At 42.4% G+C, this 68676-nt stretch overlaps 1 protein-coding gene across 1 annotated transcript; it reads left to right on the top strand.

The window, feature by feature from the left end:
• The first annotated feature begins 21509 nt into the window (after positions 1-21509).
• LOC129859581 (anosmin-1-like) lies at positions 21510-46786 on the top strand. The gene is made up of 15 exons (XM_055929512.1): positions 21510-21884; positions 24017-24064; positions 29134-29193; positions 29513-29735; positions 30015-30199; positions 30367-30496; positions 31056-31267; positions 32000-32132; positions 36019-36150; positions 36826-36914; positions 37048-37219; positions 37452-37678; positions 38119-38263; positions 39174-40122; positions 46332-46786. The coding sequence occupies exons 1-14, from the start codon at positions 21687-21689 to the stop codon at positions 39224-39226; spliced, it is 2007 nt and encodes a 668-aa protein (XP_055785487.1). The 5' UTR covers positions 21510-21686; the 3' UTR covers positions 39227-40122; positions 46332-46786.
• Positions 46787-68676: the final 21890 nt, after the last annotated feature.

Here is a 68676-nt window from a genome sequence, read left to right as displayed (position 1 = left end):
CACCCAGCTTTTAACTTAAATCCAATGACATGGTGACATTTCTTGTTGATTTCATGTTGAATTCAGGTTAGTTGACAACTCAACCAAATGTAAATCAAAACTAGATGTTGAACTGACGTCTGTGCCCAGTGGGTATCATCATCATCATCATCTCCCCCCCCCCCTCTATCTTTCTCTCTCTATTTCTCCAGAGAACACCTTCCACAAGTCCTGCTTCAAGATGATGGAGTGCCTGAAGCTTGGTGTAACCAAGGGTCTGAGAGTCACCTGCTGCAACTGGGACAACTGCAACCTATAAGACCTATGACCCATACTCACCTTCTGTATCATTGGTAAGCATGTGGCTGGAGCCCAGTTCAAATGACAATGAAATACATTCAGTATTGCAAAATTATATATTTTTTATCTTTTGTTCCTGATTTCAACATGTGTCTAAATGTCATAAGAACTTGTTTACATATGATGTGAATGATTCATCATCCAACACCGCCTCTTACATAAACTATGCACACCAGTCAGTCGTTTTGTAGAGCTTTGATATCTCTAAACACCCTGTCCCAATGTGGAACACGACACTACAAACCTTTGTCTTGTGAAATCCGGGAATTTCCATTCCTTTACAGAGAGACATAGGGTACTACTTGTGCCAAACCTGAGTAAATACATTGCCCAATATCTCACACAAGTGACTCATAGATAGCAGCTTTATTAGCATACTCTGCTGTATAAAAGGAGAATGAGAGTAAAGGAATCTCAATACACCTAAAGGAAATACAATCAGGTGAGCAACTACTCTACTATCTACAGCTGCTAATAACGTTGTCTCGTGATATTGTGCTACTGGGGTTGTGAAGTGGTTGGTTTCAGAATGTTTCTGCACATTTCAAATAAATCAGACTTACATGGACCTACATGTAGCAATTGTTGAACATCGCATAATCCCACCGCATAGAGGGAGTCTTTGGTGATGCCTTTTTTCTATTGTTGGAACGACAGATCAACAGACTCCTGAAGAAAGACAAAGGAAAGATGAAAGCTATATGTTGTTCTCTCCTTCTCCTGCTGCTGGCATGTAGATTTGGTGAGTCTGCCAATCAAAGTCTTCATTTTATTTCATGTCTTTATTTGACAGGGACAATGCCAAATAAACAGATTCATCTGTACCAGATTAAAGCTTGCTTGCTTATTCTCATCTCCATTCTTTAATCTCCAGTCTCCCAGTTTACACAATGGATAGCCAGACTCCCTCCAATACAACAGAGATAATGTTATTATTCTGTTTTCTCCAGGAGAGGGCCTGAAATGCAACCGTTGTGTTGGCAAAGGCTGCAGAAACACAGTGGAGACCTGCCGTATTGACCATGACACATGCGGCAGGGTCTTTTTCAAGCCCCCACTCCGTACGTATCTATTATCCCCATTCACTAGGCAGTATTCCCTGAGTTTCATCTGTATATATCCCTTCACTAGGCACTTTACTATGTGTGTAACCAGAGGATCAGTAACCAATCGGTAAAACACAAAATACCCGATCCTTTTGATTGACATCTAAGGAAAACGGTTGCTTTATCCAATCAAGAAAATGTGCTGGTTTGTGTCTTCTATATCTGTGTTTTTACCCTGTCTCGCTTCTCTCCCTCCACAGCTATCTCATACTTCAAGAGATGCATGAAGATGTCAGAATGCATGTTGCTGGGAAGCAACAAGGACATTGATGCCTATTGTTGCACCACCAACCAATGCAACTGAGAGACACATCCTCTGTCCACCATAATGTATCCTATACAGTCCATTAACTGTACCAATCAATGCACATGATTGAAACTGTCAAGAAGTAACATAAATAAAGTTGAACTTTTTTCCAAACAGTTTGCATTTATTTATTTATGTTCGACATAATTAACATGTGATTAGCCAGGTGATGGCCTGGAACATGAGCACTGCAAGTTCAGTTTATACATAAGTCATATACAAGTCATATACAGAACTAGTTTATAGACTATATTATGTATTACAAGATACCTCCATTTAGTTGTTCTGTTGAGGGTTTGATATCTTAAATTATCCTTACACAGTCTGTCCCGATGTGGAATGTCCACATGTGGAAAAGAGCAGACCATGGATAACTATAGTTTCGCAAAAAGTGTTTTTCCGGGAAAATAATAAGATCCCAAAAATGACTACTTAAAACAATTTGAATACAGCTCTCAGAAATTGACCACTTTTTAAAACTATTTGAATAGATCTCAGAAAGTAACTACTTTTCTAAGCTATTTGAATACAGATCACAGGAAGTGACTACTTTTCTAAGCTATTTGAATACAGATCACAGGAAGTGTCTACTTCTCAAACTATTTGATTGGCTGCCATCAACTAATGGCAGGGCTGTATTTTGAACTTTTGTTCCTGATTTCAACATGGTGAAATTACATAACTTGTTTACATATATGAATGATTCGTCATCCAATACCACCTCTTACATAAACTGAGCACACCAGTCAGTAGTTTTGTTGATGTTTGATATTTCAAAAGGTTCTTTACAACCTGTCCCAATGCGGAACACAATTTCTGTTTTGTTGCATGCCCTGTTTCTGCAAACTTTTGTGTCTTGTGCAATCTCTTGGGAATTCCTGGAATTTTCATTGATTTAGAAACAAACATTAATATTGCTACAGATATAAAGTGTGTGCTGGGAGTCCGGAAGCAAGTTCAGGGAGTGAATGATTTAATAAATAAAAACATAATACAAAACACGAACGCACAGACATGAAACTGAAACAATGACCCCTCGAGAAGGAACCAAAGGGAGTGACATATATAGGGAAGGTAATCAGGAAAGTGATGGAGTTCAGGTGAGTCTAATGATACGCAGGTGCGCGTAACGATGGTGACAGGTGTGCACCATGGTGAGCAGCCTAGTGACCTAGAGGCCAGAGAGGGAGCATACGTGACAGTACCCCTCCCCGATGCGCGGCTCCAGCCGCAGGATGTTGACCAAAATGATGATCCCGGGAATCAGGAGCGGACCGGTCACCTCTGCTGAGGCGCAGGAAACCTGTCAGTCCGGCTGAGACGCAGGAGCATGGCGACCTAGAGTGCTGGAGAGAGAGCATACATGACGATACCCCCTCCCCGGCGCGTTCGGCTCCAGCCACAGGACGCCAACGAAAGGGATGATCCCAGGGATCAGGAGTGGACCGGTCACCCCCGCTGAGGCGTGGGAGTCCTTCGAGCCCGCTGAGGCCTCCCCGGTAGCTCCAGTTCTGACATCAGGACCCAACATCACCTCCAATATGAAAAAGAAACGCTCCCTGATGCTTCCCTTTGGTGAGGCGTCATTCTGTAACATGTGCGCTGGGAGTGGGGAAGCAAGTTCAGGGAGTGAATAATTTAATAAATAAATGAAAAGCATACAAAACATGAACAACACACAGACATGAAACAGAAACATTGACGCCTGGGGAAGGAACCAAAGGGAGTGACATATATAGGGCAGGTAATCAGGGAAGTGACGGAGTCCATGTGAGTCTAATGACGAGCAGGTGCGCGTAACGATGGTGACAGGTGTGCGCCATGATGAGCAGCCCGGTGACCTAGAGGCCAGAGAGGGAGCACACGTGACAGAATCATATTCCAAGTTTTATATTTCCATTTTACAACAAACGTCCTTTTCATCAGAAATCCCACACAGCTACGTTTAGACTACTAGGCTAAGGGAACTACTTGTGATAAACCTGAGTAAATATTGCCAATATCTCACACAAGTGACTCATAGATTAGCATATTATGCTGTATAAAAGGAGAAGCAGAGGAAAGTAAAGTATTACTACTGCAGACACTACCACTACTATAATGTATTTCAAAACCATACATACTTGGAAACAAGCTAGCAAACATACCACATTTTCTTCAGGATATGTACGTTTCAGTGATTACTGTTAGCCTAAAGAGTTTATTAGATAGAACTACAGCTAGCTATCAGTAGACCTGAATATAAACCTATTCTACATAGTTCTTCAACTACCACAAAAATACTTTTAAAGAGCATGTCACGTTCGTCGAAAGGAGCGGACCAAGGCGTAGCGTGCGTAGAGTTCCACATAGTGAAACTTCACAAAAACAACAAAGAATAAACGAACGTCCAGTACAGAGCGCACTTAGACACTAACTCAAAACAAAACAAAATCCCACAAACGCAGGTTGGAAAAGGACCACATTAATTATGATCCCGAATTAGAGGCAACGATAATCAGCTGCCTCCAATTGGGAACCATACTCACACCAACATAGAAATATAATACTAGAACACCCCCTAATCACACTCTGACCTACTGCACCATAGAGAACCCCAAGGGCTCTCTATGATCAGGGTGTGACAGAGCAGTCATCTCTAGATGCACCATCATATTTCTCCCTCCAAATAATAGCTTAAATCCTTCTAATCATTATATAATCATTCAACTAAAATCAAGCTTCATTCACACTGAACATCTACTCATCTGAAACCCACAGCATGAATGATTTAGAGTTGCTTTACTTTCCTAAGAGCGCTGTCCACATGATCCTGCTTTTTATTCCCATCGTCTGACATCTTCGCTTTGTCCTATGTCTTTCTTCTTCCAGTTTTTACACGCAACAACTGTAGTTTAGACATTTTTGTGATATAGCTGCCCTGCAATCCAACATAATATGGTTGATATAGTAGTCTATCAAAGTAATCAAACTAATAATTTGACTACAGTGCCTTCAGAAAATATTCATATCCCTTGACTTATCCCACATTCTGTTGTGTAACTGCCAAAATGTATTAAATATATATTGTATCTCACCCATCTACACACAATACCCCACAATGACAAAGTGAAAACATGTTTTTAAATTTTTTTGCAAATGTAATGAAAAACAGAAATATCTCATTTACATAAGTATTCAACCCAATACATAAGTATTCAAGTCAATACATGTTAGAGTCACGTGTGGCAGTGATTACAGCTGTGAGTCTCTCTGGGTAAGTCTCTAAGAGTTTTGCACACTTGGATTGTACAATATTTGCACATTATGCTTTTAGAAAATGTACAAGCTATGTCAGGTTGGTTGTTGATCATTGCTAGACAGCCATTTTCAAGTCTTGCCATAGATTTTGAAGCCAATTTCAGTTAAAAATGTAACTAGGCCACTCAGGAACATTCAATGTTGTCTTGGTAAGCAATTCCAGTGTATATTTGACCTTGTGTTTTAGTTTATTGTCCTGCTGAAAGGTGAATTTGTCTCCCAGGGTCTGTTGGAAAGCAGACTCAACCAGGTTTTCCTCTAGGATTTAGCCTGTGTGTCACGCTCCTGACCTGTTTTCCATTGTTTTTGTATGTGTTGAGTTGGTCAGGGCGTGAGTTGGGGTGGGCATTCTATGTTATGTGTTTCTATGTTGGGTTAAATGTGTTGCCTGATATGGTTCTCAATTAGAGGCAGGTGTTTGACGTTTCCTCTGATTGAGAACCATATTAAGGTAGGCTGTTCTCACTTTGTTTGTGGGTGAGTGTCTTCTGTGTTTGTGTTCGTCACCACATGGGACTGTTTCGTTTGTTTAGTCTGTTCCTGTTCGTGCGTTCTTTGTGTTATGTAAGTTCTCATGTTCAGGTCTGTTTAACGTTGTTTGTTGTTTTGTGGTTTGTTCAAGTTTATTTTCGTCTTCGTTATTATTATTAAAATCATCATGTCTACATACCTCGCTGCGTGTTGGTCCGATCCATGCTCCTCCTCGTCTGAGGAGGAGAACGACGTCGACAGCCGTTACAGAATCACCCACACACAAAGGACCAAGCAGCGTGAAAAGCAATAGCAGCGATTGCAGGATTTCTGGACATGGGAGGAAATACTGGACGGTAAAGGTCCATGGGCTAAACCTGGAGAATATCGCCGCCCTCGTGAAGACCTGGAGGCAGCTAAAGCCGAGAGGCGGCGGTATGAGGAGGCAGCACGGAAACAGGAGAAGGATCTGGGCTACACTACGTGGGAGGAGATCGACAGGTGGGCGATCGACCCAAGGAGAGTCCCGGAGCCCGCCTGAGATTCTCTGGCACAGTGTGAGGAGGGATACCGGCGAATAGAGGCAGCACGACGACGCGGTAGGAAGCCTGTTAGTCAAGCCCAAAACAAAAATTTCTTGGGTGGGGGCTAAAGGGTAGTGTGGCGAAGTCAGGTAGGAGACCTGCGCCAACTTCCCGATCTTACCATGGAGAGCGAGAGTACGGGCAGACACCGTGTTATGCGGTAGAGCGCACGGTGTCTCCTGTACGTGTGCTTAGCCCGGTGCAGGTTATTCCACCTCCCCGCACTGGCAGGGCTAGATTGAGTATTGAGCTGGATGTCATGAAGCCGGCCCAACGCATCTGGCCACCAGTGCGTCTCCTCGGGCCGGCATACATGGCACCAGCCTTACGCATGGTGTCCCCGGTTCGCCTACATAGCCCTGGTCGGGCTACGGGGAGCATACAACCAGGTAAGGTTGGGCAGGCTCAGTGCTCAAGGGAGCCAGTACGCCTGCATGGTCCGGTATATCCGGCGCCACCTCCCCGCCCCAGCCCAGTACCACCAGTGCTTACACCACGCACCAGGCTTCCTGTGCGTCTCCAGAGCCCTGTTCCTCCTCCACGCACTAGCCCTATGGTGCGTGTCTCCAGTCCATTACCACCAATACCGGCACCACGCACCAAGCCTCCTGTGCGTCTCCAGAGCCCTGTTCCTCCTCCACGCGCTAGCCCTATGGTGCGCGTCTCCAGCCCATTACCACCAGTGCCTACACCACGCACCAAGCCTCCTGTGCGCCTCCAGCGTCCTGTGTGTCCTGTTGCTGCTCCCCTTACTAGCCTGAAGGTGCGTGTTCTTAGCCCGGTACCTCCAGTTCCGGCACCACGCACTAGGCCTACAGTGCGTCTCAGCCGGCCAGAGTCTGCCGTCTGCCCAGCGGCGCCTGAACTGCCCGTCTGCCCAACGCCGTCTGAACTGGCCATCTGCCCAACGGCGCCTGAACTGCCCGTCTGCCCAACGCCGTCTGAACTGTCCGTCTGCCAAGCGCCGCATGAACTGCCCGTCTGTACTGACCCTTCAAAGCCGCCCGTCTGTCATGAGCCTTCAGAGCCGTCCGCCAGACAGGAGCCGCCGGAGCCGTCCGCCAGACAGGAGCCGCCGGAGCCGTCCGCCAGACAGGAGCCGCCGGAGCCGTCCGCCAGACAGGAGCCGCCGGAGCCGTCCGCCAGACAGGAGCCGCCGGAGCCGTCCGCCAGACAGGAGCAGCCGGAGCCGTCCGCCAGACAGGAGCAGCCGGAGCCTTCCGCCAGACAGGAGCAGCCGGAGCCTTCCGCCAGACAGGAGCAGCCGGAGCCTTCCGCCAGACAGGAGCAGCCGGAGCCTTCCGCCAGACAGGAGCAGCCGGAGCCTTCCGCCAGACAGGAGCAGCCGGAGCCTTCCGCCAGACAGGAGCAGCCTGAGCCTTCCGCCAGACAGGAGCAGCAGGAGCCTTCCGCCAGCCAGCCATGAGCAGCCGGAGCCTTCCACCAGCCAGCCATGAGCAGCAGGAGCTGCCAGCCAGCCATGAGCAGCAGGAGCCGCCAGCCAGCCATGAGCAGCAGGAGCCGCCAGCCAGCCATGAGCAGCAGGAGCCGCCAGCCAGCCATGAGCAGCAGGAGCCACCAGCCAGCCATGAGCAGCAGGAGCCGCCAGCCAGCCATGAGCAGCAGGAGCCGCCAACCAGCCATGAGCAGCAGGAGCCGCCAACCAGCCATGAGCAGCAGGAGCCGCTAGCCAGCCATGAGCAGCAGGATCCGCCAGAGCCAGCCATGAGCAGCAGGATCCGCCAGAGCCAGCCATGAGCAGCAGGATCCGCCAGAGCCAGCCAGCCAGGATCCGCCAGAGCCAGCCAGCCAGGATCCGCCAGCCAGCCAGGATCCGCCACTCAGTCCGGAGCTGCCCCTTAATCCAGTGGGGTTAATTTGGAGGGTGGCCATTGGGAGGAGGCTACGGAAGCGGGGATTGACTATGGTGGGGTGGGGACCACGTCCGGAGCCGGAGCCGCCACCGTGGACAGATGCCCACCCAGGCCCTCCCCTAGACTTTGGTTGTGCGCCCGGAGTTCGCACCTTGAGGGGGGGGGGGGGGGATTCTGTCACGTTCCTGACCTGTTTTCCATTATTTTTGTATGTGTTGAGTTGGTCAGGGCGTGAGTTGGGGTGGGCATTCTGTTATGTGTTTCTATGTTGGGTTAAATGTGTTGCCTGATATGGTTCTCAATTAGAGGCAGGTGTTTGACGTTTCCTCTGATTGAGAACCATATTAAGGTAGGCTGTTCTCACTGTTTGTTTGTGGGTGAGTGTCTTCCGTGTTTGTGTTCGTCACCACACGGGACTGTTTCGTTTGTTTAGTCTGTTCCTGTTCGTGCGTTCTTTGTGTTATGTAAGTTCTCATGTTCAGGTCTGCGCCACCCGGGAGGCCGGGTGGCGCAGTGGTCTAGGGCACTGCATCGCAGTGCTAGCTGCGCCACCAGAGTCTCTGGGTTCGCGCCCAGGCTGGGCTGGGTTCGCGCCCAGGCTCTGTCGCAGCCGGCCGCAACTGGGAGGTCCGTGGCGCGACGCACAAATGGCATAGCGTCATCCGGGTTAGGGAGGGTTTGGCCGGTAGGGATATCCTTGTCTCAAAAATGTGGCAAAGAAGTTAAGTTTATGTCCTGAATTCAAAGTGTTATGTTTGGGGCAAATCCAACACAACACATCACTGAATACCACTCATATTTTCAAGCATGGTGGTGGCTGCACCAGGTTATAGGTATGCTTGTCTTTGGCAAGGACTAGGGAGTTTTTAAGTGTAGAAATAAACGCAATAGAGCTAAGCACAGGCTAAATCCTAGAGGAAAATCTGGTTCAGTCTGCTTTCCAACAGACCATGGGGAGACAAATTCACCTTTCAGCAGGACAATAACCTAAAACACAAGGCCAAATATCCATTGGAGTTGCTTACCAAGACAACATTGAATGTTGCTGAGTGGCCTAGTTACCGTTTTAAAGCTCTTAGAGACTTACCCAGAAAGACTCACAGCTGTAATTGTTGCCAACAGGGATTCTAACTTGTATTGAATCAGGGCTGTGAATATTTATGTAAATTAGATATTTCTGTATTTCATTTTCAATAAATGTGCAAACATTTCTGAAAACATGTTTTCATTTTTTGATATGGGGAATTGTGTGTAGATGGGTAATAAATAAAAATAAAAAGATTTAAACCATTTTCAATTTAAGGGGTATGAATACTTTCTGAAAGCACTGTTCTTGTTGATTTCATGTTGAATTCAGGTTAGTTGACAACTCAACCAAATGTAAATCAAAACTCGATGTTGAACTGACGTCTGTGCCCAGTGGGTATCATCATCATCATCATCTCCCCCCCTTCTATCTTTCTCTCTCTATTTCTCCAGAGAACACCTTCCACAAGTCCTGCTTCAAGATGATGGAGTGCCTGAAGCTTGGTGTAATCAAGGGTCTGAGAGTCACCTGCTGCAACTGGGACAACTGCAACGTATAAGACCTATGACCCATACTCACCTTCTGTATCATTGGTAAGCATGTGGCTGGAGCCCAGTTCAAATGACAATGAAATACATTCAGTATTGCAAAATTATATATTTTTTATCTTTTGTTCCTGATTTCAACATGTGTCTAAATGTCATAAGAACTTGTTTACATATGATGTGAATGATTCATCATCCAACACCGCCTCTTACATAAACTATGCACACCAGTCAGTCGTTTTGTTGAGCTTTGATATCTCTAAACACCCTGTCCCAATGTGGAACACAACACTACAAACCTTTGTCTTGTGAAATCCGGGAATTTCCATTCCTTTACAGAGAGACATAGGGTACTACTTGTGCCAAACCTGAGTAAATACATTGCCCAATATCTCACACAAGTGACTCATAGATAGCAGCTTTATTAGCATACTCTGCTGTATAAAAGGAGAATGAGAGTAAAGGAATCTCAATACACCTAAAGGAAATACAATCAGGTGAGCAACTACTCTACTATCTACAGCTGCTAATAACGTTGTCTCGTGATATTGTGCTACTGGGGTTGTGAAGTGGTTGGTTTCAGAATGTTTCTGCACATTTCAAATAAATCAGACTTACATGGACCTACATGTAGCAATTGTTGAACATCGCATAATCCCACCGCATAGAGGGAGTCTTTGGTGATGCCTTTTTCTATTGTTGGAACGACAGATCAACAGACTCCTGAAGAAAGACAAAGGAAAGATGAAAGCTATATGTTGTTCTCTCCTTCTCCTGCTGCTGGCATGTAGATTTGGTGAGTCTGCCAATCAAAGTCTTCATTTTATTTCATGTCTTTATTTGACAGGGACAATGCCAAATAAACAGATTCATCTGTACCAGATTAAAGCTTGCTTGCTTATTCTCATCTCCATTCTTTAATCTCCAGTCTCCCAGTTTACACAATGGATAACCAGACTCCCTCCAATACAACAGAGATAATGTTGTTATTCTGTTTTCTCCAGGAGAGGGCCTGAAATGCAACCGTTGTGTTGGCAAAGGCTGCAGAAACACAGTGGAGACCTGCCGTATTGACCATGACACATGCGGCAGGGTCTTTTTCAAGCCCCCACTCCGTACGTATCTATTATCCCCATTCACTAGGCAGTATTCCCTGAGTTTCATCTGTATATATCCCTTCACTAGGCACTTTACTATGTGTGTAACCAGAGGATCAGTAACCAATCGGTAAAACACAAAATACCCGATCCTTTTGATTGACATCTAAGGAAAACGGTTGCTTTATCCAATCAAGAAAATGTGCTGGTTTGTGTCTTCTATATCTGTGTTTTTACCCTGTCTCGCTTCTCTCCCTCCACAGCTATCTCATACTTCAAGAGATGCATGAAGATGTCAGAATGCATGTTGCTGGGAAGCAACAAGGACATTGATGCCTATTGTTGCACCACCAACCAATGCAACTGAGAGACACATCCTCTGTCCACCATAATGTATCCTATACAGTCCATTAACTGTACCAATCAATGCACATGATTGAAACTGTCAAGAAGTAACATAAATAAAGTTGAACTTTTTTCCAAACAGTTTGCATTTATTTATTATTTATGTTCGACATAATTAACATGTGATTAGCCAGGTGATGGCCTGGAACATGAGCACTGCAAGTTCAGTTTATACACAAGTCATATACAGAACTAGTTTATACCCCATATTATGTATTACCCAATACCTCCATTTAGTTGTTCTGTTGAGGGTTTGATATCTTAAATTATCATTACACACTCTGTCCCGATGTGGAATGTCCACATGTGGAAAAGAGCAGACCATGGATAACTATAGTTTCGCAAAAGGTGTTTTTCCGGGAAAATAAACTATTTAAATATAGATCCCAAAAATGACTACTTAAAACAATTTGAACACAGCTCTTAGAAATTGACCACTTTTTAAAACTATTTGAATAGATCTCAGAAAGTGACTACTTTTCTAAGCTATTTGAATACAGATCACAGGAAGTGTCTACTTCTCAAACTATTTGATTGGCTGCCTTCAACTAATGGCAGGGCCATATTTTGAACTTTTGTTCCTGATTTCAAAATGTTGAAATTTCATAACTTGTTTACATATATGAATGATTCGTCATCCAATACCACCTCTTACATAAACTGAGCACACCAGTCAGTTGTTTTGTTGATGTTTGATATTTCAAAAGGTTCTTTACAACCTGTCCCAATGCGGAACACAATTTCTGTTTTGTTGCATGCCCTGTTTCTGCAAACTTTTGTGTCTTGTGCAATCTCTTGGGAAAACCTGGAATTTTCATTGATTTAGAAACAAACATTAATATTGCTACAGATATAAAGTGTGTGCTGGGAGTCCGGAAGCAAGTTCAGGGAGTGAATGATTTAATAAATAAAAACATAATACAAAACACGAACGCACAGACATGAAACTGAAACAATGACCCCTCGAGAAGGAACCAAAGGGAGTGACATATATAGGGAAGGTAATCAGGAAAGTGATGGAGTCCAGGTGAGTCTAATGATACGCAGGTGCGCGTAACGATGGTGACAGGTGTGCACCATGGTGAGCAGCCTAGTGACCTAGAGGCCAGAGAGGGAGCATACGTGACAGTACCCATCCCCGATGCGCGGCTCCAGCCGCAGGATGTTGACCAAAATGATGATCCCGGGAATCAGGAGCGGACCGGTCACCTCTGCTGAGGCGCAGGAAACCTGTCAGTCCGGCTGAGACGCAGGAGCATGGCGACCTAGAGTGCAGGAGAGAGCATACGTGACGATACCCCCTCCCCGGCGCGTTCGGCTCCAGCCGCAGGACGCCAATGAAAGGGACGATCCCAGGGATCAGGAGTGGACCGGTCACCCCCGCTGAGGCGTGGGGTCCTTCGAGCCCGCTGAGGCCTCCCCGGTAGCTCCAGTTCTGACATCAGGACCCAACATCACCTCCAACATGAAGAAAAAAAACGCTCCCTGATGCTTCCCTTTGGTGAGGCGTCATTCTGTAACATGTGCGCTGGGAGTGGGGAAGCAAGTTCAGGGAGTGAATCATTTAATAAATAAATGAAAACCATACAAAACATGAACAACGCACAGACATGAAAAAGAAACATTGACGCCTGGGGAAGGAACCAAAGGGAGTGACATATCTAGGGCAGGTAATCAGGGAAGTGACGGAGTCCATGTGAGTCTAATGACGAGCAGGTGCGCGTAACGATGGTGACAGGTGTGCGCCATGATGAGCAGCTCGGTGACCTAGAGGCCAGAGAGGGAGCACACGTGACAGAATCATATTCCAAGTTTTATATTTCCATTTTACAACAAACGTTATTTTCATCAGAAATCCCACACAGCTACGTTTAGACTATATATAGAGTAGGCTAAGGGAACTACTGTGATAAACCTGAGTAAATATTGCCAATATCTCACACAAGTGACTCATAGATTAGCATATTATGCTGTATAAAAGGAGAAGCAGAGGAAAGTAAAGTATTACTACTGCAGACACTACCACTACTATAATGTATTTCAAAACCATACATACTTGGAAACAAGCTAGCAAACATACCACATTTTCTTCAGGATATGTACGTTTCAGTGATTACTGTTAGCCTAAAGAGTTTATTAGATAGAACTACAGCTAGCTATCAGTAGACCTGAATATAAACCTATTCTACATAGTTCTTCAACTACCACAAAAATACTTTTAAAGAGCATGTCACGTTCGTCGAAAGGAGCGGACCAAGGCGTAGCGTGCGTAGAGTTCCACATAGTGAAACTTCACAGAAACAACAAAGAATAAACGAACGTCCAGTACAGAGCGCACTTAGACACTAACTCAAAACAAAACAAAATCCCACAAACGCAGGTTGGAAAAGGACCACATTAATTATGATCCCGAATTAGAGGCAACGATAATCAGCTGCCTCCAATTGGGAACCATACTCACACCAACATAGAAATATAATACTAGAACACCCCCTAATCACACTCTGACCTACTGCACCATAGAGAACCCCAAGGGCTCTCTATGATCAGGGTGTGACAGAGCAGTCATCTCTAGATGCACCGTCATATTTCTCCCTCCAAATAATAGCTTAAATCTTTCTAATCATTATATAATCATTCAACTAAAATCAAGCTTCATTCACACTGAACATCTACTCATCTGAAACCCACAGCATGAATGATTTAGAGTTGCTTTACTTTCCTAAGAGCGCTGTCCACATGATCCTGCTTTTTATTCCCATCTTCTGACATCTTCGCTTTGTCCTATGTCTTTCTTCTTCCAGTTTTTACACGCAACAACTGTAGTTTAGACATTCTTGTGATATAGCTGCCCTGCAATCCAACATAATATGGTTGATATAGTAGTCTATCAAAGTAATCAAACTAATAATTTGACTACAGTGCCTTCAGAAAGTATTCATATCCCTTGACTTATCCCACATTCTGTTGTGTAACTGCCAAAATGTATTAAATATATATTGTATCTCACCCATCTACACACAATACCCCACAATGACAAAGTGAAAACATGTTTTTAGAAATTTTAGCAAATTTAATGAAAATGAAATACAGAAATATCTCATTTACATAAGTATTCAACCCAATACATAAGTATTCAAGTCAACACATGTTAGAGTCATGTGTGGCAGTGATTACAGCTGTGATTCTCTCTGGGTAAGTCTCTAAGAGTTTTGCACACTTGGATTGTACACTATTTGCGCATTATGCTTTTAAAAAATGTACAAGCTATGTCAGGTTGGTTGTTGATCATTGCTAGACAGCCATTTTCAAGTCTTGCCATAGATTTGAAAGCCAATTTCAGTTAAAAATGTAACTAGGCCACTCAGGAACATTCAATGTTGTCTTGGTAAGCAATTCCAGTGTATATTTGACCTTGTGTTTTAGTTTATTGTCCTGCTGAAAGGCGAATTTGTCTCCCAGGGTCTGTTGGAAAGCAGACCCAACCAGGTTTTCCTCTAGGATTTAGCCTGTGCTTAGCTCTATTCCGTTTATTTTTACACTTAAAAACTCCCTAGTCCTTGCCAAAGACAAACATACCTATAACCTGGTGCAGCCACCAACATGCCCAAAAATATGAAGAGTGGTATTCAGTGATGTGTTGTGTTGGATTTGCCCCAAACATAACACTTTGTATTCAGGACATAAACATAACTTCTTTGCCACATTTTTTGCAAGTTTAATTTAGTGCCTTATTGCTAACAGGATGCATGATTTGGAATATGTTTTATTCTGTACAGGCTTCCTTCTTTTCACTATTGATTGTTGTGTTACATTCACTGGACTCCCACCAATTAAACTTCATATACAATTACCATTTCGTTTTATTTATTTATTTGACAGGGACCATGCCAAATAAACACATGGACCAGATTAAAGCTAGATGGCTTATTCTCATCTCCATTCTCTCATTTTACGCAATAAATAACAAGATTCATTACAATACAACAGAGATGATGCTGTTCTTCGGTTTTTCCAGGAGAGGGCCTGATATGCAACTGTTGTATTGGCAATGGCTGCAGAAACACAGTGGAGTCCTGCCGTATTGGCCATGACACCTGCGCCACGGTCATATTCAAGTACCCACTTCGTACGTACTGTATGTATATATCCCTTCACTAGGCACTTTACTATGTGTGTAACCAGAGGATCAGTAACCAATCGGTAAAACACTAAATACCCGATCCTTTTGATTGACATCTAAGGAAAACATTTGCTTTATCCAATCAAGAAAATGTGCTGGTTTTTGTCTTCTATATCTGGTGGTTTACCCTGTCTCGCTTCTCTCTCTCCACAGCTATCTCATACTTCAAGAGATGCATGAAGATCTCAGAATGCATGTTGCTGGAAAGCAACAAGGACATTGATGCCTATTGCTGCACCACCAACCAATGCAACTGAGAGACACATACTCTGTCTACCATACTGTATACTATACAGTCCATTTATTGGACTAAGCTGAATATCACTAATCAATGCACATGATTGAAACTGTCAAGAAGTTACAGAAATAAAGTTGTACGTGTGTGTGTCTTTGTTCCAAACAGTTCGCAAATAGTTACTTTGGAGGTGCCTACAACTATTTGAATACAGATCCCAAAAATGACTACTTTTTAAAACTATTTGTATTTTCAAATAAACTACAAAGTATAATGATTTTCGGCCCAGGTCTAGAACAGTCACTGTTATGCGGCACTGATCGCTGTAAACTTTCTTGTCTTGCGTAATCTCTTCTGAAAACCAGGAATTCCCAGTCTGATATTCAGATCCAGACAAGAGGACATCTAGGAAATGCTGTGCTATAAAAGGACAGCTCCACACACATCGAAAGGAAGCTTAACCGGGTCAGAGATTCTGTTTGAGTTGTAGCCTACCTGCAACTACTTCACTATTTATTGCTCATAACAACGCACTATAACAAAGCTTAGAAATCGCCACGAGAACAAACACAAACACTAAAATGCATCAAAAGTTGTAAGGTGTCACAAATATTTGTCTCAATTAAATTGTGCTACTTGGGTTTCACCATGTCTATCATTATACACAAGCATACATGTGAAGCAGCGGGAAAGGACCAACTGTATAGGTCTGTCACACTAAGAACTTGTTGATGACATATCGTTAAAATGACAGCTCAAAAGACACCTGAAGAGAAGGAAAGATGAAAGTGGTGTGTGTTTATCTCCTTCTCCTGCTGCTGTCTTTAAGCTATGATAAGTCTGCCCGAAATAGAGTCTTACTATGTTTTACTATGTTACTATGTTTTACTAAGTATGATAAACTGTCTCACTGAATACTTGCTTGGTTATTAACCAGACTGAACCATTGTGAAATCATTTTTTTCAGCATTGTTTAACATGGAGCGTTTAGTCAGGTTTAACCAAGCTACTAAACAAATGTTTTCACCATTGTTTAAAGTGGAGCGTTCAATCAGATTTAACCAAGCTACTAAACAATGTTTTCACCATTGTTTAAAGTGGAGTGTTCAATCAGGTTTAACCAAGCTACTAAACTATTGTTTTCACCATTGTATAACGTTAAGCGTTCAGTCATGTTTAACCAAACTACTAAACTACACCAGAGATAATGCTGGTCTACTGTATGTCCAGGAGAGGGCCTAAGGTGCCACAAATGTCTGATAGTGGAGACCACAGCCGAGACACAGTGGAGACCTGCCAAAGCGGGAAAAAAAAGGTCTGCTCGAGAATCACGTTCAAACACTCACTTCGTATTTAGCTCCCTCCTTCACTTGGCCACTTTACCTTGTTCTTCATCGGTGCGACCTACCAAGGCTAAATGATCAGTAAAACACACACATTTTGGAGTAGGAGTGCTGATCCTGGATCCGTTTAGCCTTTTAGATCATAATTTATAAGATTATATGGGACACGGAAGACCTATTCCTGGATCAGAACTCTGAGATGCTTTATAAATACAGGCCCGGGTAATGTCTCTTAGGTATCTGGTATTTTCAATCCTCTCTACACAGCTCCCTAAACATTTAAGAGATGCATGCAGATGTCAGAATGCCGGATGTTTGGAGACGAGAGTGAGAACATTCATGTCTTGTGCTGTCCCTCTGACCTACGCAACTGAGACAACCGTTGACTACCATAGTTGATTCTATAATTTGGTGTGATGTCTGGCACCGCAAGAGTACCACATACAAAATGAAAGTTGCTTCGTTCCCCAACAATTTGCATTTGCTTATTGATGTCAGGTTTAACTTGAATGCTTGATTCAGTTGGATAAAATAGATGGGCCTATACAGATATCATCTGACTCTTTAGCATGTGATTGGTCAGGTAAGTTGATGGCATAAAACATGAGCACTGAGCAGCACTATATGCCACCACCCAAGGCTTGAGCTGCTCTGCCGTTACTATAGTGACCAAGTGGGAAAGATCCAGGTGGCATTCCTAGAACACATCCCATGGCAGCCTGCCGTGTCACAATTCCCAGAACACTACACCATCTTTATCAGGAACTTCAGTGATAAAGTTGTATTTACGTAACAGTGAAAAGACGGTTTATATTAGGACAGGACTGTGTTTACACTAGAGTTTCACAGGCACCTGTGAAGCACAAGAACTCAGATGAGATTATTACATTCTGTAGGTGACATTTACATAACCATTCTAAAATACCTGGTAAAGAAAATATCTCGGACTATCTTGTGTTTGGTTATGCAGTGAAGATGAGTGTCACGCTCATCATTATGAATGGACCAAGGTGCAGCGTGGTAGGCGTACATTTTCCTTTATTAAATCAACACCGAACAACAACAACAACATACCAAACGAAACGTGAAGCTAATAATAGTGCTGACATGCAACTATCCATAGACAAGATCCCACAAAGCACAAAGGGGAAATGGCTGCCTAAATATGATCCCCAATCAGAGACAACGATAAACGGCTGCCTCTGATTGGGAACCATAACAGGCCAACATCGACATATAAACGCCTAGATGACCCACCCTAAATCACACCCTGACCTAACCAACAAAGAATAAAAGCTCTTTATGGTTAGGGCGCGACAATGAGAGTCTTGGCTATATCTTTCCTTCTTCTGATGAGTTCTACTTGTGGTATGTGAGTGAATAGAATGTTCCGGAAATAACTTCAAAAGAACACTGAAACTCTTCCACTCTGTGTTCATGATAATAACATGCTGTATAGTGTTTGTGAACTGTATTAACAACCTAATTGATTCAGTGAATATACAATATACTGACAAATAAGAACACAATATTCAAGTTTACAAAAAAAAAGATGTTAACTGAGTTTGTGGTACTGTATTGTCTAGATGAGAGAGAGGCCCTCCAGTGTTACCGGTGTCACCCAGACACTCCTAATGAAGATGTGTGTGGAGACGTCTCATTTATCACTTTGGAATGAATGATTTCAGATCAAATGTGAGAAAGTCACAAATCAAGATTCCACTCACTCTAATTCCTCCTCTTCCCCAATATCTCTATTGGGGAATATCATCTACAACATTACGATCAGTGAAATCTTGTTTTTATATTGTTTGTGTATGTTTGTTGATGTTGTGATTGCATCTGTTTTGTGTCCCATGGTGCACCTGTCTCTCCCTGTAAGGGTGTCATGTTTCCGAGGATTCATCAGCAGCAAATGGTGTGAACATCTCCAGGGCATCGAGGGAGGACTCCTCCACACCTACTGCTGCAAATATGACCTCTGTAACCACTAAAGAGAGAGCATTTAAAATGTCTTCTCTAGTCTTCCATTTGTTATATCACACGCAGCCTAAAAATAAAATGAATAAATACCTGCATGTTCACACAGTTCGCGGTTATAGTCTTAGGTTACAGATGTTTTTTAGGTTGCAGTTTCACACTTCAATATTACAACATAATTACAACATGATTTCAGGGCTGATTTGTCAACAGTGAAAAGAAACTGATACATAATTCATCCACTAGATGTCAACAGAGCTCCTACTTACAGCATAGTCCAATAGAAAGAGCTTATGGTTTAGCTGGGCACAGCATAAAGATCACTCCATAGTGACCGACATGCATTATTAACACGCTGAATTAAACTACATTTATCAGTTCCCTACAATACATTATGATCATGCATTTGAGATGAATAAAACCAAAATGTATTAATAATTCAAACTCTATACAGATAATGATTATTTGTCTGTGTCCCAAATGGCACCTTTTCCCTATATAGTGCATTCATTTTGACCAGGGCCCATAGGGCTCGTGCACTACTCTGACCAGGGCCCATAAGGTGAAACGTAGTGCACTATGTAGGGAATATGGTGCCATTTGGGACTCAGCCCTAGTGTCAAGAGACTCTGTGTAGTAGTGTATGGACTAAAACACCCATGCTGAGAGACAAGCGCCGTCTGTGTTAATAGTTATTGATTTATTTCATTACCTTCCAATAACCGATCGTTATACCTCCTAGGGAATTGTATGATCACACTCCAAATGTGATTGTTGTTTTCTAAATACTAGCACAGTCGAGGGAATATCTGTATTTGTAAATAAAGGTTGCCAGCGAAAATCCCCCCACTCACATACACACACACACACTGACACAGGCACGCACACACATGCATGCGTAAACACACACAATCACACACGCAATCACACACACACATAAAAACGTTGATGGCTGAAGTAGACAACTCGTATCACGTCCATTCCTTCCTTCCCACATAGACACAGGGCTTCCCTGACCCTGGTTTTATGACCCATATTGTAGGGGACACCCCATTGGCAGAGGCTTCCCCCAGTCAGGAAAGGAAACCACCAGGGTTGTGGAAAATACCATTCAGCAGCCTGCAGGAGACTACAGGACCCCACACCAACTAGCTACTTCTTCCACCACATAATTGCAAGGATCCCCTCTCTGCACACACACATGCATAACAATTTTTTTAAAGGAGCAGGGGGTATTCCTCCTCTTGAAAGTTGCAGTGTGGTTGGACCACCAGGTGAATAAAATGTACATGCGTAATTTATTGAGTAACTCTGGCATTGCCTGATATATAGCCTTAGAGTTTAAAGGGGTAATCTGTAGTTGAAACAATAACAAGGTAAAAAATACAGAGCTCTTGATGCAAGGACTGAAAAAATATAGTTTGAAGTTTATTTTGAGGCGATATAGTGTTTGTTTACATGTACAATGTTTGCACACATTGAAGTAAAACAAGCTTATATTTTTGGTTCTGAGGCATTTCTAAGTTATATTCTTCTTATTTTATGAGCCCAAAATGGATGTAGGATCTGTGGATTGCCCCTTTAAGATACGGTCACACACTGTCACTCAGCGTTGCATGACCAACGACTTGAGAGGGGCCCCATGCCATTGCTACTAAATACATGATTGCATTCAAACATGCAATTGCGGTCCAAATGACAGAAGACAGAGACTGAGTTACCAAACTCTTCCCCATTCACTCTCCGCAATCTCACTCTGTGTAAACTAAAGCTACTGTAAATGAACAGATTGAACCTGCCTCTGGTTCTGAACTGCAGCCAGTGACGGAAACGCTCCTCACCTGTAGACTAATTATGACACTGTAGTTAGTCGACAGCACAGCTGTTGTGATTCCACACAGCTCAGCACCACTCTATTAAACCTAACATAGAAGAGGTATGGGCCAGTCATTATCACCCCAGAAGGCTAATGCGCCAAGCAGAGACTATTTTTCAACGAGCATGAGCAAAAAATACCAACTACGGGAGGATTTCTTCAATATTTCCTACACGTCATATTCTCTCCGTTCCGTGGGCCAGAAAACGGTGCCAATACGTGGAGAGATACTTTGTGAGATATGGTAGTGGTTAGTTTTTATAGTTTTGCCCATAAAAATGTTGTTCTCTGCTACCGGTGAAAATGATGGGGATCCCTGGAAGCTGTGTAACTTCCCGCCCCCCAGATAGGTTTCCATGAGGCAACAAACTTGTTAGTTAGGTAAGTTTCGATGAATGAATGGATTAATTAATTAATTAATGAAAATGAAGGGATGAATCCCAAATAAGACACAGTGAATATGTAGAACATTTTTCACTACAGTCAAGGATAACTTTTAAAAGATTATGAAGTGATTGTTGCAGTTCTATGTTTTTTGGGGCTCCAGAAAATGCATTGGGCAAGACCATAAACAGGTGTAGTGAGTTACAGGTTAACAGGAGTGCTGAGGGGTGGATTCTGTCGATTTGGTTAATGTATAATTACCCTTTATCAAAATGCATTCTTCATTAGAAGCAGGACATTATGATTAAAGATAAAACTAGACCTAGATTTATAATGTGAGGTAAAGGAGCCCTTACATTTAGATTGTACTTTGAGGCTATTTGGCAATCATAATTTAAAATATGTCAGCAATTAAACAATTAGATGGCATAAGTCCAACCTCATCACACACATCATACCTGAGATCATTTGCCGTTTATGGGAGATGTCTTCCAATGGCAGGCTGAGCTCAGTTCCTGACTCCTCCCTTCGACATAGAAGTTTCATCAGTTTCCCAAGCTGCATCCACAAACTGTCATAAACCCGTCCCGTCGCTACGAGGGGAAACACGCAAGAGAAAAGTCCTCGACAATGTCATTATTCAAAAGTCGAGGTGTATTTGCCAGTCTTTGTTTGTGGAGTATCTTGTTCTTGAGTGTCAGTGCGAAGACGCGGAAGAAAGACGAGACCCAGTCGATGAACGACATCTACCGAGGGAGATGTGCGTCTAGGTGCCTCAGCTTGCACAGCACTCGCATAGCGACGCTCTCCAAACAATCTCAGGTGGAGGTAAGGCCAAAACAAGCCCGCGAGCATGCTGCTGTCGTCATGGAATAAAGTCAGTTGTATCAGAGGCAGGCAATCAGAGATGTTCTACTGCATTCTATAATATTACAATTACTTTTTATGCGTAAATGTTTTAATAAACAAGAATGTGCTTGAAATAGACCATCCCCCTAATGAGAACGTGTTTGTTTTTATTTGTATTTGTTTATTTAGTTGATTATTAACCGATAACTGAAGTTTTGTTTTTTGCCTCATAACTGCTTTAGATTTGGTAAGTTTGCAAGCAAACTAGACACAATATATAGAGACAATTCAGTACCAATGTTCTGACAGGAAACTGACTATACACTGTACTCCTCATTAAAAAGTTCTCTTTACCATGTCCCATTTTTAAATCTGCATTGAGAAGTGGAGCAACCTACTGGCTGATGGAGAGAGATAGAGGCTTGTTATCCTAATTATGTCCATACCAAGCCCTTCACTACCCCTCCAGTCCCAAGCCTACCACACTGTGACTGAGCCACCCATGTCACATGATCAAGTTCATGTCCTCCTCCTCCTTGGATAACATACAGTACATGGGGATAACTTTAGCCTTAGCAGTGAACATGCCCAGTTACTCACTATTCAGCCTCAGGATTTGGAAGGATGACCCTGTGAGAATACCCACTAGTATACTCCCACATAGTAGGCCTATATAGTTTACTGAATGAATTGATCCATATGGAATGGGGAAGTAGTGAGACACATGGCTATTAGCTATGGTTTATTATCATAGGACTGGAACTGCACTGACATCACATCATTAGCCACGCTGTCAAGCACTCGTGACCTCTCTAAGGGTCAGGGTATGGCCTTTTAACCTGTTTAATCACTACTTCCCACGGATCATGTAGCAGGGTCAATGTTAGATTGCAAGGGCAGTCCATCTATTCCCTCTGTGATGGAATTCCTGTCATAGATCAAAGATCAAATCTACCTATTGTAGGAGTGGATAGGATACTATGTCATGTCAGCCTATAAAATGGCTAATTCTTTTTGCCAGACTTGGGTATAGCTACAGTACGCTTCAGCTATACGTTTTCATCAATTCGACACATTGTAATGGACAGATGAACGTGACTAAAATGAAGCATATCGTTTGAAAGGTCTCTGTTGGAAGCAGCCATGGAAATACATCTTGGTACAGATCGTTGAATCTTGTAACTTTCCACATTGAAAAGTCCCTTTCTGAGATTTGATGGAGACTTTTTTTTATCATGACATAATCTACAGCGGGCGGTGACTTCAAATCATGTTAATGCCACCATCAATCAGGATTAGTAGTGCACTATATAAGGAATAGGGTGCCATTTGGGATGTAGCCTTACCCTTGATTTCCAGTCTTTCACATGTAATATTTCGGAAACAATTGTCTGACTTGTGAGACGAGTTCTGATTTGCGTCAGAGGTCTTATTGTGCTCCATTCATTGATTCAAAGTGACATAACAAAATGCCCCTATCTGTGCTGACTTTCATGTCTCTTGGGCTGCCATAGTAGCCTTCATAACATGGGTATGATGAATTGAAGGAGTCCCCAATGGTACCCTATTCCCTTCATAGTGCACTAATTTTGACCAGAGCCCATTAGGCCCTGTTCAAAAATAGTGCACTATAATGGAAATATGGTGCCATTTGGGATGCAAGTGTTCATTGACCTGATAATGATAGAGAAGTCAGATGACTATCTGTCTTTAGCCTTGCCTGCACTGGACACAGCAGCCTTTTTTTGCCCACAACCACCCCTTCCAGACCCTTGTGCCTGCACTGGACAGATGAAGGCCAGGGTGCCTGTGACTGGCCTGCTCGGTCTCCTCAGACATTAGCTCACTTAAGGTCACTTTCACTTTACGTCACTTTCTTTGCCACTTCAAAAGCCATGTTGCCAACATGAATCGGTAAACCAATCGTGTTTGTACACTTTCGACTTTTGTTACATGGTAGTTATGACAGTAGTTAAGACTTAACTTTTACAGTACTGACTGTCCTCTGCTCTCTTCTCTCCCTAGTAATTACACTACTGACTGCCCTCTACACTCTTCTCTCCCTAGTAATTACACTACTGACTGTCCTCTACTCTCTTCTCTCCCTACAGAACAACGGATCCCTGGGCTGGTGTCAAAATCATAAACAGTGTGCCAAGGTAACGTACAGATGTTAACATGTGCACCATACCTAACATGACAGAAATCACACAAAACTGAATGATCTATTTTCAGAGAGGAAAAACTCTCAGGGAAAGTCAGCAGCTGACAAAATAGCATGATACATCATTGTCATAGTGGTTCTTACACAGTACTCTATTTACCATGCATTACCATACATCACTGTGTCAGCCAATATACTGCGGCTAGCTATGTACTGTTCCTCTGTAGGTCACAGAGCCTACATAATATATGATTGCAACGTATAGCGACAGGTGCTTTAGATGGATGCTTGGCTATTAAGCTCTTAGTCTCCTCCACTTTGTATTTTCATCAAATACATTTCTGCATATCCCTCTCTGGAAGTCATAATTGTCTTTCGGTAATGAGGTCCACTCATTTTTGGTGATGAGGACAGTAACCTTCTCTAACAGCCCTTCGGTATACTACCCCCACAGTGTACAGAAGTGAAGCTGACATGTTGCTTTTGTGCTTATTCCACAGGCTTCAGTATACTGTAGCATACGAAAATATAATGGTTGCACAGTTGTCATATCTCATAATGAAAACAGCAGTCAAATACCATTATGAACAATATTATCTCATATGTTTTTGAAAAATTGTATGTTTCTTTCAATAACACGTTCACACTCGTAGCTATTTATTCTGAAGCCACATTCCTAATTAGTTTTGAATTGTCTTTGTGATTGTTTTGTTGCTTTGTTTACTACAGTATAATACTCTGGCTAGTTGTGTGTTTGTGTCACCATATGGGCGTAAAGCACAACAACGCGTCTCTCTCTGGGACAAACAGACAGACACACCCCAGGGTTGGCTCGCAGCAGAAACATAGTCAGCCAGGCACCGACCTCTCTTGGTGGGTCCATGAAAACATTTGGCCAACTGCTCAGCAGATTTCTCCAGAACTCCAGAGAGAGTCTTCACTCAAACTTTAAACCAGGTCAATCCCTGTAGCGTGATCGCATCCTCCACACAAGGTCCGTGTAATATAGCCTGGAACCGAAACCGATATGCTCTGTTTTTAATGGTGAAACTGAGCATATCAGATTGGATACCAGGCTACAGATAATAAAATGTCAGCGCTCTCCTTGTTTTCTTGAAGAGTGACAATGCTATTTTATTCTCGTTAAGAAAGTAATAATGATATTCTATTCTCGTTAAGAAAGAACACAGCCAATTAGAATCCTCTTCCTCGTAGAATGTTCATTACACGGCAGCTAATTGCCAAATTAGAGGCTCTGAAGTAGAGATGAAGAATCAATTTATTTTCACTAAGGAGATCTTAATGTCTCTGCGGTCTCACTTTAAAAGTAAACTTGCTTTGCTTTCAGTTCAGTTACGTGTCACCAATGGCTCTGTATATCACTAGAACTCAACATTAGATTTGATAGGCTACCCAAGGATTCCAGTCTGATTTAAGGTGTTCCTGAAATGCCACTGCCTACTATGTAATCTGTAGTTCCAGCTCAACCACAAAATTGGAAGTCAGACCCTCATGTTTTGCAGTATTTGATTACAGATGATTTGTTTCGCTGCATAAGCCATCGGATGTCTGCATTTGGTTATTGCTTGCAGCCGTGCTTACGGCTACACTGAAAGTCCACCCACAACTTATCGGAGACAACAACATTGCTGCCATTTTTTTTTTTAAAGCCCTCAATGATTGCATCCAGTAGAGCTATGATAATGTTTGGTCACAATAGTCCGATCATCCTGTACTTTGCCCATGCACACTCAGCATCTCGTTGTCTCCATGGACCTCCCTGGTAACGATGAGTGACTGTTAATCCGCCTGTCACTATCTCGTCGAGGCAGGCAGTCAATTAAGGCTACTATAGATGATTACCATAGTCTTGACACACTAGAGTCCGGTCACATCTTCATTTAAAGGCTTAGCAGGGGATGACAGGATCGCTTCAGTGCCTCATTTAGGAGAGCCGTGGACGGTCATAATTGCCATGCCATTACACCGGGCTGCCTGTCAGCCTCTCAGCTCTGCAGATATGAATGCTTAGTTGAAGTCATTATTTCTTTTTTATCCCCTCACGACAAGCCACGGCTCCTTCAGATTGGCGTTTAGGCAGCACTTGGGAGTCATTAGTGTACTAACTAACACTTACTGGTCTAGCAGTTGGGATGATGTGGCCCTAAGGACTAAAAATAAGGCTGAAATGGCACCCTATTCCATATAGAGTGCACTACTTTTGAATGCACACCACATGAATGCATCTTCCACCACAGACATGACCATATGAAATAATGAGCAGTGTTAGTACTACAGAGAGGTGGCACGGGCTTGTCCTCTTGAGAAAGACTCTGGAACCCCCTCAAAGCCTGTTCAATTTGTAGAAACAGGAAGGGGGAGACAAATGCAAGGTCTCTTTCCTCCGGGGAGGGTGTCATCTGGGCACTGTATCAAGCACTGTTGTGTGCTACAGTACAGCCAGGGCGCATCCCAAATGGCACCCTTTTCCCTATTTAGTGCATTTATTTTGACCAGGGCCCATATGGCGCTGGTCAAAAGGAGTGCACTATATATAGAACAGGGTACCATTTGGGAAGCAGGCTCAGTCTCCCCCAACCCAACAGAACAGCAGCGTTATGCACGGTCAGCAGAGAAGTCACTGAGGCCATTATTTACCGTCGTTCACAAAGGAAACGGTTCACTCTTGTCCTACTACATCCTGAAATGGCCATGTGCACTCTGCTGGTGCTTTTCCTGTTTTCCCTGGTTCCTTTGTAAAAACAGAGCAGGTTTTCCTGTGTTCAAAATTAAGAGTAAGCATTATTGACTTTCAAATGTCTTATCTATGCCATCAAGGGGTAACACTCCTTTGTCTTTTGCCATCAGTGGAAGAGTCCTTAGGTGTTCTGTAAATTCCTAGACATTCTATCAGAGTCCTAGAACTCTGCTTTTTTTGCGGTCGGTTGCTACTGGAAAGGAATGCTTGGTTTGAGTTTGAAATGGGGAGGAAAACGGAGCGTAGCCGAGGCACAATAAGAACGAGGAGACGAGAGTCTGAGCGTCAGTTGGGATTAGAGGAAGAACCTCCCGTTGGAGACCAGAGAAGGGAGATAAGAGATGACAGGACAGGGACACTCATAGTACAGCATGGCACTAGGCGATGGCGGGGAGCCGAGGATCTAGACACAATGGGAGAGCTTTAGACATGCATTCCATTGTAGTATGGAGGGACTGTAGGGGAGAGAAAGCAAGGACAGGGCACTACAGGAGAGTAGAGGGGTAAGAGAGAGCTAGCTGACTGTATGAGCAATGTATGAGCATGTGTTACTGAATGGGAAATGGTACAGCGTCAGGCTTTAGCAGTTTCAGGATGTTCCTTCCATACAAGTAGCAGTGGAGCCTGGGGCGACCTCGGCAGGGTCTCCGCATTTCCCCCTCCATAAAGTGGGCACCTCAGCTGCATTTAAACGTGTGCCTCCTTCCTTCACATTATTCAGAGTTTCCGACAACTACCAACACTTTCCACCCCTCACACACTTACTCACACACACACACACACGCTCACACACACACACTTGCTCATGTTTTCACAGCAACTGAAGATAAATGTGTTTCCCACTCTCATTCCGACCAAAACGTTGCCCCAGGATAACTCCAATCTTCACGCCTTGAAAACTTTCAACAACGCATTACATGGCTGAGGTTTTCTCTAGAAGGTTGTAGGAGTAAATTGGACATGCTGTTATACTTGTATCAAGGCATAAGTAAGTAAAAAATAATAACCATAAGCATATCGAGCAAAAGTGTTGGTCCCATGTTTCATGAGCTGAAATTAAAGATCCCAGAGATTACCAAGACAATCCATCCACCTGACGTGGCATATCAATAAGCTGATTAAACAGCATGATGATTACAAAAGTACACCTTGTGCTGGGGACAATAAAAGGCCACTCTAAAATGTGCAGCTTTGTCACACAACACAATGCCACAGATGTCTCAAGTTGAGGGAGTGTGCAATTGGCATGCTGACTGCAGGAATGTCCACCAGAGCTGTTGCCAGAGAATTGAATGTTAATTTCTCTACCATAAGCCGCCTCCAACGTCTTTCTAGAGAATTTGGCAGTATGTCCAACCGGCCTCACAACCGCAGACCACTTGTAACAACGCCAGCCCAGAACCTCCACATCTTCACCTGCGGGATCGTCTGCGACCAGCCCCCCGGACAGCTGATGAAACTGAGGAGTAATTCTGTCTGTGATAAAGCCCTTTTTTGTGGGGAAAAACTCATTCTGATTGGCTAGGCCTGGCTCCCAAGTGGGTGGGCCTATGCCCTGCCAGGCCCACACATGGCTGTGCTCCTGCCCAGTTATGTGAAGTCTATAGATTGGGCCTAATTTATTTAATTAAATTGACTGATTGCCTTATGAACTGTAACTCAGTAAAATCATTGACATTGTTGCATGTTGCATTTATATTTTGGTTCAGCATAGTTACACCTAGATAAAGAGTGACATCACATCAAATGGATATGGTTACTGTAATATGGTAACTTTCAAATTACCCCTAGATGCAACATTCCCAACTGCCTTTCCTCCATAGCTACCAACCACTGTGTTTCATTGCAGCATGAAATTGGAAATGTGAATATTCCCCTGGGCAGTCTAGCCTGGTTTACTCATGCAGGACGAGTGTCTCTCAGGGGACAAGGACATCAGTACAGATCTACAAGCCGCTACAGGAAGCACATAGTTAACAAACACACTGTGGAAGAGTGGTGTTCTTTGATTTTCAAACATCCTATTTATTTCCCTTATAATGATGTTCCCCAAATTAAATGTAGGTCCAGCGACCGGCTGTCAAGTTCTTTTAGCTGTTCTCCCCTCAAGAGAGTCAGGAACAGCGACAAGGCCACAGATGTCAGATGCATACAAAGATTCATCCCAATAATCCTCAAACTGCTAATGTTTGTGGCAACTGTGGTGACACCTTTTTACTGTAATAAGCTGCTTCAGAAATCCCCTGTGGTGGCATGGAAGGTGTAACAAGCCCTTACCTCCATCTCTGTTTCTCTCACCTTCAAAGTGCCTGGAACCCTGCAAGGCCTCCTGGGACCTGAAGAGCCAGTGCTGGGAGCTTTGTGAGGTATGATGACTTTTGACAGCCTCCCATTTCGTTAAGTTAGGGGGGAGGAATGCGCTGAGGAGAGGCTTCATGTTGAGAGGCTAAATTATTAGAGTTCAGTTCAGATTCTCCTCCATAGGAATTTTTTCGGCAAACGTAATCAGACACAGACATCTTTTACCTCTGTGCTTCCTCAATTTCCTTACTCAGTCAAAAGTAATCAGACACTGATCTTTTTCCTACAGTTTTTCCTACAGTTTTTTGGTCATGTTATTTTAGTAGTAAAGCATCTATGCTTTCTAACACTCTTCTCGCTCTCACTCTCAATCCTCCACCCCAGCGCTCATTTCCCAAGAAGCACTGGGAGTGTGTGACGAGTTGTGAGTTCCTGCGCTCGGTGGTGGCAGTGAAGCAGGGTGACTGCCCTGCCCCTGAAAAGGCCAGCGGATTCGCGGCGGCGTGCGTGGAGGGATGCGAGGAGGACAGAGAGTGCTCTGCCCAGAAGAAGTGCTGTTCCAACGGCTGTGGGCACACCTGCCAACCTCCCAAGAACCTTTACAAAGGTACAGCAACCTCCAGTACACACAGTAGAAACTACAGTATGTACATTTTTTGTTGGTTGGTTACAACCAATATATTATCTGCAACCAATTTGTGGGCCAATTCAAAGATGAGATTAAAATTCACTGATGTCATGTAAGGTTCGAATCTATGTGAAAAATCTGTCGATGTGCCCTTGAGCAAGGCACTTAACCCTAATTGCTCTGGATAAGAACGTCTGCTAAATGACTAAAATCGAATGATCACATGTGACGTTGAAATGACCCACCTCACCCTTCCAGGAGCCCCTCTGAAGCCCAGAAAGGAGCTGAGTTTTGAGGAGCTGAGGTCTGGTCAAATGGAGGTGAGCTGGTCCACCCGATTCAACGTGTCGGCCGAGCCGGTCATCTACGTGCTCCAGAGGAGGTGGAACTACGGGATCCAACCCAGTGAGGACGCTGCTACACAATGGGAGGTGGTAGCTCAGGTTAGTCAGCCTTTTTGGGGATGCTTACTTACTGATACTGTATTTAGTTGATTATAAAGGGACAAATGAATGTAATCTACTTAGAATTCAAAGTGTGGCAATGTATTGATTGTTCATGAAGTTAAACAACGCTCTGTCTCTGTTTTACGCTTTCTCTCTCTCTCTAGACCACGGAGGTGAAAGCGCGGCTGGCTGATATCCGGGCAGGCCGGTGGTACCAGTTCAGAGTGGCAGGAGTAAACGTCCACGGGACCAGAGGGTTCACCACTCCCAGTCGCCACATCCACACCAAGAAAGGTCAGGCAGAGTGTGTTTGTGTGTGTGTGTGTCTGCTTGCGTGTGTATGTGAGGCTGGCTTAATCACCCTGGGGTGATCTTGCACTGACTGTGATGAAGATGAATACAGACTAATTACATTGGCTTTTGGCCATTTCTGAAGTGCTGTATTGTGCTTTAGCCCCGTAGAGCTGTAGTACCTTCCAGTCAATATATGAATATATTTAATAGACAGTTACTAAAGCTTAATGTATTTGGCAGCTGTAATGTCATTAACCTTTTTACTGCAGTTGGCTAAATCAGGGTCACACAGATTCTTAGTAGTCTTAAACAAACCTACTTTGATACAAAAGTATACACCTCACACACATGGTTATGGGCTTAAAAAAAGAATCAACTGTACCATGTCAGATATAGTTGAACTGTATTACATTTTGAGTTTGCATCCCAATATTACACCTTAAATACATTACAGAAGACTGAAATATAACAAAACCGTTTGACATAGAAACACCGGAAACACTACTGATGTCTACTTCAGACCAATGGCACCTGATTGATTTAACAATGTCTTCCCCAGACCCCTCCAGCCCCCCTGCCCCATCTGAGCTGAGGATGTCCAACGTGACCTTTGGCCCCGGCGGCAGGGCGGTGTCGGTCCGGCTGCGCTGGTCCATCCCCTCAGACCTGGATGTCCCTGTACACCACTACAAGGTGTCCTGGAGCTGGGCCACAGGCAGCACTGGGGCCATTGCACCACCTAAGACCAAGAGGAGGAAGATGGTCAATGGGGTAAGTCATAGAGTAAGTCCCCCACCCTGACATTATTGGCCCATGTGGTAGGTCAGTCATACCAATAGAAATGGAATGACATGCTTTGGCGGGTCTAGTCAGTCTATTTCTATGGTCATAGTCTCTACGCTCCTAGAAAAAAAAGGTGCTATCTAGAAACTAAAAGGGTTCTTCGGCTGTCCCCATAGGATAACCCTTTGAACAACCCTTTTTGGTTCCAGGCAGAACCCTTTCCACAGCGGGTTCTACATGGACCCAAAAAGGGTTCTACCTGGAACCAAAAAGGGTTCTCCTATGGGGATAGCCGTAGAACCCTTTTGGAACACTTTTTCTACCCTGACATTTAGGCACTCATTAACATGGGACATTCCCTGGGACAATGTACAGTGGAAGCCTGTTCTTTCTTTCCTCAAGCCACAACAAATGTAATGGAAGGATAAACAATGGCAGTGTGTGTGGCTTTGATGCCATAAACTCCATCGGATGGTGCTTAGTGCTTACACACCAAACCAAGTAATTGTATAGTTGTCGCCTCTGGCAAATGAATTGCAAATCGATCCTATTAAATAGCCAAAATCTGCATTAGCTCATGTCTGTTTTGGAAAATGGACATATCCGACAAGTTATGCAGTGGTTATTGGACTTACTTTGTACCTTTTGTTGTGTGGATGCAGAGGACACAGAATGGTCTTCCTGACCCCATAACCCCCTCTGTCCTGTGTGTGTATCCAGGGGCAGAGCTATGTGGAGCTGGAGAGTCTGCGAGCTAACAGGAGTTACAGTGTGGAGCTACAGGCTGTGTCCTATTGGGGACAGACCCCACTGAAAAGTCCCAAAGCCACCCTGCACTTCAACACACGACACAGTACGTCAACAACAGTCAATGCTTATCAGCTCCCAAATTCTGGGGACATTCTCAAAGTTCCCAGGTTTTTACAGAAATCTCAGTTGGAGGATTTACAGAATTTATCAACTCTATTAAATATTTACCCAGTATATTGAGGTTGGAAGCGTGATACACTACATTACCAAAAGTCTACTTGTCGAACATCTTATTCCAAAGTTGCTAGGGCTGTTACGGTGACCATATTACCGCGACACCGCCGGTCACGAGTCATGACGGCAGTCAAATTCCACAAGACCGTTTATCATGGTAATTAGGCTTCTCCAAGCTCTGATGCTGCTGATGGTCATTAATAGCCTACCAAACTTGCGAACTGCCTGCCACTCAGCATCAATGCAATTGAAATCGAAAATCTAATCAAACACTTCATGAGAGCCAATGAGCTTATATTGCGCAACATTACAATAGGCTATGCAATTGCGCGAGAAAACAGTGCTGGCCTCTACTAAAAAGAGGTGGATCCCATCAGCTTTCTATAGGCTTGGCCTGCTATATTTATTTCTCAACTTTCCTAATATTAAGCACATTGCTTCTCTTTACAACAGGAGTATAGCCTACCTGGCTGGCATGAAAATGAACCACGGGGAAAAGCTTCCTCCATTCTCTATTTAAGTGCATAGATGACATGTATTTTTTCCACTGCCCCTGTTTTCGAGACAGGTGCATGATAATGGTCCATTTTAAATCAAAACCAATTTAACACATATTATTTAGTATATGTAAATAGAATCATTAAATCAAGAATAGTCTGATGGGTGACAATATTAGCCTATCACTTGTGAATTATACAATGATGCCCAGCACAAACAATGCCTTTTTTTGGCGACTTTTCCTAATCATAGTCGCACACCTCATGTAGCCTAGCCCAAAGGCCTGTTTTTATAAGGTTTGTATCACAACTAAAGTGGCCAAATAACTTCTTAAAATTAAGCACATTCATCTGCTTTACAAGGGGTGTAGAACCTGACTGGCATACTGTACATAAGCAGCGTGTGACTTTCAAGTTTGGGGAAGCTCATTTTCACCATTAAACAGTCACCTTTATAGTAAAAGCAATATATGCATAATCACATTTGCGGTCATCGCCGCAAAAGGCATGGATTTATTTAGGGGGCATTACAGCCACACGAAGGGGATGTCGCCGGGAAATCTGAGGCATTATCAAGTGCTCGTCAAATTCTGAATCAGACTGTGTGTACAGCCTGCGCAAAAAAAACAAAGCAGAGCTCAAGCCTTTCATGCAACTTAAAAAAACATTAGTCTCATCATGCAGCCTTAGAATGTATTAAAAAATCAAAACTTATAGTCCAACGTTTGTATCACAACTAAAGTAACTCTAAATGAAGCATAGGAGGACCTGTTTCGTTAACCGCTCAGCACAGAATAGCCACATGTGCGCACACCCTCAAATCGTTTGGAGAAAATATGCTTTCTATTTTATTCAGCTATGTTCAATTGTATTCTTCATACTATTAAATAATATAAAATAATGCCACGGAATTCTAAGCAAATCTTGTCTGCTAAATGAGCTAGTGTACTGTAGCCCACAGACGCACGCACACACACGCACTATACATACACATGGATTTAGTACTGTAGATATGCGGTAGTGGTGGAGTAGGGGCCTGGGGGAACACAGTGCGTTGTGAAATCTGTGAATGTTTTAAAATTGTATAAACTGCCTTAATTTTGCAGGACCCCAGGAAGACCCCAGCAAATGGGGATCCATAATAAATACAAATATGGCATAGCCAGATCAGGGCCTAACATAAGGACAACTCAGAGTATGCTATGCTGTTCTTCTGAAATAGACTATAGTTTCTTTAGACCTGTATAAAATAATGGCTTTATTGTGATGGTGTAGACTATATTACATGGATTTAGCGGGCTTTTTAAAATGTAGATGTTCCAAAGGTCTGAATCAATGGCTTGTAGGCTGCGTGGAAGCTAGAAGATGCTAAATATGTTTTTGTTAATTATCGGTCAATTACTGTGAGACCAGCAGTTATTTGCTTGATAAGCACCGGCTGACAAAATGTCATGATTGCCACAGTTGATAAATAAGTAGTTGGTCCCCCCTTTGCTGCTACAACAGCTTCCCCTCTTCTGAGAAGGCTTTCCACTAAATGTTTGAATATTGCTGCGGGGACTTGCTTCCATTCAGCCGCAAGAGCATTAGTGAGGTCAGGCACTGATGTTGGGCGATCAGGCCTGGTTCACAGTCGGGGTTTCAATTCATCCCAAAGGTGTTCGATGGAGTTGAGGTCAGGGCTCTGTGCAGGCCAGTCAAGTTCTTCCACACCAATCTTGACAAATCATTTATTTTTCCCCCTTTTTTTTGGACCATTTTTTCTCCCCAATTTCATGGTATCCAGTTGGTAGTCACAGTCTTGTTTCATCACTGCAACTCCCGTACAGACTCGGGAGAGGTGAAGTTCGAGACCCGTGTGTGAAACACAACCCAACCAAGCTCCCCTGCTTCTTGACACAACGCCCACTTAACCCGTAAGCCAGCCGCACCAAAGTATCTGAGGAAACACCGTACACCTTGCGACCGTGTCAGCGTGCACTGCCGGCCAAACCCTTCCCTAACCCGGACAACGCTGGGCCAAATGTGTGCCGCCCCATGGGTCTCCCGGTCGCGGCCGGCTGCGACAGAGCCTGTACTCAAATCCAGAATCTCTAGTGGCACAGCTAGCACTCGGGAGGTCAACAAACCATTTCTGTATGGACCTCGCTTTGTGCACTGTCATGCTGAAACAGGAAAAAGTCTTCCCCAAACTGTTGTCACAATGTTGGACGCACATAATCGTCTAGAATGTCATTGTATGCTGTAGCGTTAAGATGTCCCTTCACTGGAACTAAGGGGCCTAGCCTGAACCATGAAAAACAGCCACAGACCATTATTCCTCGTCCACCAAACTTTACAGTTGGCACTATGCATTGGGGCATTGGAGCATTTTCCCGGCGTCCGCCAAACCCGGATTCGTCAGTCGGACTGCCAGATGGTGATTCATCACTCCATATGTATTTCCACTGCTCCAGAGTCCAATGGTGGTGAGCTTTGCACCACTCCAGCTTGACATTGTGCATGGTGATCTTAGGCTTGTGTGCGGCTGCTCGGCCATGGAAACCCATTTCATGAAGCTCCCGACTAATAGTTATTGTGCTGAAGTTGCTTCCAGAAGCAGTTTGGAACTCGGTAGTCAGTGTTGCAACCGATGACAGGCGATTTTACGCGCTTCAGCACTGCGGTTCCGTTCTGTGAGCTTGTATGGCCTAACACTTCGCGGCTGAGCCGTTGTTGCTCCTAGATATTTCCACCTCACAATAACAGCACTTACAGTTGACCGGTGCAGCTCTAGCAGGGCGAAAATTTTACGAACTGACTTGTTGGAAAGGTGGCATCTTATGATGGTGCCACGTTGAAAGTCACTGACCTCTTCAGTAAGGCCATTCTACTGGAATGTTTGTCTATGGAGATTGCATGGCTGTGGGCTCAATTTTAGAGATCTGTCAACAACGGGTGTGGCTGAAATAGTCAAATCCACTCATTTGAAGGGGTGTCCACATACTTTTGTATATACCGTGTATGTACATTGCGCTCATTGATCTTGTCCCTGCTTATAATTATCTGGATTGACAGAAAAGGCTGATTGAGGATCTTTTTACTGAAGAATGTGTTTGTTTCCTGTAATTGTGTTTTACTTTTTGTGTATATTGATGTGTATACAGGGCTGATCTGTGTAAGGGTAAAAAAGGAAAGATATAGTATTTTGGCCATGTAGTCTATTTTTGCATCTGATCTAACATCGCTTTGTTCCCATTTTCATTGTTCCACAATCAGGGCAGGAGCAGACGTCTGGCGCCCGCCCGGTCCCCGTCCCCGAGGGCCTTATCCCTGATGTGTTGGATGTGGGCACCCCTTTCTACCAGGACGGCCAGCTGCAGGTCCGGGTCTACTGGCAGAGGAGCACAGGTATGCAGGGGGATACCCAGACACAGCCACACACGCATGAATGAACGCACACATAGGCACACACACATACATACGCAAGCATGCTTGCATGCATGCACACACACACACACACAAAGGCACGCATGTGTGCATGCACGCACGCACACATGCACACACACACAGTCACACGCATCCACACACACACATTTGATTTGGCCTTCGACAAGAACAGCAGTGTTGCTGAGGAAATAATCCTCTAACCACCACCTCCCTATTGTTATGTAAACAGAGAGATTATCGTAAATGTACAGGCTGCTTGTGGGTAATTAAACACGAAACAAAAGGCTGCTTTCTTATAAGCTGATAAGATGCACAAATGTACATCCGGAATCCTGTTCATGCAGGAACATGAGCACAGTAAGCTAGCATCGCATGTGCCCTGGCTACCCGCGGCACACACACTGGGCTACCCGCGGCACACACACTGGGCTACCCAAAGAGCCAACTGAGGAACGGCGTCTCCTACATTTTGCGTCAAATATTCTGTTCTGTCTGAACAAGTTGAGCTTTATAGAAGTGAACTATTGATTCTTATTTTGAAAGGCCAATGTGTGCTTTGTCACCAATGTTATGCGACAAATCGGCAGTTGATTGATGATGAATGATTATTGATTGATACTACTTTCCATCTCTCAGATCCCACTGTAGTTCGGTATCGTGTCCAGTGGGTACCAGAGTACTGTGGACACAACCAGACCAAAGGAATGGACAAGATCATCACACGGGTAACCAGTTTCATTCAGCCATACAACCGATTTATGGTGTATCTTCAATTAAGACACAGGGTATCTATCTCTATTGGAGTTAAAGTATAGGCTGCTCATCATATCTGTGTCCGCTGTCTTTAACCTCTTATAGGAGGGCTTTGCCAGCCTCCACAGCCTGCTCTTCTCCTGTAAGTACAGAGTGAACCTCCAGCCACTGGGTACTAAGGGACGTGCCCATGCAGAAACCACCTTCTTCTTCACCCCCTCCTGTGCCACCATCAGGGCCAAGAGCCCCAAACACATAGCCTGTCCCGGCCAGGAAGGTGAGACACCACTGACCACCCAAATACGACTTTGTCATTGACCTAGTGACCCTTCAATTCACACTCTCTATGTTTGAAATCAACTACATTGAAGTCGGACTGTGCAGAATCACTGATCTACATATCACCTTGCATCTTAAATAACTAGTCAGTATGTGATCAAGATTTGCAATTCTGCACGTTGCTTTGCTCAAACTGATCCCCTCGCACACTTTGTATGTTTGTCCCATAGGAGCTCCCCCTCCTCCTCCCAAGGTGCTGTCCAAGGCAGAGAACCTGACCGCCTCCTTCGTGGCCCACAAGGGTAACGTCACAGCTGTGTTTACATGGGAGGTGTCTACGCCACTCCCACCCCAACAGCTCCACGGGTTCCAGGTCACATGGGCGGAAGTGCCCTCAGCCGGTCGCCATAACAACCTTCCCAACAGCCTAATCTCACAGTCCCAGATACTACCACCAGTAAGTCCATCAGTATAAACCCAAATAGTGCTGTCCCACTGGGCACAGACGTAAATTCAGCCTCTTTGCCACTTTGGTTCAACATAATTTCATTGAAATGACGTGGAAACAACGTCGCTTCAACCAGTGTCTCCCCAGTGGGGTGCCACCATAACTGGAAACCCATATCAACTCAATGAATTAGCCCACCTTTATGCAACAAATCTGACCATTTGTCTCAGTAAATCAAAATCCCTGCAATAACCAACGAATGTCAAAGTAATCCATCTTCATTTTCACAAATTCCTTTGATTTGTTGCGGTTTAAATATGTAGCGTCACGGCAAAGGGTGGATGTGTAGTAGAGTAAGGGGCCCAAACATCCATATAGGAAAAAGCCAACCAGCTCCCCCTTTTCAGAGTTAATGAGTCCCTGTATTGCTGTCTTCTCTCTTCTCTCAGGAGCGTAATGTCCTGGTAGTGTCAGGTCTGCAGCTAGCCACCCTCTACAGGTTGGAGATCCAGCTTATTGGAGCAGGAGGAGAGGGTCCTGCCACCACCAAGACTTTTTGCACTCCCACCACCTCACCAGTCCAGCAGCAGCACAGTAAGATCATTGATTTGGATTATCTTGCTCTTTTCCAGATGTTCAAAGAGAAATGCAATGAGAACAAGCACATGCATAACCACTGATAACTGATGTTCTCTTAAATATGGCCAGTTTGATAGGTGATAGAAAATGTAATGTAATTTTTTTTTTTTTTAAGTGGTGATTTTGCAGTCTGACTGGTTGCAAAGGGAGAGCATATTAAAAAAACTAAGTCTACCATTAAACTATCATAATTTTGGTAACTTTCAAGGAGTGTATGGAATTTTACAAGATGACATCTAGTTGCCTTTTTGGGTGCCGCCGACTATCACGGGTGTCTGATTATCTCTGCCCCTCTGTGTGGCCTCATGTAAAATATATAACAAAATTCCAACAAGATGATTTTAAAATGAAAAATATAAAGACAAAGCTATAAAACATTATTCTAAATATAAACCAACTTAGTAAATGTATGTGTTTTAATCTGAGGATTTCAGCGTGAAATATACTTTATATTTTTTACACACTTATTTATTTGACTATATCAGTATGTTTTTGTTGTAAATGTTTTGGGTACAAACTGGTTGTAGTTGTGAAAAAAGTCAATAGTTGGAAGAGTTGCAGAGTTAATTGAAAAAAATGCCATTGTTGATTAGATGCTTTTTTTCATTTAATGACGCTATTTTCTCTTGAACCATGTGGTCTATCCACTAGAAACTCATGGACAATATGGACACAGAAAAAATAAATGTATACTTTATATATGAATAAAAATATGTTTTTGTTATTCAAGTATAAATTACCAAAGATGCCATAGATTACCTGTTAATTACCATTATTACGGAAGAATCTGGTAACTTTCGTAAATTACTGGTAGCTTTGCAACCGTAACTCTGACCGTATCGTTGACTTGTTTGGCCTATCTCAGGACCTAGACTCAGGAACCATCACCAGCACCAGCCCAACATAGAGAGGCACTGACCAGACTGCACAGAACTAACCTCCGAGACTCAGGACACTGGAGAACAGCCACCAACAGAAGAGAGAAGTATTCTCTTTCAGACACTACTCAGTCATGCCTCTACTGTTGTATGTACACTCTACCAATCAAAGGAATTGCTAACAAGTAGCCCACCGATAAACCGTTAACCCAACACTTCAATGAGGAAATGCTTCTGAATTTTGCATGTGGATATGAGTCGTTATACAGTAGATTAAGATTCCTTAGACCTTGGCTTTGCATGTAAAATCCTAATGTTTCTGGCATGAAATGATTTGTATTACAACCTCCCTGTCTCCGACAAATAGACAATGACTTGTCACTGTTAATTAATACACTTTTAAAATATAAAAGTGATGTTATTTTACGTTTTAATAGGCTGAAGATGTCATTTTGTGCCCCAACTCATGTACTGTAAATGGTGTACATACAGTTTGTCTATAATTTATTTATGTCTACAGTGGTTTATTTGTATGTATTACTGTACACAGTTGTCTTTGTTACTATTGACTGTATGTTCTTTCCAGTTCACCCTTTTGTAAACTGACATACCCTGTATAGAGATGTATAAGTAAATTCCATGTCAAAAAGTGTCGTGTCTGTGCATATTTTATACTGTATTGTTCAAAAGTCCATAGTTATACACCAGAGAAAATGAACAACCATTGTGTTTCTATTGACATGGTAGCTTGTTTGGTGTGCAAACAAAAGGTTAGCTAGTGAAACGCAGGTCTCCTGGGGACGTGTGGAAATACAAACACACACACACCACCCGGCAACGCAGTCTGTCAGCGTTCTATACCCATGGTGCATGGCGTCACACTTATTCCCATTCAACCCAAACAACTGGGTCTCTGTTTCTGCCTGTCTAACTACGGTATGTGTGCACATGCGTCTGAATATGACTCTGCTATGGTATCTATCTCTCTTATATATATTTGACATCTTTGGTGTCCTTTACCTTTTTATTTTTAGCCTATGAGGGAGTTGTTGGTTCAAGCGTTGAAGCAATCCTAACTGCTCTATATGTTAATGCTGATTTAATTTGATATCTATGATTTTAATTCTATCTTTAATTTGCTATCATCCACAGTTTTTATGCGAGTTAAAGTCATGACAGCTGTGATGGAAACAGGAATTTTCTGTAAAATTGTATAAATGCCAACAGATAATTTATTTGTTCGACATGGTGGAATCTTTTTATTTCGGTCAAATGTATTATACGACAAATGGTGGAAATGCCTTTAAGACGCAATTATTGATATAATAGCCATCATATGGAAGTAAACTTATGGTCCTGCCACTACAATTCGGGAAACCTGGCAGTTTAAATTAGGCTAAAGATTAAATAAATAATGATGAACTTCACAGGGTGGTGAATGCATTGTATGAGATTGATGCTCCTTTCCAATAAATGTCAAGGGTCTTATTCTGATGACATGAGGATCGACGCTTGACAACCGGTTTGACAAATAAAAACATTGCCGCTCTTCTCCATAATCTCTTCATGTAGACTAGCCTACCTGCAGAGCCTACCCGCACTGTAGCTGCGAGCTGTTGGCTACATCGCACGTGCTAAAACCAGAGTAGGCACATTTGCTATTTAACAATGTCAGTGACAAAACTATCCATAGAGTTGAAATGCGATGGAAACACATTGAACACTAGATTTATATTCGGTACATGAAAACTTCAGCTAAAAAGTACATTTTATGTGCACTATGTCATCACGCACTGTTTTTTTTAAATCTGCAACAAGTCAGTTTGATGGAAACAACTGGTGGGAAAATAATCATATTTTCTTTATGCAGATTTGAGAATATTCATATGAAAATCTGTCTCCAATCGGATGTAAATCTAGGTTATGGCAGGCAGCGGAGGCTCAGAGGAGGAAGGGGAGGACCATCCTCCTCAGTGAATAAATGTAAAAAGTCATAATTTTGATAACTATACAAAATAAATGTACGTCCCCAAATAATTGATTAAAACATACTGTTTTGCAATGAAGGTCTACGGTAGCCTAAACAGCACTGTAGGGTAGCACCAGTGTGTAGCCGGAGGAAAGCTAGCTTCCGTCCTCCTCTTGGTACATTGACTTCAATACAAAACCTAGGAGGCTCTTGGTCCTCACACCCTTCCATAGACTTACACAATAATTATGACAACTACCGGGGGATGTCCTCCAACCCATCAAAGCTCTTGGAGCATGAACTGACATGTCCACCCTATCAAAGGATCATAGAATGAATCTAGTACTGAAAGCATAAGCTACAGCTAGCTAGCACTGCAGTGCATAAGATTTGGTGAGTAGTTGACTCAAAGAGAGATAAAGACGATAGTTTAACAGTTTTCAACAAATTCAATAAAGGAGAAGCAAGAGAGAGAGAGAGAGAGAGAGTGGGAGAGAGATTTAATAAAACAGATTTCACTTTCAGTTTCACTTAGCTAGCAAATGCACATGGCTAGTTAAGCTTACTCAAACACCCGGCTCAAACAGAGGGATACTATGTTAACTAGCTGGCTATGATGATTCAACACAACACTGGAACTCTTCCAAGTCAAGGTAAGCTTTTGGTTTAATTAATTTATTGCCACGGGGCCCGCTGGTGTAACTGCTAAACTGCTGTACACTGCATGATTGTAGCGGGTTTACTAACACATTAGTTCTGTTAGCTATGTTGACTAGGACGTTACTTTATCTAATATGGGGACAAAGATGTAGGCTGTGTGCAGTGGTTTTTATATGATTTGGTTGAAATGTTTTTTGCATGGTCACATACAGCTGATGTTCTCTGCATTGAAAAGGTGAGAGGAGGAGAGTGCATAGATGCGAGAAGGAATACAACGTGGCTGCTATGAAAGTGAACTGTGTTTACATGTGATCAGGGTTGTATTCATTCCACTGATTCTTTTTTGAAAAACGTTTCTTAAACAGAAGCAAACGAAACAGGGATAAAAATACCTGAATTTATCCAATAGAAACTCTTGTTTGCAACTGTTGGACTGATGATTACACCCTTGATAAGCTAGATGCAGGCAAGAGTGTGCAAGGCGGTATTGAACGTGTCACTGTCTGCCCATGTGTCACTGTCTGTCACCTTTTCGCTCAACCTTTGCACACCTGCGTTGTAAACTTTCATTCATAGGCTAGGTTATAGCAACCTCATGATGGGTATAGGGAAAATTTTAGTATCATGTAATAGCCTAAACCTATTGATGTTACATTGAACTGGGTGAATGGAATATGAATGACAGTCAACCAATATGCTGTAAAAGAAACAAGGCCCCCATCATCGTGAGTGGCATTGACCGCCACTGATGGCAGGTAATGCTGTAAAACACTTGAACAGTAAACGGCTGAATGCTCTAGTATACACTGTACTGGGAGTCCTGAAAGGCCTTGCTGCGAACATAACCACATCCATCCAGCTCCATCCTGGTTCGGGATTTATGACTTTTTCAAGTGTATGGTCCCTCGTGTTTATGACCTTCCCTAGAGAGAGAGGGAGAGAGAGAGAAAGGAGGTAGACAAATAGAGGAAGAGATGGAGGATGGAGGAAAAAGGGATAACACATGGGATATATATCAAAACAGTTTAGAAGGCATGGTTCAAGTATATAAATATATTTCACATATTTATTTGACTGTTTTAGCACCTAGCAACAAACGTCAATATCCTAGCAACTAATTAACTTAAAAATAAACAGTACCAGTCAAAAGCTTGTACACACCTACTCATTTAAGGGTTTTTCTTTATTTTTTACTATTTTCTACAGTGTAGAATAAACGTGAAGACATCAAAACTATGAAATAATACATATCGAATCATGTAGTAACCAAAAACATGTTAAACATTGATTAAAAACACATTTCCATCAATCTACACACAATACCCCATAATGACAATGCAAAAACTGTAAAAAAATTAATAAAAAAAAATCTGCTAATTTATTGAAAATAAAAAACAGAAATATCACATTTAAATAAGGACTCAGACCCTTTACTCAGTATTTTGTTGAATCACCTTTGGCAGCAATTACACCTTGAATCTTCTTGGGTATGACGCTACAAGCTTGGCACACCTGTATTTAGGGAGTTTCTCCCATTCTTCTCTGCAGATCCTCTCAAGCTCTGTCAGGTTGGATGGGGAATGTTGCTGCACAGCTATTTTCAGGTCTCTCCAGAGATGTTCGATCGGGTTCAAATCTGGGCTTAGGATGGGCCACTCAAGGACGTTCAGAGACTTGTCCCGAAGCCACACCTGCATTGTCTTGGTTGTGTGCTTAGGGTCGTTGTCCTGTTGGAAGGTGAACCTTCACCCCAGGTACTGATCGTTCTGGAGCAGGTTTTCATCAAGGATCTCTCTGAACTTTGCTCCTGTCATGACTTCCGCTGAAGTCGGGTCCTCCTTGTTCGGGTGGCGCTCGGCGGTCGGCGTCGCCGGGCTTCTAGCCATCATCCATCCACTTTTCATTTTCCATGTGTTTTGTCTTGTTTTTCCTCACACCTGGTTTCAATTCCCTCAATCACTTGTTGTGTGTGTATTTAACCCTCTTTTCCCCCCATGTTTTTGTGTGGGATTGTTTATTGTAAGTGCTTGTGCACGTGTTTATTGGTGCGCAACGGGTTTTTGTACCCAATATCTTGTTATTTTTATGCCGTTGGTTTTGCTATTAAACTGCTCCGGCTATTACCAAGTTCTGCTCTCCTGCGTCTGACTTCCCTGCCACCGGTTACGCACCCCTTACAGCTCCGTTCATCTTTGCCTCGATGCTGACTAGTCTCCCAGTCCTTGCCGCTGAAAAACACCTCCACAGCATGCTGCTGCCACCACCATGCTTCACTTTAGGGATGGTGCCAGGTTTCCTCCAGACATTATGCTTGGCATTCAGGCCAAAGAGTTTCATCAGACCAGAGAATCTTGTTTCTCATGGTCTGAAAGTCTTTAGGTGCCATTTGGCAAACTCCAAGCGGGCTGTCATGTGGCGTCCATCTGGGCACTCTACCATAAAGTCCTGATAGGTGGAGTGCTGCAGAGATGGTTGTCCCTCTGGAAGTTTCTCCCATTTCCACAGAGGAACTCTAGAGCTCTGTCAGAGTGACCATCACATGCACTGTCAACTGTGGGTCCTTATATAGACAGCTGGGTGCCTTTCCAAATCATGTCCAATCAATTGAATTTACCACAGGTGGACTCCAATCAAGTTGTAGAAACAACTCAAGGATGATCAATGGAAACAGGAGTCTCATAGCAAAGGATCTGATTACTTATGTAAATTCTAAATAAATAAAAAACTGTTTTAGCTTTGTCATCATGGGGTATTGTGCGTAGTTTGCTGATGTTTTTTTTATTTTATACATTTTAGAATACGGCTGTAATGTAACAAAATGTGGAAAAAGTCAATGGGTCTGAATACTTTAAGAAGGCACTGTATATAACATTCTATTGGTTGCAAGAATTTTGTATAATAATTTACATTAATTCTAAGTCTTGAATCTGGCATCGTTTTGCTTATTAATTCGTAAACCATGTGCCATGGAATCGATACATCGAAAATCTCATCCCAACGACTTTGCAATCTATATGGCACAGCTGTCATTTTTTTGGTACTTAAATGAAACTGGTATATATTTATATTTATCACAATTTTCTTTAACCAATTTTGGTCTTTAATGCAAGTTCCAGACAAGTTCCTTACTTTTCCCCCTTCCACTTGCCTCTTCCATTTTTGCGGTAATGCTGCAATTAGTTGGTTGTAATTTTGGGTAGAGCAGACATTTCCATATATTTTTGTTAGCTGCATGTGTGACAACTCCACCAGTCCTATTTATGATAGAATTTACAAAGAGTATACTTTTTTTTTTAATGTATAGAATTTTTTTATTTTTTTTTATCAATTAGTATATTTGAGTTTAACCACAATATTTATTGTATTATTTGTTCTGTTGTTTCTGGTGGATTGAAATTGCAACCAACTTTCTATGGCTTGTTTTAAAAGTAGTGATATTTTTTAGATTATTTTGTTTGCAACCTCTCACTTTCAGTTATTTGAAATCTGAATAAAGGGAAAAAGGCCATTCTTGAACATGGGTTGAGACATTTTTACTAATTTGCTAGCGAAGCAGTTTGGATTTAAGTATACCTTTTGTTTGACTGATGCCTTTAGTGAGAGGTCTAATGCTTTAATATTTAATCATTTCTGCAGTCTGAATTCATATTCATGATATAAATAGGCCCTTTTCATTTGGTCTGGCTTGCCGTTCCAAATCAAATGGAATATTCTTTGCTCAAATAATTTCAAAAACAGGTCGCTAGGTGTAAGCAAGACCATAAGTAGATAGGTAAACTGGAATATAACTAAGGAGTTATTCAGAATGATTTTTCCACAAATAGACAGGTATTTTCCTTTCCATGGTAGCAAGATCATTTCTTTCTTTCGGAATATGTATACCGAGTATGTCCACATCCCCGTCAGACCATTTTATTGGTAAACTACATGGTAATGTAAAAGTTGTATTTTTTGCGATTCAATACTTAATATAGTACACATTTAGTTTTAATCCAGAGAGGTTAGAAAAAGTATCTAGATCCTCCCTCATCTTAAATGGCACGACCGCCACTGATTGGTGTTTAAAATTAAGGTTTCAGTATGAAATATCCTTTATAGATTTTTTTTACACACTTTAATTTATTTGAATATGTCAATATTGTAAATGTTTTGCCGCCAAACTGGTGGCTGTAGTGAAAAAGTCATTAGTTGGAAGAGTAACAGAGTTAATTGAAAATAATGGCAATATTGATTAGATCCTTTTATCCTTAATTAGACTATTTTCTCTTGGAAATTTTTGATCTATCTACTAGAAACTCATGGACAATATGGACACAAATATTTAAAAAATATACTTTATAAATGAATATTTTTTTAAAGTATAAATGACCAAAGTTACCATACATTGCCATAGATTACCTGGTAATTACCATTATTACCTAAGATGCCGTAATTTTGGTAAATTACTAGTAGGTTTGCAATACTAACCATGACCTTACTGTTGACTTGTTTGGCCCATCTCAATGTGACCATTCAGGACCAAGACTCAGGAATCATCAACAGCACCAGCCCACCATAGAGAGGCACTGAGAGATCAGCTGACCAGAGCTGACCAGACTGCACAGAACTAACCTCCCAGACTCAGGACACTGAAGAATAGCCACCAACAGAAGGGAGAAGTGTTCTCTTTCAGACACTACTCAGTCATGCCTCTACTGTTGTATGCACACTCTACCAATCAAAGAAATTGCTAACAAGTAGCCCACCGACAAACAGGTCACCCAACCCTTCAATGAGGGAATGCTTCTGAATTTTGCATGTGGTTATGAGTCGTTATACAGTAGATTAAGATTCCTTAGAGACCTTGGCTTTGCATGTAAAATCCTAGTGTTTCTGGCATGAAATTATTTGTATTACTACCTCCCTCCGACAAATAGACAATAACTTGTAAGTGTTAATACATTTTTTAAATAAAAAAGTGATATTATTTTACGTTTTAATTGGCTGAAGATATTGTGTCTCAACTCTCATGTACTGTAAATGCTGTACATACATTTTGTCAATAATTTATGTCTACAGTGGTTTATTTGTATGTATACTGTGTTGGTTCTTTCCAAATCTCCCTTTAAAAAACTGACATACCCTGTATAGAGATGTATAAGTAAATTCCATGTCAAAAAGTGTCGTGTCTGTGCATAATGTATCTTATACTGTATGGTTCAAAAGTCCATAGTTATACACCAGAGAAAATGAACAACCATTGTGTGTCTATTGACATGATAGCTTGTTTGGTGTGCAAACAAAAGGTTAGCTAGTGAAACACAGGTCTCCTGGGGACGTGTGGAAATACAAACACACACACCACCCGGCAACGCAGTCTGTCAGCGTTCTATACTCATGGTGCATGGCGTCACACTTATTCCCATTCAACCCAAGCAACTGGGTCTCTGTGTTTCTGCCTGTCTAACTACAGAATGTGTGCACATGCATCTGAATATGACTCTGCTATGGTCTCTCTCTCTCTCGCTCTATCCCTCTCTATTTTATGTCTTTGGGGTCCTTTACCTTTTAATTTTTTATCCTATATGGGAGTTGTTGGTTCACACATTGAAGAAAGCCATCCTTACTGCTCTTTATGCTAATGCAGATATAATTGGCTGTCTATGGCATGTAACGGTGTAAAACAGTTGTATGAACAGTAAACAGCTGAACGCTCTGGTAAACACTGTACTGGGAGTCTATTTAGTATAAGGAATGAATGGCCTTGCTGTGAACATAACCAACTCTATCCAGCTCCATCCTGGTTCAGGATTAATGACTGGGTTTTAAGACCGTGGTCCCTCTATGCCCCAAACACATTTATGACATTCCCTAGAGAGACAGAGTGAGAGCAAGAGAGATAAGGCAGAAACATAGAGGGAGAGATGGCCAAAGAGAGGAGGAAGGAAGGAAGGAAGGAGGAAAAAGGGAAAACATGGGATGTACAGTTGAAGTCGGAAGTTTACATACACCTTAGAATACATTTTAAATAAGTTTTTCCACAATTTCTGACCTTTAATCCTAGTAAAAATTCCCTGTCTTAGGTCAGTTAGGATCACCACTTTTTTTTAAGAATGTGAAATGTCAGAATAATAGTAGAGAGATTGATTTATTTCAGCTTTTGTTTATTTCATCACATTCCTAGTGGGTCAGATGTTTACATACACTCAAATAGTATTTGGTAGCATTGCCTTTTAAATTGTTTAACTTGGGTCAAATGTTTCAGGTAGCCTTCCACAAGCTTCCCACAATAAGTTGGGTGAATTTTGGCCCATTCCTCCTGACAGAGCTGGTGTAACTGAGTCAGGTTTGTAGGCCTCCTTGCTTGCACATGCTTTTTCAGTTCTGCCCGCAAATGTTCTATAGGATTGAGGTCAGGGCTTTGTGATGGCCACTCCAATACCTTGACTGTGTTATCCTTAAGCCATTTTGCCACAACTTTGGAAGTATGCTTGGGGTCATTGTCCATTTGGAAGACCCATTTGCGACCAAGCTTTAACTTCCTGACTGATGTCTTGAGATGTTGCTTCAATATATCCACATCATTTTTCTTTCTCATGATGCCATCTATTTTGTGAAGTGCACCAGACCCTCCTGCAGCAAAGCACCCCCACAACATGATGCTGCCACCCCCGTGCTTCACGGTCGGGATGGTGTTCTTCGGCTTGCAAGCTTCCCTCTTTTTCCTCCAAACACAACAATGGTCATTATGGCCAAACAGTTCTATTTTTTTTTTTTTTGCACTTTTTGCACCAAAGTACGTTCATCTCTAGGAGACAGAACGCGTCAACTTCCTGAGCGGTATGACGACTGCGTGGTCCCATGGTGTTTATACTTGCATACTATTGTTTGTACAGATGAACGTGGTAGCTTCAGGCATTTGGAAATTGCTCCCAAGGATGAACCAGACTTGTGGAGGTCTACAATTTTTCTTTTGATTTTCCCATGATGTCAAGCAAAGAGGCACTGAGTTTGAAGGTATGCCTTGAAATACATCCACCGGTACATCAATTATATCAATTAGCCTATCAGAAGCTTCTAAAGCCATGACATAATTTTCTGGAATTTTCCAAGCTGTTTAAAGGCTCAGTCAACTTAGTGTACAGCAGAGTCAAATTCTGACCCACTGGAATTGTGATACAGTGAATTCTAAGTGAAATAATCTGTCTGTAAACAATTGTTGGGAAAATTACTTGTGTCATGCACAAAGTAGATGTCCTAACCGACTTGCCAAAACTATAGTTTGTTAACAAGAAATTTGTGGAGTGGTTGAAAATCAAGTTTTAATGACTCCAACCTAAGTGTATGTAAACCTCCGACTTCAACTGTATATGAAAGTTTAGACGGCATGGTTAAAATATTAAAATATATTTCACATATTTCTTTAACTATTTTAGCACCTAGCAACTAACTTCAAAATGATAACCGAGCAACTAACTAACTTCAAAATATTTATTTTTAACATTGGCCTTATCCTTCACCTGATACCTCCACCTTCGTCCTCTGTTTTTACCATCATGACACAAACCTGTATCTTCATTGGGGAAAAATCATTCTAAATCATTCTACAAGGTCATCTTTGTGACTGAGGAAATATCCAATGTTGATATGTCAAGTTTATGTTACTGTATATATTAACGTTATACTGGTAACTGCCAAAATAATGGAAACATGTGAGTAAACGAGGACTACAAAACCTATTGAAAGCAGGTGCTTCCACACAGGTGTAGTTCCTGAATTAAGTAAGCAATTAACATGCCATCATACTTAGGGTCATGTACAAAAATGCTGGGCAGGCAATTATTTTGGCAATTATTTAGGGTACCATGGCTATGCCCCCATATTTATTTATTTATTTAGTTTACCGTTATTTTACCAGGTAAGTTGACTGAGAACACGTTCTCATTTGCAGCAACGACCTGGGGAATAGTTACAGGGGAGAGGAGGGGGATGAATGAGCCAATTGTAAACTGGGGATTATTAGGTGACCATGATGGTTTGAGGGCCAGATTGGGAATTTAGCCAGGACACCGGGGTTAACACCCCTACTCTTACGATAAGTGCCATGGGATCTTTAATGACCTCAGAGAGTCAGGACACCCGTTTAACGTCCCATCCGAAAGACGGCACCCTACACAGGGCAGTGTCCCCAATCACTGCCCTGGGGCATTGGGATATTTTTTAGACCAGAGGAAAGAGTGCCTCCTACTGGCCCTCCAACACCACTTCCAGCAGCATCTGGTCTCCCATCCAGGGCCTGACCAGGACCAATCCTGCTTAGCTTCAGAAGCAAGCCAGTAGTGGTATGCAGGGTGGTATGCTGCTGGCAATGGCAATGGCAATGCCCCCAACCACAGGGAACGAGTGGTCACTAAATAGTTTGATGAGCATGTAAGCAATGTAAACCAAATGCCATGGCTGTCTAAGTCACCAGATCTCAACCCACTTGAACACTTATGGGAGATTCTGTAGCGGCGCCTTAGACAGTGTTTTACAACCCATCAAGAAAACACCAAATAATGGAATTTCACGTGGAAGAATGGTGTCGCATCCCTCATAGAGTTCCAGACACTTGTAGAATCTATACCAAGGTGCAGTGAAGCTATACTGGCTCATGGTTGCCCAATGCCCTTGGTGTTTCCTTTATTTTGGCAGTTACACATATATTAACGTGTTAACGGAGGCTGTTTCCCAAACACAAACTCTTGTGTGGTTTAGAGGAATTTATTCAAACCAACTCCTCAGAGTCACCTTCAAAGCAGCTCTTGTATGTCTTTTTTTTTTAAATGGCCCATGTGAAATGTATGTATAAATTAATGATCTGACACCATACTGAGCTGTGGGATTAGCGTTGGCTGAAAGCAGCATGGTGCCCGGAGAGGAATGCTTTATGTTCCCGTTATGTTTGTTACAGAGAGAGTCATTCATTCCTTTCATTATAAAAAATTGCTCTTTTGAGAGAACGCAACATCTGTTAGGGACTCACTAGGCCTGAAGTGTGAGAGGAGAGGAGGACAGATGCTGCCTCTCTACTCCCTTGTTCTGGGCATCAGCATGGTCCTCTACCATTGTAAATGTTGGCTGGTTCGGATAACATTATATTATGGGGTAACATAATATAACACCACATAGCATAACATAAGGGTTTACAAATTAATTAAATGTGGCAGATTGATTGTGGCACAATACAGTTGACAACAGTATGAAAAGAATTGAATCAAATTGTATTTGTCACACGTACCGAATACAAGAGGTGTAGACCTTACAGTGAAATGCTTACTTACAAGCCTAAATAAACTGATGTAAAAAATAATAATAATCGAAAATCAAAAAATAACTACTAATTAAAGAGCAACAATAAAATAACAGTAACGAGGCTACTGTATATACAGGGGCTACCGGTACAAAGTCAATGTGCGGGGCATGTACACTACCGTTCAAAGGTTTGTGGTCACTTAGAAATGTCCAATTTTTTAAAAGAAAAACACAATTTTTGTCCATTAAAATAACATCAAATTGATCGGAAATACAGTGTAGACATTGTTAATGTTGTAAATGACTATTGTAGCTGGAAACGGATGATTTTTAATGGAATATCTACATAGGCCCATTATCAGCAACCATCACTCCTGTGTTACAATGGCACGTTGTGTTAGCTATTCCAAGTTTATCATTTTAAAAGGCTAATTTATCATTAGAAAACCCTTTTGCAATTATGTTAGCACAGCTGAAAACTGTTGTCCTGATTAAAGAAGCAATACAACTGGCTTTTTCTTTTTAGACTAGTTGAGTATCTGGAGATTCAGCATTTGTGGGCTCGATTACAGGCTCAAAATGGCTAGAAACAAAGACCTTTCTTCTGAAACTCGTCAGTCTATTCTTGTTCTGAGAAATGAAGGCTATTCCATGCGAGATATTGCCAAGAAACTGAAGATCTGGTACAACGCTGTGTACTACTCCCTTCACAGAACAGTGCAAACTTTCTCTAACCAGAATAGAAAGAGGAGTGGGAGGCCCCGGTGCACAACTGAGCAAGAGGACAAGTACATTAGAGTGTTTCGTTTGAGAAACAGATGCCTCACAAGTCCTCAACTGGCAGCTTCATTAAATAGTACCCGCAAAACACCAGTCTCAACGTCAACAGCGAAGAGGCGACTCCAGGATGCTGGCCTTCTCCAGGATGCTGGGGGGGGGGGGGGGGGGGGCCCTCCTTTTCCTGTAGTCCACAATCATCTCCTTTGTCTTGATCATGTTGAGAGAGAAGTTGTTATCCTCTGTCTCTGACCTCCTCTCTTTAGGCTGCCTCATCGTTGTCAGTGATCAGGCCTACCACTGTTGGGTAATCGGCAAACTTAATGATGGTGTTGGAGTCATGAGTGAACAGGGAGTACAGGAGGGGACTGAGCATGCACCCCTGAGGGGCCTGTCATGCCAAATAATGTCCCCCTCTACGTCACAATGGGATTTGATGAGTTCTAACTTCTGTTGCTAGGGTTGTTGCTAGAACTTGCAACATTCTGACCTGATTACGTAATGAACCAAAGCGTCCATTGCTATGCTGGTTGCTTGGTTACCTTGTAGTGGTCGTGAAGGAAGGAGGACACTGGCAGTTCTAGTTGTATTTCACGTCAAAAGTGCTCCCTCAATCCGTGCAAATTTATTACCTCAGAATTGCTCTCCAAGGACTGTTTTTGACAGTGACAACCTTCCGACTACCTGCTGCTTCAGAGGCCCAAAAGACTGGAAAGAGAACACTATTTCTTTCCCATATATTTGGCTTTATATAAGAAAATATTGTTAAATAGGAATAAATAATTTAAGCTGTTTTTATATTGATTTTATATTGACATTGCTAGGTTCTTATTTACCTCAGCAACAGTTTTATTTAGCTAACGTTATCTAAGTTAGCTAGCTATCTGTTATTGCTGCTTTCTGTTTATCTAGCTAGCTAACTTATTGTAGCTGCTTTCTGTTTGTATGTAGTTTGCACTTTAATTAATGGCATCTCTCGAGGAGATTTTCTTTTATCTTTCCAACCAGGCAAAGTAATATGAAGGCAGCACTGATCTCGACTAGAGGCGCAACATTCATAGGGGGGCAGATAAATTCACAATTCAGGGTAACGTTAAAGTTAAGCTGTTCATTTATATTACTGTTACTGTTAGATAACTGGAAGGATTGATGTACAACCATTTAACAACCATTTTTCATTTAGTTAACGTTAGTTGGTCATCTACATGTCGCTAGCTATACATTTAGTTAAACTGTATGTCTGTCACATTGAGGTGTTTAGCTATAAGTTAACCCTGATCAATCAAATGGATAGGTGTAAACAATTATGGTAACTCCAACTCCCCTTAACTCGGTGTCACTAGATGACAGAGAGAGACCCATACAGAAAGAGAGGGAGGAAGAAAGTGAGAAAGAGAGAGGTGGGAAGAGAGTGAAAGACATAGAAAGAGAAAAAGCAGTGCAAATTGACTTTGACTTTAGTATTACAACAACTCGTCTTCCAACTTGTTAGGCAAGGACGTGTACCTACTGGGGAAGGATGGCCAACAACACAGGAGGGTGATTTTCACTAAGGAGGAGAAGGAGGACGTGCTGACAGAGATGCATGTTGGACATTTAATATGAAATATATTTGCATTAATTTCTGTTATCAATCAAGGTGAGACTGAACATCAACAAGGTGCAGGATAAGCAGAAGCAGAGCTACCAGAGGAAAATCAAGAAGGGGACCAAGTGCTTCGATATCTGGGCAAATTACTTGGTTTGGAAGAAGGATGAAAGGAAGGCGAGACCTGGGAAACCTCGCTCCTCTTTCGCTCCTAGCTGGGGTCATCATCCGTTAGGGTTAGGTAAATATAAAAAAATCTCAGATAATAACTATTTGAATTTGCACACAAAATAACCTGAAGCCAGTTTAAGTTTTCCTAACACTGACATTTTTCTCTTTATGTTATCATAATGGTTACCTCGGTGGAAGCCAACAATCTACTCCAGTTAGAGCAGTTGGACACTTCCAACTATTCCGTCACACTCCTGGTTAGACAATTTTACAATTGATCATGCTCAAGCTCTTCTGCAGGTGCAGCATTCAGAAGTAGGAGGCTTCCTCGCGTGGGCGGCAACGCCATGCTGTCAGCAGTACCAACACTGGCCCAGGGGTTTGTCCAGATAGTCAATCTCAAGGCTAACTATTGGGTCACGGTAAGTAACCTTCGCTGAGCGGTAGGTACTGTTAAGGTGTATGACTCCAGTGGTCATAACACCACCCCAGAGTTTCTCTCACAATTGATAGTTCAGTTGCCTAGTTCCTTACTGGTCCTTAACCCCTTCTCCCTAAATATTCATCTTTTGTGTCTAATTCCAAATCAAGTTTTAGGCCAGGGTTGGCATGGAATTTGACATTGGTTTCTAGTTAGTGTTTGCATATCTGGAGGTTCTAGATTTGTGTACGTAATATGGCAGAAGTTTCCCAGAGTCCATTACACAGCAGGGTTGAGTCATCACCATATTACTACACCTATCCCAGCCCCATCAGGTCAAACACTACAAAGATAGAGTAGGGGGTTAAAGGCCTTAATTAAAAACAAAATCCTTCTCTTGGCCTGTACCTTGATGTGGTGAGAGGGCTTCCAACTAAACCAGGCCCATGTTATTGAACCCCTGACTGAGACCGGCTGCCTGTTGAGAACAAGTGACAGGAAGAACTAGCCACAGCACCTGATTGAACATCTCTTGATTCTGCCTCTTTCCTCTCTCCTCATCCTATAACTCTTTCTCTCCTCTCCCTCCAGAGGAGATTGTGTATCTAGTGAACAATCTGACCACTCATCCCATCCCCTCCTCCGTCTCATTACATTGTCTAAAGCTACTGTCATGTTGTCATTATCTGCTAATAAAGTTTGCTAGCCGTATCATACTGGGCATATAATATGTAAGATACGCAGATGAACTAAAAACCACTAGCAGTGCAAACACTCAGAACAAAGAGAGCAGCAGTGCCTGGACTTCACATTCTCCCTCATCAAGTCCCCCATTCCGAGACTGCCTGTTGAGAACAAGTGACAGGCAGACCCTCCCACCCACACAGCACCCACCTCTTCATTCCACACACCAGAATGAAGTATTTCAGTCTGATTGCAATGTGAGTGTACAAAAAAATGAAATGACACAACTGTACCGAAAAACGGTCAAAGTTTATGTATTACTTATATTTTTCCAGGATGGTTTTCACAGCTGTTTCATAAGGTGTTCATTCCTGTAAGTTGTAAGGTTTCCTTTGATGGTATGTATTTGTTCCACATTATTCATTGCTGTATCCTAAGACCTACAATAGATACATATATATTCAACCACAATGTTGTACCAATGAGCTATGCGAGATAGAAAGAAATTAAACATAATAGAGGACTACTGAAATTATATTATTTCAGTGTAGACAAGGGAAAGGCAGGATAAAATAAAAACATGACAGCCAGACAAGCCAGTGTATGACTCAAATGCATTTGCATACGAATGGAGTGGAAATTAGCCGACTTCGTGATCTGTAAGGTAAGTAACTTTAATGTGCCAAGCAGATTACACGTTTACACATGGATTTCGTGTTGTAATGTTAACAAAATTTTAATCATTAGGTCATCACACTGTTGATATAGCAACGGACGCTAATAGTTTATTGAATCCCATTGTGACGTAGAGGTGGACACTATTTGGCCAGGGGACATTATTTGGCATGACAGGCCCACGCGTTGAGGATCAGCGTGGCAGATGTGTTGTTACCTACCCTTACCACCTGCGGGCGGCCCGTCAGGAAGTCCAGGATCCAGTTGTAGAGGGAGGTGTTTAGTCCCAGGGTCCTTAGCTTAGTGATAAGCTTTAAGGGCACTATGGTGTTGAATGCTGAGCTGTAGTCAATGAATAACATTCTCACGTAGGTGTTCCTTTTGTCCAGGTGGGTAAGGGCAGTGTGGAGTGCAATAGCGATTGCGCAATCTGTGGATCTGTTGGGGCGCTATGCAAATTGGAGTGGGTCTAGGGTTTCTGGGATAATGGTGTTGATGTGAGCCAGCATTTCAAAGCACTTCATGGCTACAGACGTGAGTGCTACGGGTCGGTAGTCATTTAGGCAGGTTACCTTGGTGTTTTTGGGCACAGGGACTATGGTGGTCTGCTTGAAACATGTTGGTATTACAGACTTGGTCAGGGACAGGTTGAAAATGTCAGTGAAGACACTTGCCAATTGGTCAGTGCATGCACAGAGTACACGTCCTGGTAATTCGTCTGGCCCTGCGGCCTTGTAAATGTTGACCTGTTTAAAGATCTTACTCACATCGGCTACGGAGAGCATGGTCACACAGTCATCCGGAACAGCTGATGCTCTCATGCATGCTTCAGTGGTGCTTGCTTCAAAGCGTGCATAGAAGTTATTCAGCTCGTCTGGTATGCTCGTGTCACGGGACAGCTTGCAACTGTGCTTCCGTAGTAGTTTGCAAGCCCTGCCACATCCGACGAGCATCGGAGCTGGTGTAGTAGGATTGAATCTTAGTCCTGCTTTGCCTGTTTGATGGTTCGTCGGAGGGCACAGCGGGATTTCTTATAAGCATCTGGGTTAGAGTGAGTGGCACAGAGGTTTAAGGCACTGCATCTCAGTGCTAGAGGCGTCACTACAGACCCTGGTTCAATTCCAGGCTGTATCACAAATGGCTGTGATTGTGAGTCCCATAGGGCGGTGCACAATTGGACCAGCGCTATCCTGGTTAGGGTTTGGCAGGGGTAGGCCGTCATTGTAAATAGGAATTTGTTCTTAACTGACTTGCCTAGTTAAATAAAGGTTAAATAAAAATAAAAGAGTCCCGCTCCTTGAAATGAAAGCGGCTTCTGGTTGGGGTATGTACGTACGGTCACTGTGGGGACATCGTCATCGATGCACTTATTGAGGAAGCCAGTGACTGATGTGGTGTACTCCTCAATGCCATCGGAAGAATCCCGGAACATATTCCAGTCTGTGATAGAAAAACAGTCCTGTAGCTTAACATCTGCGTCATCTGACCACTTCTGCATTGAGCGAGTCACTGGTACTTCCTGTTTTTGTTTTTGCTTGTATACTTGCTGTAGTGTGTATATTGGTGATATTGTATCCAACACACTATATACTAGAACCTTTCATGTAACTACAAATCATATAGTGTGCAATATTGGTCGCACAACACATATAGACAGCAAGTATTTTATCCAAGTGGTTTGTGAGTGAGTGAGTGATTGCCTTGCTTGTTGAGTAGTGAGCAGCAAAATGTACAAGGTCAAGCAGGACTAGTAGATTTAATTAGGAATGTTCCTGTTTATTCTAATGAATAAAAAGTCCTTGAAATGGAAGTGTGATTTTCAATGTAACCTAATATGATGTGCTCTGGATTGTAAAGGGGGACCTCTCTCTCTGTCTCTCCCTTTCTCTCTCTGTTTCTCTACCCCCTCTCTCTTCACCCCCCTTCTCTCCCGCTCTCCTCTTTCTTGCTCTCTCCCTCTCTCTTAGGGGACATGCATGATCTGTTGTGATGTGTGCACACTATTGAAATGCTGGAAATTCGAATCTAGAGACACAGCATGTCAGTAAGGGGGACAGTCCAAGGCCCAGACAGAATATCCCTCTAATAAAAGCAGAGATGATACTGTGGGTTATGTCAGGGAGGTGGTTATGGACGAGAAATGCATTGTGTGTAATTTATGGCGGGGTTTATAGCTAATTGTTTTTAAACTCAGCAATAGGGCAACAATGATTTATTGTACATGCAGGAGAAGCACTTTTTTTTAAAGTACCGGTGTGCACTCATGCATAACGTATAGGGTTTAAACCATTTTCTATGATCACGTTTTTACAAGCTCACCATGATAACTGCATTTATTACCTGTAGAATGAATAGTAGCTTGGAGAAGTGTATGTACAGTGTTGTTATGGAATATGTATGCAGTTAGGAACTACAGGGCAATGGCAACACCCTGTATAACAGTTGTTGGTGTTGGAGATGCTGTGCTTTCTGTAAACCCTGGCTGGGTTGATTAAGTGGGCTGGGAGTAAAATACTTCACCTTCATTCTTCATTGGACCTACAAGACAATGAAACAGCAGACTTCACCTCGAGGCGCTCTCTGTCTCCCATTGTTTTCGAAACGCTGTGTTGAAGGTCGTCAACTCACTCAACTCACTTGCGCTGTATCTTCCATCCTGACGGGGTTTTCTTCTTTTGGAACAATGGGCATTGCGATCAGCCAAAAGAGAGAGAATGAGAGAGATGAATTATCTCATAAAGCAAGAGAGAGAGAGAGAGAGAGAGAGAAAGAGAGGATTAGAGAGAGATGGCTTGAGAAAGAGAGTTTGAGAGAGAGAGGGATAGAAAGCGAGAGAGAAAGAGACAGAGAGGGAGAGAGAGAGAGAGGGGGGGGGGGTGATGGCAGCTCTGATAGGTTGATAAAGCACGCATTGACACTTAATCTAAACCAGAGGGGCTGGCAGCAGCAGTTAGAAGTGATGAGGAATCAAGGTAATACATTACAAATGGACGTTTTCCCAGCGCTGTTATGCCAAAAGCAGGGTTTAACACAGGTGTGTAAGCGAGGGAAAAATGTATGCAAAAATAGAGAAAAGTAAATTGGAACAATAAATCAATATCACATAGGGATGGTTCATCTTACAATGCAAGATGCCAAACAACTAAATAATAAAATCTGTATGTAGAAGTATGTATACTCTGCACGATTTAAACCTAGCCTTGATTCCCAGGCTTCATCAACAATGAGTCTTGGAAGGATGGCATCGCGAGACTAGCTTAAACCAAATTTCCTCATTCTCTTCGGTCTGCTATGTGTATTAAGCCAGTCATGAATGTCCTCGTGACGGTGATAGTGAGAGCTAGGTCACCACTACAGAAGTCTACAGTGCTGGGGTCCAACCACACAACCTTGGCCGCATTGATCCGCATTCCTAATCACTTAGCAACAAGCCAAACACGCTGCACACCAATGTTCTAACTCACCAACTCATTAAATAAACATGGATATTGATTGATAGGGTCTGTTGCACATAAGGGGTATCTGAGCTCCAATTGTCACGTTTATGGAGATTAACATGTCTTTGAGTAAAGTGTCAGCACAGTATGTGTAAAGCGTACTCACTGTGACTGTAGAATTAGAGAATAGACCATAGAAATTTGTATAATTCTGTGGCTGTGAGCCTGTGACTGCATTTCTGAGGAGATGACAGAGTATTTGATGTGGAAAATGAATACTTGAGAATGAAAGTATGACTTGACTTAGGGTTTCCATCAACACAGACCCTGTTACTGTACCCTAACCAAGGAGGAGATGAATCAAAGAGCATGACATTCTATACCGTATTTTCCACCTTCCTCATTAGTGAACTATTAAAAGTGCTATAGCAGTAGGGCTGAGAAAACATCAGCTTGAGTGTTGAAGTGATATCAAAATTCATACAAACTTGCACGCATACAGGCTCTCACTCACTCACACACACACACACTCTAACCGTCACCCCCTCACACACATACACTATTGCGTGCGACAATTCCCCTCAGACTATCCACAGTCTCTTTGAAAAGAGAATTTGGCGGTTTCATAATTCTGATTTGTGCTTCATGGCAGATCTACTGCATGTGATCTTCAGGGATCTATAACTTGGACGCTTCCAACAGTAAGGAAGAGGCCTAGCAGAGGATATTCCCATTGGAAGAGCTGCTTCTAACGCTGATAGATTCAAGCTGCCTCCCAAATGGCACTCCTGGTTAAAAGTACTGCACTCTATAGGGAATAGGGTGCCATTTGGGATGGAGTCTCAGAAGAGTAGGTTTCCGAAGAGAGGGCAGCCTGACCCACAGATATTGATAGACTTTAATATCACATAGTATTGCATGATCTCTGGCCTCTCCTCTGCATTTCCATCACGCCTATCAATGTTTAGGTGCTTATAATATGGTAGGTATTGAAACAAAATTGGCAGAGACACTTTACATGTGTAATAATCACTGAATTAGTTGCTGATTGTTATGAATTATGGATCCAACTCCCTCTGCCTCCTATCTGATGGCATCTTCAGAGAATCATTCATTAGTTCATATAAACAAACCGGGACCTGTTGCAGTATTGACAATATAATGACAAACTTGAGTCTCTGCCATGGCCTCAATGGTCGTTGTTTACGTGCCACAACCAGCGTTTCACATCAATAAGGAAACAAATTTAGTTTTTTGCAAGCATAGTGGAATAGAGTCAGAGCTGTCCTCAATAGAGATGAATGATGAAAGAGCTGGGTACCTGGTTTCTCTCCCCTCTCCTTCCAATAACTCTAATGATGTGGTCATACACATCAGATTTGTACAAGGCTTGTGATCCACTGCCAGTTACCTAATTAAACACTAGGCTACAGTGCCTTGCAAAAGTATTCATCCCCCTTGGCGTTTTTCCTATTTTGTTGCATTACAACCTGTAATTTAAATGGATTTTTATTTGGATTTCATGTAATGGAGATACAAAAATAGTCCAAATTGGTGAAGTGAAATGAAAAAAAAGAACATGTTTCAAAAAATTCTAACGAATACAAAACTGAAAAGTGGTGTGTGCATATATATTCACCCCTTTGATATGAAGCCCCTAAATATTATCTGGTGCAACCAATTACCTTCAGAAGTCACATAATTAGTTAATAATGTCCACCTGTGTGCAATCTAAGTGTCACATGATCTGTCACATGATCTCAGTATATAACACCTGTTCTGAAAGGCCCCAGAGTCTGCAACACCACGAAGCAAGGGGCACCACCAAGCAAGCGGCACCATGAAGACTAAGGAGCTCTCCAAACAGGTCAGGGACACAATTGTGGAGAAGTACAGATCAGGGTTGGGAAACTTTGAACATCCCACGGAGCACCATTAAATCTAGTATACATTTTTTTTTAAAGAATATGACACCACAACAAACCTGCCAAGAGAGGGTCGCCCACCAAAACTCACAGACCAGGCAAGGAGGGCCTTAATCAGAGAGGCAACAAAGAGACCAAAGATAACCCTGAAGGAGCTGCAAAGCTCCACAGCGGAGATTGGAGTATCTGTTCATAGGACCACTTTAAGCCGTGCACTCCACAGAGCTGGGCTTTATGGAAGAGTGGCCAGAAAGAGCCATTCCTTAAAGAAACAAATAAGAAAACACGTTTGGTGTTTGCCAAAAGGCAAGTGGGAGACTCCCCAAACATATGGAAGAAAGTACTCTGGTCAGATGAGACTAAAATGTAGCTTTTTGGCCATCAAGGAAAAAAAAAAATCTGGCGCAAACCCAACACCTCTCATCACCCCGAGAACACCATCCCCACAGTGAAGCATGGTGGTAGCAGCATCATTCTCTGGGGATGTTTTTCATCGGCAGGGACTGAGAAAATGGTCAGAATTGAAGGAATGATGGATGGCGCTAAATACAGGGAAATTCTTGAGGGAAACTTGTTTCAGTCTTACAGAGATTTGAGACTGGGACGGAGGTTCACATTCCAGCAGGACAATGACCCTAAGCATACTGCTAAAGCAACACTTGAGTGGTTTAAGGGGAACATTTAAATGTCTTGGAATGGCCTAGTCAAAGCCCAGACATCAATCCAATTGAGAATCTGTGGTATGACTTAAAGATTGCTGTACACCAGTGGAACCCATCCAACTTGAAGGAGCTGGAGAGGTTTTGCCTTGAAGAATAGGCAAAAATCCCAGTGGCTAGATGTACCAAGCTTATAGAGACATACCCCAAGAGACGTGCAGCTGCAATTGCTGCAAAAGGTGGCTCTACAAAGTATTTACTTTGGTGGGGTGGGTGAATAGTTCCGCATGCTCAAGTTTTCAGTTTTTTGGTCTTATTTCACAATAAAAAATATTTTCCATCTTCAAAGTGTTGTGTAAATCAAATGATACAAACCCCCCAAAAATCCATTTTTTTAATTCCAGGTTGTAAGGCAATAAAATAGGAAAAATGCTAAGGGGGGTGAATACTTTCGCAAGCCACTGTACTTTACTCTAGATCAGGTATTCCCAAACTGAGGTACGCATACCAATGCCGTCGGGGGTACGCCAAATAAAAACGTGATTCACATTTAATAAATGTTTTTTACATTATTATTATATATTTTTTTCAAACAGTCAATTTTATTTTCCAACTGGGCTATACATTTGGGTGAGTTTTTTTCTCTTGCCTGAGTAGCCTCGTTTCACTGCCAAAAATAAAATGCATCCTACAGTACATGCATGCCGAGAACTTCATACATGCCGAGAACTTCATACATGCCGAGAACTTCATGTTAGCTAGATTTGACAGATGTATTTATTTTTTGTCTATTTTTATAATTGTTCACTTTGTCACTGCTCAAAAGCTTTGTTTTACAGTAATAATATCACTCTTGTTAGACGGTCCTAAATACAGTTAATTATGAGTTATTGATAGATATGTCAAGCACCACTGGCTATACGTCAGCCCCGGAGGCGTGTGTGTTCATCGATTTCTACATGATGTGCTGTCAGGGATCCGAAGCCTGGCCAGCTCAATAAATGACGAATGGATCACAAAGTCATAGTTAGTCACAGTTATAATTAATTATTAACCTACTAACAGTAGAGTGCTGCTGTTAGTTTTAGTTCAGCATGCAGTGGTCTAATAAACATTTATATTGGTTAATCTAGGAAAGTGGGCAGCCCACAGGGTCTTTCAGACAAAGGTGGTGCATTTTTAGAACATACTATAACATGAGAACACTGTCTCAGGATTCCACAATGTGACTAGTTGTGTCAGACAGATTGTTCTAGATGGAGAGGAAGATCAGAAATGTGTCTGCCTGCAGTTTTAGTAAAGTCCTGCATTTGTGTGAGATTTAAGTACTGCAGACCACACTGTAAAAAAAATCTAGTTGTTTCAATGAAATATTATTAAGTAACTTGGTTCCACAGCCTTTTTTTGTTTACGCAACTTTCCGGTCAAAGTGTTACCCAAAAGTAAAGTTTTTAGTTGGCGCAAACTTAGCTCCAACATGAGAAAACTATAGGCAATAACTTAAAATGATGTGTTTGCTCAAACTGTCTCATATGTTAATTCAACTAGAAATTATTATTTGGGCATCTTACCAGAAAAAAGGCTGTGGAATTAGTTACACACAACAGTGGCAATAACAATGTTTCCAACTTAAATATTTTACACACATAATTACCTGGGCACATTCATTGAGAGTAATTTATACTCAACATGTCCTCAGCTGGGATTTGAATTCACACCCTCTTGTTTCACAGCACATCAAGCTTCCTGCTACGCCACCATGTCTGTGTCAATAACTGATTTCACCTGTACTGCTACACTGCACTTCAAAGTAAATATCAGTTCTGTTAAAAGTACACTCAAGAAAAACTGTTTTATTCATCATAGTGATTAAGGAGAGCTACAGTGCTTTCAAAAAGTATTCACACCTCTTGGCTATTTCCAAGTTTTGATGTGTTACAACATTCCGATTGTGTGTCAGTGATCTGCACACAATACCCCAGGTAGCCTAGTGCTTAAGAACATTGGGCCAGTAACCAAAAGATTGCTGGTTCAAATCCCTGAGCTGCTAAGTTGGAAAAACCTGCTATTATGTCCTTGAGCAAGGATGTTAACCTTCAATGACAACTGCTCCCCGGGTGCTGATGAAGTTGGTTAAGGCAGCCTACTTAATGTCTTTAGTCAATAAGTATTCAACCCTGTTGTTATGGCAAGCCTAAATAACTTCAGGAGTAAAGATTTGCTTAACAAGTCAGATAATAAGTGCAATAATGGTGTTTAACACGATTTTTAAATGACTACCCCATCTCTGTACACCACACATACAATTATCTGTAAGGTCCCTCAGTCAAGCAGTGAATTTCAAGTATAGATTCAACAACAAAGACCAGGGAGATTTTCCAACGCCTCGCAAATAAGGGCACCTATTGGTAGACGCTTAAAACATTTTTAAAGCATACATTGAATATCCCTTAGAGCACGGTGAAGTTATTAATTAATTACACTTTGGATGGGGTATCAATACACCCAGTCACTACAAAGATACAGGCGTCCATCCTAACTCAGTTGACAGAGAGGAAGGAAACCGCTCAGGGATGTCAGCATGAGGCCAATGGTGATTTTAAACCAGTTACAGAGTTAAATGGCTGTGATAGGAGAAAACTGAAGATGGATCAAAAACATTGTAGTTACTCCACAATACTAACCTAAATGACAAGAAGGAAACCTGTACAAAATAACAGAAATACTCCAAAACATGCATCCTGATTGCAACAAGGCACTAAAGTAAAACTGCAAAACATTTGGCAAAGAAATCCTCAATACAAAGCATTATGTTTGGAGAAAATCCAAGACAACACATCACTGAGTACCACTCTTCATATGTTCAAGCATGGTGGTGGCTGCATCATGTTATGGGTTTGCTTGTCATCGGAAAGGACTAGGGAGTTTTTTTTAGGATAAAAATACATGAAATAGAGCTAAGCACAGCAAAGTCCTAGAGGAAAACCTGGTTCATTCTGCTTTCCAACAGACATTAGATGTTTTCTTCCACTTTGACATTACAGAGTATTTTATGTAGATCGTTGACCAAAAAATGACAATTAAATCCATTTTAATCCCACTTTGTAACACAACAAAGTTTGGAAAAAGGGGTGTGAATACTTTCTGAAGGCACTATAAGTTTGGGCCGACCTTTTTTTTTCCTTCAGGTAACACTTGGACTGAAAAAATTGTGTATACCAAACAAAAGGCTGTGGAACCAGTTACTTAATAATACTTAGTTGAAACGATTAGATTTGTGTGATTTAAAAAATATTTTTTACAGTGTGCAGGCTGTTGAGGTATTGGAGATGGAAATCAAACTACTTGTTTTCAAATGGAAGTAAGACTGGGAAATCAGTCCTCGCGTTCAGTGGTTAGTTCAGGCTCTGTGTGCCAAAGGTCAAATAGGGTGTGCTTATATTTGTCCTGCTTCACTGCATGTGCAAGTGGATAACCTGTACGAGTGTGAGGTGTGAAATGGAAATGTGTATTTTTGCATATCCCAACTTCCCCTGAGACACCCTCGGAGAGTGGGGTCATTGCCAGGGATCAGCCATTATTGACCGCAACCCTCGGGCTAAGTGCCTTGCTTAAGGATTGATCGACTGATTTTTTACAACTTGTCATTTCGGGGATTCAAAATCGAAACCTTTTGTTTACTGGTCCAACATTCTAACCGCTGCCAATCAAGGGAGTATTTTGTTAACTTTGTTGATGAGGTACTTAATGTTAAACCACCACACTGTTACAATGTTCAATATTTAACAGTTGCGCATGCACTACGTGTGTGTGTGTGTGTGTGTGTGTGTGTGTGTGTGTGTGTGTGTGTGTGTGTGTGTGTGTGTGTGTGTGTGTGTGTGTGTGTGTGTGTGTGTGTGTGTGTGTGTGTGTGTGTGATTGTATGTAGTACTGCTGTGATCCTCATGCACAAGCCTGGTCTGTGCTTCAGTGCTAATTTTGTTGACAGTTTATCACACACACACACGGCTCTGACAAACAGCTTAAGGCCTTGTGTGTCTTTCCCGGCTTCGACCTAAACCCTGCTTGTGAGCGATGAGGTTTAGCCACCCCACTGGGAAAACCACAAAACACCCTCAGATATATGACGGGACAGCACAAAAAACAACTCTCCAAAATAAATGGCTTCAAATGGCACATCGATAGTTGTTTGCTGTTCACATATCTGGCATTTTTTATCTGCCCGCACCCAATCATGCTTTTACATTTTTTTTTTATGCTTTTGTTCTTTATAGTGATGTAAGTACTCATAATTCCAATTAGGTTTTATAGAGGCTGTCTGATTCCAGTTCAAATACGGCATAACTGTGAACAAAATCAAACACTCTAACCAGCTGTTGTGGTTGCGGCATGACCGGAGGGCTGCAGACAAATGAATGCATCAAGTCAAAAGCTTTTCGCTGGCTTGAACATCAAGTGAAACAGACCCTTTTGACTGCACTGTGAAACCACTTGAACAGTTTGTCCCCGACTTGTATTCTTATAGTCATGTACATGTAAACAGAAAGACAATTGTTTTCAGTTGCAATCCATTTTGGAAAATGTATGATAAACCCTCAAAAACATTATAGTCTTGTTATTGCTTCAGGGTCAACCAAAGGCAGAGAAACTTAAGAGCATCGGATACCCAATTTATTTTGATAGCTCCAGTATGAATGCCCCAGTATGCCACAGAAGTATGGAAATGACTGTCAGTGGAACAGTATAGTCAGTGGAATTGCAGGCAACATAAATGAAGGATCATTATAGAAATAGAATCAGATATAAATCATTGAATTTAGTTTTTAGAAATTACTCCACCCTATTAGTTATTTTTCCCTCTCCTGACACGAGGGACAATTTGAAAGAGATCTCTGCCTATTGCTCCTGCTTCCTCTATTTGTGATCAAATAGAGAGCATGCATGACAAGATCGTATGTTTTCAATATGGCAACATGTGAGGATGCCAACAATGAGGATTCCTGCAAATGTTTCTGAGTCATGGAGGTGTACCGTAGGAGAAGACCACAAACACTCTACCTCACCTCTCGGTCTGTCACCACCGTGAGTGAGGGATGCCTGAGCTGTCCCTATCCAGGTGTGCTGTCAATGACCAGTATGATAAGATCTCGATGGGGGTAGAGAGACTACATGGAGAGAGAGCGAGAGAGACACACACAGAGAGAGAGAGAGAGAGAGACTACATGGAGAGAGACTACATGGAGAGAGAGAGACACAGAGAGAGAGAGAGAGAGAGAGAGAGAGAGAGAGAGAGAGAGAGAGAGAGAGAGAGATTTTTTTTTAGAACAAGCGAGAGATGCACGACCCTAACCATACCCTTAGTCTGTTATCCCTCTGGGTGGGCAGGAAGGACCCCAGAGCCAGGAGGAGAGGCCCTCAGAGGCCCTCAGGGGCTATGGACACTCTTACAGGTCATCTGTTGCCACTGAGAACCAGTCATGAACCATTCACATATCACATATCAAACGAAATCTGTCCCAGGCTGATAGGGGGAGGCCTGGGGAAGCCCTGGACCTCACAGGGTGATGAGTGAATGTGTCCCAGACCCAAAGAAATTGAGCTGCATATTGGGGGGATCTTGGGGGGAGGGGAATGTCTACCAGCCACATTATGACGAGTTTGTCTTTGAGTATCAATCAATCACATTTATTTATAAAGCCCTTTTTCAGCAGACGTCACAAAGTGCTATACAGAAACGCAGCCTAAAACCCCAAACAGCAAGCAATGCAGATGTAGAAGCACGTAGAGGAGAGTTTGTCTTTGAAAGAGGCCGGTGAAGCCGACAGAGCTCCATCAGAAGACATAAGCTGACTCAAAGTCAAACACTAAATAAATCACTGCATACTGTGGCGAAGTTGTTTTTACACAGCTCTCATTGTAAGACGTCTTGAACTGGAAGATCTGCTGTGCAATGCTGCTCCCTGCTGGAGACATATCCATACCACGTTGAATTTCAAAATAAAAGACTACAGTGCAAAGCGCACAATGTGCATTTTTGAATAACCACCAATTTAAAAAATATATAATATCATCAATATTACTGTTGTTTACACAAACTCAATAAGAACCAATACAAATGCTCCAATCCCTAATTAGCACAGTATCAAAGTGATGCTGTAGTGAATGTGGAATGACTGTTCAGGTTCATCACTCTCCTGATTTACTGTGTTGTCAGACAGCTAGTGTATAATCAGCCTAATTACAGACACTTTTTCTGGGCTGGAACTCGATTCCCCGTGGTGCTGTCTTGTCACCATCAGGCCTGTGATTCTGTGAATTATAGTACAATGGATACACCATAGATAGAACTGGTTTCATCTCTATGGGATGCACATTCTGTGAACAACGTACAATGGACACACATTCAGAAGAGACTCTCTCTCTCTCTATCTCTATCTCAAACCTGTCAGGGGCTAGTTCACGTATGCATGGCATACAGACTGATTTATGACACGCCACACACGCCTTGTAATTTATACAAGCGTTGCACTAGAATATTTATAGGAAAAGTAGTTGAAAGATGGTCCAACAACCTTCACAGAAGTTTGACTGCATGGACTAAATAACATATCTGTTGCAGTTCAATATCTAAGTGGTCAGGAAAATGTAGGGTTTTACTGAGTAGTGGGTAGGACAGGCCTATTAAATGATCAGTTAACAGTTTCAAACATATCCTAGTGTAAATATGCCTATCATGCATGTAGAGCCCAACTCGGCCCCCTGTTCTGCAATATATGGCTTAGACAACAGATGACAGTATTTATCCATATGAGACCAGACCTGGGAGAGAGGCGACACAGAGACAGTTCTCTCCTAGGAATAGGTTTCAGAAATACAGAGAAAATTAAGGGATAAATGGAAAATCCCTTAACAGATTTGTATTACAAATGGCTGTAAGAAATGAAAAGCCGTGTCACAAACAAACACCCCCACCATCTGAATCTCAGCTAGCTTTTCATAAGGGTATGTATTCCAATGGAAATATTGTATTACCGTTTCCTCAATTGCCAATTTCACATGGTTGGAAGACTTCCATGAAAAGCAATTGATGTGTTTGTAGGATTTCACCCCTCTCTTCTTTTCAGTCAGTCATGTGCTTCTCCTGTGGAATGCAGCTCGACATCAAAAGACTAATCAGCTTGCCAGCATCAATACAAAAATCTCAGCCGAAAGCTCTACATTTTGTCATGAGTATTTAGACTTCAGGGACAC

Source organism: Salvelinus fontinalis, chromosome 7, assembly GCF_029448725.1.
Source record: "Salvelinus fontinalis isolate EN_2023a chromosome 7, ASM2944872v1, whole genome shotgun sequence".
Taxonomy (NCBI): domain Eukaryota; kingdom Metazoa; phylum Chordata; class Actinopteri; order Salmoniformes; family Salmonidae; genus Salvelinus; species Salvelinus fontinalis.
Note: the sequence above shows the minus strand (reverse complement) of the source record. Positions and strands in the feature narration are given on the sequence as shown.

Bases quoted from the DNA above. Each gene is read 5' to 3' on its own strand.
- LOC129859581 (XM_055929512.1), top strand. From the start codon at position 21,687: ATGTCATTATTCAAAAGTCGAGGTGTATTTGCCAGTCTTTGTTTGTGG. The intron at 36,151-36,825 runs GTATGCAGGGGG...TCCATCTCTCAG, and splicing joins CTACTGGCAGAGGAGCACAG to ATCCCACTGTAGTTCGGTAT. The intron at 37,220-37,451 runs GTGAGACACCAC...TTTGTCCCATAG, and splicing joins AGCCTGTCCCGGCCAGGAAG to GAGCTCCCCCTCCTCCTCCC.